This window comes from Dioscorea cayenensis, chromosome 18 (assembly GCF_009730915.1).
Source record: "Dioscorea cayenensis subsp. rotundata cultivar TDr96_F1 chromosome 18, TDr96_F1_v2_PseudoChromosome.rev07_lg8_w22 25.fasta, whole genome shotgun sequence".
Lineage (NCBI taxonomy): Eukaryota > Viridiplantae > Streptophyta > Magnoliopsida > Dioscoreales > Dioscoreaceae > Dioscorea > Dioscorea cayenensis.
The window spans coordinates 17432991-17493938 of NC_052488.1; the positions used below are offsets into that span (position 1 = coordinate 17432991).

The 60948-nt window shown below is 36.7% G+C and overlaps 3 protein-coding genes across 3 annotated transcripts; 1 reads left to right on the forward strand and 2 right to left on the reverse strand.

Moving 5' to 3' along the window:
- Window positions 1-18864: 18864 nt before the first annotated feature.
- Window positions 18865-20808, forward strand: LOC120281937 (pectinesterase-like). The gene is made up of 2 exons (XM_039288629.1): window positions 18865-19737; window positions 19939-20808. The coding sequence occupies exons 1-2, from the start codon at window positions 18882-18884 to the stop codon at window positions 20628-20630; spliced, it is 1548 nt and encodes a 515-aa protein (XP_039144563.1). The 5' UTR covers window positions 18865-18881; the 3' UTR covers window positions 20631-20808.
- A 6624-nt stretch (window positions 20809-27432) lies between these two features.
- Window positions 27433-30433, reverse strand: LOC120282177 (probable inactive receptor kinase At1g48480). The gene is made up of 2 exons (XM_039288936.1): window positions 28989-30433; window positions 27433-28103 (listed from the first exon to the last, which is right to left on the reverse strand). Exons 1-2 carry the CDS (start codon window positions 30292-30294, stop codon window positions 27442-27444), a joined length of 1968 nt encoding a protein of 655 aa, XP_039144870.1. The 5' UTR covers window positions 30295-30433; the 3' UTR covers window positions 27433-27441.
- Window positions 30434-35026: 4593 nt separating this feature from the next.
- On the reverse strand, window positions 35027-40112 carry LOC120282596 (metalloendopeptidase OMA1, mitochondrial-like). Its single transcript, XM_039289434.1, has 3 exons — window positions 39150-40112; window positions 38925-39076; window positions 35027-35882 (listed from the first exon to the last, which is right to left on the reverse strand). The coding sequence occupies exons 1-3, from the start codon at window positions 39993-39995 to the stop codon at window positions 35633-35635; spliced, it is 1248 nt and encodes a 415-aa protein (XP_039145368.1). The 5' UTR covers window positions 39996-40112; the 3' UTR covers window positions 35027-35632.
- Window positions 40113-60948: the final 20836 nt, after the last annotated feature.

The following is a 60948-nucleotide window of genomic DNA, read 5'->3' on the forward strand; positions in this document are numbered from 1 at the left end:
ATTGAAAATATACTGCAAGATATTGGCCTTCCATGAAACTAAAGCAACCATAGTGGTCAAGCACAATATGGCAGACCTCTCCGAGGCCGCCTTTAGGGCCAACAAGAGTCTCCACTGAGACAATTGTTGTTTTGTAAGTCTTGTCAGCACTCGAAGGTATTTCTCTAGTCTCCCCAGCTTCTAAAGGGAAGACCGTAGCATTCAGTTTTGTAGCTCGGCGTGCATACATGCCGAGAACCTTGTGGTTATACTTGGAATGTTGTTTTTCATTTCTCAAAGATAAACTGGGCAGGGATGTCGGCACCTTGTTTCGAAAGCTCAGATTACTGATTATCTGCATAACAAGAATATGAATGAGCTACAACTGCATTAATAATCTTGCCTTCCGAGTTCATTATACACATACACTGATACACACGCAGAAAAAGTTACAACAAAATATAAGAAACAGACAAAATTTTTTTATATAAGGGCTTAATCAAGGTGTTCACCAGTGAGGCAGAGTGATTAAACCCTAAACTCTTCCCAGGGAGCATCTGCGCATGCATGACACTGCAAAGATTAGCCCTGCAATCCATTAACACAATCAAAACTTTAGCTTGACACGCATAAATATATATATATATATAATTATAACCAACCACACATGTATATGAATAATATATAGAAAGGATCTTAATGAAAATAGATATTTGAGAGCCATTTTGGAGTTTCAACAACACAAAGTGAAAACCTCAGACAACAGTATGAAGAGTGAAGAAGAATGACTCCAAACCCTAAATATATATAGAAGAGAAATGAGGGGAACTCGGTCATAAAGGTCTTCAATTATATATGTGGTGCAAAATGCTCATGTGCCCCACCACACTTCTTATTGATGTGAATGCCTAGAACTTTCGAGTGTTAATCAATGCAACTGCAAAATGCTTACCCAGTTAGCTGCCTTGTGCTTCTTTAACATCAATGACGCATAAAACAGTCACATATGACACGTATCTTATGTGAACATATAAAACTTTAGGCGGGTTTTTTTAAAAAAAATAAAATAAAATGAATTAACCAGCCACCCAAAAGCCAAGAGGTAAATCGTTTAGCTCGCATGTGGGAGATTGAGACTTTGAGTCTCTCTCAAAGCATGGTTGAGTCTAGAGTGTATGCGTATGTGGTAGTTTGTCCACTTTGTTAATAATAAGTATAATAAATAACCCGATAAAATATATCAATACAAAAAATACAAAAGAAATACTTTTTCTGGTCTTTTATATTCGTTCATTTTAACTAAATAATATGAATTAAGAAAGTTAAAATTAATTAGCTATTTAAAATTTATTAAAATTATATTAACTTTAAGAATATTTTTATTTAAAACATATTTAAAAAAATGTGCAGTTGAATATAATTTATTAAAAATTTGTAAAAGTATAATATTTAATATACTTTATAAATTTTTTAAATAAATAAGTATAAAAAATTAAAAAATATCTTGCAGCATGGATAAATAAAAAAAATGGGGAAATGAGTCTTAAAATAAAGACAAAGACTTGATTGATGAGTACTATACTGGTCGCATGGGAATTTCTGCAGCTTATGCGGGCGCATGAAATCTCACACGGTTACTTGGAGGCATGTGACAAACGGGGTTTAGGCTTATAAATAGCCCCTTTTGCCCTATTCTTGGTGGACTTTTTGCGAGCGTTTGAAGGCTGAATCGGCTAGGGTTTCAAGAGGAGCTCTTTGGTAAATTTGGGGGATGTTCTTCACCAACTTTGATAGATCTTTTCTCCGTCATAAAATCGAGGAAGCCTTCGGCAACCTAGTTTTTGAGAGAAATCCTTCAAGACGTTAAGCGACCCATCAAGGCCATCATCACGAATTCAAGGGGATTTTATTCCATAATTTTCATTGATTTTCATTGCATTATTCTTTGCTTTGTAATTTGCCTCATGGAGGGCTAAACCCTAGTAGGTATTTGGGCATATGAACCCTATGATCATATCTTTTGTATTGATTTACTTTATGTTTTCTATTAAATCCTAGTTTATTTGAGTTTTAATCTTGTTTTCTCATTGCTTGCATGTCATATTGATCCTTGTGATTGATTGGTATTGCATGATTTGTTGCATTGGTGAGAGAGAGGTCTCCATTAGGGTTAGGACTCCAAGATTAAAGAGGGTTAAGAAGGGGAGTCATGAGATAGTGGAGTGTCCCTTTTCCCTTCCGATGAGTGCTTCCAATCTCCATATTCCCTAGACTTTATGCAACCATATTTAGTGTGAGGCATAAGATTGAGAGATTTCTTCGCCCAGACCTTGTAAGGGGTTAGGGATATTTTGTCTAGAAGTAGGGTTAGATCCATCTTTAGGAATTGGTTGCACTCCTAGGTATCCCTAGAGTTTATTGTGGTCATATGTGGTGTAAGGTGTTGAGATTAAGCGATTTCTCCACCGAGACCTGATAAGGGACTAGTATCGGTGGCCTGGAGGCTGGGACTAATTATTCTTGGATTACTTCAACTCATCTAAATCGGTTTAGAAACATTTAGTAAGTCTTGCGCTTCATGTTAGATCCTAGGGTTAAACATTGCCCGAGTACCTCATCTTTATTGATTGAGATCTCCTTTGTTTTCTACTTTTCCTTTGCTTGCTTATTAGCATTCTTGCAATTAAAATCATTTCATCACAATCTTGATTCCAACTAGATAACTGAGAAGTGGTTACTACTAATACTTCTGTTCCCTGTGAATTCAACTACCCATCTCACCGGGTATTTTATTACTTCGACACCCGTGCACTTGCAGTACACGCACGCAAATCGGATGTGTCAATAACAAACTACACTAAAGACTAAAACTCAAATAAAATATGAGAAATCTTCCTTAGGTTGCTTCCCAAGAAGTGCTTGTTTAACGTCACGAGCTTAACGTACCTGAAACACACAAGTCATAGAGGTTCAAAGTAAAAACACTCCTCAAGCCCCCAATCAACATCTCCGCAATAATGCCCAAGTATAAGATCAAAGAAAATAGGGAACTTACCAATGTAGTGGACTGACTCGGGGGTTACCTTCTTGGGCAAAGGTTTTCTCTTGCCTTTCTTGGGGAAATGACCTCGCGCCATTGCTTCTTTCGCGTGCTCTCCTCAATAAAGGTAGGTGTAAGCAACGAGGTGGTCTCTTCAATGTGAAGGCAATTCAATAACTCCTCAAAGGCTCTTTAAGCAACGTCTCCTGCACACATTCATCCATAAGCAAGTCAGTTCCATTAACGTAATAGCATATATCATCAAAAGTAGAGGGAAGTTTCATTGCATCAGATAAAGCAAAAATCACTTCCTCATTCCCAACCCTAAGTGTCATTTTGTCGTTGCTAACATCAATGAGGGCTTGGGAGGTGGCTAGGAATGGCCTACCAAGTATGATAAGCACTTCAACATCCTCGTCTACATCTAGAATTACAAAATCTACCGGGAAAATGAACTTGTCAACCTTAACCAAAACTCTTCTATGATTCTCCTAGGATGTTGCAATGTCATCCTAGTCTGTTTAAGGTCAAATAGTCCCAATTTCCCAAACATGGTGTATGGTATTACATTAATACTAGCACCTAGATCCGCTATGGCGTTTGCATCAACCAAATCACCAATATTGCAAGGAATAGTAAAACTCCCTATGTCTTTTTGCTTCCTCGATAGCCGATTTTGAAGCAACGCCGAACTTCCTTCACTCAATGTCACTATCGATACCTCCTTAGGTTTCTACTTGTTTGTTAATAAATCCTTGAGAAACTCAGCGTACTTTGGCATTTTTGACAAGGCTTCCACAAACGGTACATTGATGTGCAATTGCTTCAACAAGTCCAAAATCTCTTGAATTGTTCGTCTGTATGACCATTCCTCATCTTTGACGGATAGGGGAGGCGGGGAACGTACTCTTTCACTGGTGGTGGAATTCTCTTCTCACCACTTGAAGTAGGTACACTTTCTCTTGTCCGACTCTCAACGAACTCAATTTCTGGCTCCTTTTTTTTCCATCACTTTCTCACTACCCATGCCCAACTCTTTACCACTCAGAAAAGTGATTGCCTTGAGATGCTCATGGGGATTGGCTTCGGTGTTACTCGGTAGACTTCCTTAAGGTCGCTTAGACAACAATTTGACAATCTGTCCTACTTGGTTCTCCAAGTTCTGAAGAGAAGCCTATTGGTTTCTCAATGATGCATCTATGCCCTGGAACCTATTGTCTGACTGTTGGAACTTGATGTCTGTACTCTGAATAAACCAAGCACTTCCTCCAATGTGGATCTCTTGTTGTTTTGTTGGTGAGGAGGAAACCCTGGCGGAGGTTTCTACTGTTGTCCTTGACCTCCCCATGAGAAATTGGGGTGATTCCACCATCTAGGGTTATACGTTCCATTGTAGGAAATCCCTTGCTGTATTTGGGCACTACCGACAAAATCCATTTGTTCGACGGGTTTATGCACCTCCCTTACAATGGAATAGTCTAAGGGAGCATGTCCTTTCCCACAAGTTTCACAAACCAGGACCATAGCCGATTTTTGAGTAAACAAACTATCAATCTTCCTACTCAATGCCTCCACTTCGGCTGCTAATGATGCAATCTCACTGACTTCAATCATCTCAGCTGGCTTGGGAACTGATTTACCTCTTGAATTAAACTGATAATTGTTCATGGCTATTTCTTCAATTAACTGTTTGGCCGCCTCCGGGGTCTTACTGCCAAGCAATCCTCCTGTTGCAGAATCAATGAGCTGTCAGGTACTCTGATTGATACCCTGATGGAAAATCTGAACTTCCATCAATTAGGGGAGGTTATGATACGTACATTTTCTCAACAAATCTTTAAACCTCTCCCACTCCTCAAATAATGATTCAGTGTCCAACTGTGCATATGTTATAGTCTCTTGACATAACTTGGTCGTTCTTCCTATAGGGAAATAACAGGACAAGAATACTCTAACAAGCTATTCCTATGTCATTATAGATGCTCAAGGAAGAGTCTGAAGCCATTGTTTAACTCTTCCTTTTAGTGAAAATGGGAATAAGTGGAGTCTGATGGCATCTTTGGAAATATTGCTGATATTAAGCATGTCACACACTTTAACGAATCCACCAATATGATTGTTGGGATCCTCATCCGATAATATATAGAACTGTGCTGCACTTTGTACCATATGAAGAAATGTGGGTTTAAGCTCAAAAATGTTTACTACAACTGGGAACCATCAAGAGTAGGGTAAGCATAGTCTGAAAGGGTCATGTGTCGATTCCCTTGGTCTGTTATAGTGCTCAACTGATCTTCCTCAACACTCACTGTCAAAGATCCTTTCTCGTTCAGTAGAGCTGTTCTCAATCTGGTTCTAATTACTCTTTCTGCACTACTCTTGTCTTCTGCCAGTCTTAGAGCTTTACCCTTTGGTGGCATACACTAAAATCAAACAAAAGAATAAGAAAATAATTGAAAAAGAAAGAGAATATAAACAAGTAAGAAAAAGAAAAGAAATGGCTAGAATGATGGAAAATAAAGTGTTCCTAATATTACTAATCCTTCCACGATAATGATGCCAAAAACTTGATAGAGGCGTACGCAAGTGAACGTGCCGATCGCGTAATAAAGTGTGCTTGAAGTGTAGAGTGTCGGTCCACAGTGAAGGAGGTAAATACTAGTAGTAACTCTAAATCCAAAATTAGCCTAATAAAGTATGTGAAGTATGTGAAAAAAACAAAAAAATCTAGAAAATACGAGAAAATCACAGGAGAGAATTCAAGGAAGAGAATGATGTATGGGCATAGCATCCCTCAAGGATTATGAAGTATAGAACAATGGTTGTCTAAGCATGCAATCCTATTTAAACTAAAAGGTTTCCAGAATTATACAAAACCCCGATTTCTCAAGCGAAGTATAACTGAATAGGTGTAGAGCTGATACAGACATCCACACAATCACATTAACACTCTATGAAACCTTATTGTGGGCTAATAACAATCTCTTAAGTAAATAATCTCCCCCTCCCCCAAGAGAAAGATTATCCCGAATCCGAATACAGAGCAGAAATGCGATTTCTCCTAAAATCCACTCACATGATTGCAAAGAGCACGGAGATTATCACTAACCCACTCGGAAGGATTAAGGGAGAAAAAATCTCCTAAATGCCCTAACTAGAGGGCACCCACTATCCTCTCAAAATTCTTGTAACCCTATGTTAGGTGGGAATTTTTTCTCGTCACTTAGTAATACAAGATATGAAACCTAGGGCTTTCACCTCGTTACGCATCAAGCATCCATTCACTCAATTAGACTCAAATAGATATGATTGCAAGTAATAAATCAATTAAAGAAAAAAAGATCCAACAACCAAAGTCAAAAAATATCAACCCTAGAGTTTAACTATGCCCAAACATCTACAAGTTAGCCCTCCATTAATAGGGGGCAAGCATTCAAGATACATGGGATAAAAGTAACCATAGGATCCATGAAAACCCTCTTGTCAATCCCTAGGATGAAGAGTCACCGAGGTAGATTCCACGTACGCTGCCAAGGTGAGCTTGACTGCTACGATCTCCAATCCCCTCAAATGTCGGGCCAAATCCCTCTCTAAATCTTACCTAAGGTGATGGAGATTCGGCTCTTTTCTTCCTCAATCTTGCCTTCAAGGATCGCTCCCAAAGAATAGAGAGATAGAATAGATTATACCCTTAAAATCCTCTTAAGTTATATTTATTCCCAATTGCTTACGGGCTGCTTACGGGTGTAAGGGAATTGGGGAAGATAGTCGCGAGCCTTTGATGAGTGCTTCTGTGTTAAGAATACTAAGTGTTCGTTCCTTACAATGAGCATTACTTTTATCAGGTTTAAGCACTAATACATGTGTATTTGTATCCTTTTGCGCATGCAGGGTTGTGAAGCTAAGTAATAAGAAAAAAAGCCAAAAGTATATCGTGAACGAACTATTTGGTGGAATCTTGGAAGGAACAAACGCGAAGACACAAGTGGGGCTCTAAGATACGGGAATGTGTACCAACCTCCATGTATTCAAGCCATTATAATGAGTTGGAGGGGCATGAAGGTAGTCACATTTGCATATCCTGACTTATGAATTGATAGCAAGATCTTCACCAACAAGGTTTTTGATTGAAGAAGAGTTGCGATCTACGGCATAAACGTGTGCCCATTTATGTTGCCTTGATGAAAAGTGTGGAATTGGGAGTGTTTCGGTGGAGTACTGTAGCAGGTTATTGTAGCAAATCGCTGTAGCAAGACACTGTAGTAGTTAATGTTCACAGCGGGCCAAAAATCAGATTTCCAGATAATCCACACGGGCGTGTGGAAATTATCCACGCCCATGTGGAAATTCCACAGGGGCGTGTGGAAAATCCATAGGGGCATGTGGATGCCCGATTCTAGCCCTATTTAAGTCGCGATTCAGCCCGATTTTGCAGATCTTCTTTCACCTTCTCTCCAACTTTTCTCCATCTTTTGAGAGGTCGTCAGCTAGGGTTTTGAGAGGTTTTTAACACGTCTTTGGAGTGGTTCTCCGGATTCGACACCGCGCTTTGCTTGAAAGAAGGTTATTGGGGAGCTTTCGTCGGCACCGATCTGGTGAGGTATACTCTAGGCCGGACAAAGTGACCTTTGGAGAAGACGAGGCTAGTCCACAAGATCATCGACACAAATACCGAGGGGGTTTTCCTATGGATTGCTTATCTCTTTACTTTCGATTTCATTGTTGATTGTATTGTGCTCCATGGAGAGCTAAATCCCCTAATGGGTACTTGGATTTTGTAAATCCTAGGATGTTATTTTTTCATTGACTTTCCATTATACATTCTTTAATTGATGCTTTTATTTGAGTTCCAATCTTGAATTCCTGTTGAATGATTTCTCCCTTAGAGTGACACTAGGGTTGAGAGTCAATATTCATAATCTTTGTGGATGGGTGACACGCCATGAGGGTTAGACAAAGTTAGATTGGAGAGGGTTGAGAGAGTGAGTCGAGAGGTAGCGGAGTGTCCCCTTTCCCCTCCGGTGTGATTTATCCTACCTCTATTTCCTAGAGTTCTTTGCGATTACAATAGAGTGAAGTGCTAAGAGATGAACTCCGCTGGGGCTTAGTTGCGCGAGCAACAGAGTGAAGCATTGAAGTGACCTTAGTATCTGGGGCTTAATTGTAATTAGGGATCTTTCGCCTAGAGCAAAGGGTAATTAGATCACATAGGAATAGGGTTTATCACTTGGAATCCCTAGAACTCCATGCAACTGCAGTATGAGGTGTTGAGACTGAGCGATTTCTCCACCGGGACACAGTGTAGGGTTAGTCACGGTTGACCTTAGGTTTGGGACCATGTACTTTAGGATTTCCACGACTCATTGAGCATTAATTAGGAAGTATAATGGTAGGTCTTGCACTTGACGCATAAGTCTTAGGGGAAGCATTGTCCGAGTACCCCATTTCTATCGATTGCCTTACTTCTCACTTACTTGTGCCTCTCATTCTTGTTCCTTTTTATTTCTGTTTACCTCACATCTTATCAACACAATCATTATTCATTTTCACTTGGTTAAGTAGCAATTTAGGTATTTTTATTCTCTACTCTCTGTGGATACGATACTCCACTCACTTGGGATTTATTACTTTGACAAACTCGTGCACTTGCAGTCACACGCAAGGGGCGTTGTCAGCCTTACGAGAACGCTTATGGCCGTAAGCCTCATATGTAGGATCTTCTAAATATGTTATAATCTAGCTTACGGCTGTAAGCGCTGGATTGCAAGCTTCTCTATTTGCTTCTTGCGACTACCCTGACAGGCATGCACTGTGGTCATAAGCCCCTCTGGATGGTCTTTACGGGCATCCTTACAGGAATAACCTTGCCCATAAGGTTCTCTGACTTGACTTTGAATCCTCCTTACAGGTATAAGCATGCCTATAAGGTCTTCTAGACTATACTTACGGCCATAAGGCGAACAGTAAGCTGCCTGTAAGCCACCTAGTTTGCCTTGTCCTTGTTCAAATGATGCCAAGAAAGCTCCAACATCATCGTTTTCGGTCTAAATTGATTTTTTTAGATCTCCCTCTTCTTTAAGCACTACCCTAAGCTTGTTAATGCAAAACACACGATATTTAGCATCGAATTCTACATTATGGTTCTAATGTATGTCAAATGAGTTTACAAATAGATATAAAATACGTGAACAATGTACACTTATCATATATCTATATATGTGTGTGTGTGTGATTTTATATTTTTATAGAGGTATATATATACTCTATTATATTCTCAAATGAACTTAGCACATTGAAAAATGGGGAAAAAATATAATAAAAATGAGGGGATAAAAAGGAATAAGAAGCCATGATATATATATATATGTATATATATATGTATATATGTATATATGTATATATGTATAGTTTATATATATTAATATACGTGAATTTACACTTATAAATATTTACAAAAAATTTTTACTTATAAGAATGTCTAACTATATACAGTTAGACTTGAGTTTCTAGGCTAGGAGCTTAATTTTGGGTTCATTTCATTCATGGCCACAAATGTCTGCACATTATAACGCTATGGCCATAAAACTTTTTTTTTATAACACAAAAGCCATTTAACTTTTCTTCGGTTGCACCTATGCCCATAATGGCATGTTTTAAGGTTGTTTCCGGCGAGTTTGCAAGTGTGCCCACGTGGCACTGACATAGCACTGATGTGGTGCCGGAAATAGCCTTAAAACAAGCCATTAAGCTCTGATTGGGGAACAGCGCAACACCCATGAAGCTCCGGCGGAATGGGAATGCCTGCCAGGTGCAACCGGAGAAAAGTTAAGTGGCTTTTGTGTTATAAAAAGAGTTTTGTGGGCACGGCGTTATAAAGTGCAAACATTTGTAGCAATGATTAAAATGAACCCGTTTAATTTTAGAAGCAAAAGAACACTGTTAAAATATTTCTTTTACTTGGGAACTCAATGATGAAGATGGTATTCTATAGTTATAGGTTTTTAATGAATATTACTTTATTTACAAACCTACATCTATATATAATACAAGCCAATGGCCCCTTAGCCTATTAGCATCTATCTTTTACAATAGAAAAGACCAAATGTCAAATCTCTATCTAGGGGTGAGCAAAAGCGGGTACCCGATCTGTTTTTTAAAACCGGATTGAATACCTTGTTTTTCAGATCGACAAAAACTCAACATGTATTCCACCCGGTTTAAACCGGTTACCAAAAATAGGGTATCCGGTTTAAACTGGATCGGATATCGGATATCCGGATCCAAATTTAAGTTTTATCTACTCCATGGATTTGTTTTATATAACAACATTTCATAAAAACAAATATGAAAAATTTACAATTTAGCATTAAACTCTTAAATTATTCTCCACACAACAAAAGTCATAACAAAAGTAATAAAGAATTTTATCAAAGATTAAGCGTTACAAAAAGGTCAAATAACTTCTGAACCATCAAGCGTCTCATCGATAATGATCATTAGTTGCTAGAGAGAAGAGATTTGAATGGAGGCTAGAGAGAAAGAGGAGGAGTAATGGCTATTGGTAGGGGTGTAATCAATCGAGTTCGAGCCGAGTAATAGCGAGCTCGAGCTCGAGCTCGACTGAAAATTCGATACTCGATACTCGGCTCGAACTCGACCGAGTATACATAACCAAGCTCGAGCTCGGCTCGATACACTATTCGAGCTACTCGAGCTCGATCGATTAAGCTCGGAAATGTTGAAAATGATCATAAACAATTATACTCGAGCTCGAGCTCGAAAATTTTTTCCATTGATTTTCATAAAAAAAAAATTTCATCCATTCTAAAATGACTACATTCAAAAAAATTTTAAAGGCAACAAACACAATTCAAACTTAACCAAATACAAGAACTAGAATAATAACATTCTATAATTTTTTTCAAAAGATAAACAAATACATTCATATTTGATGAAATGCAACATCAACTAAAAACAACAACATTCCAAAAATATTGTGAAAAACAAATAGAACTCATACTTAAACAAAAATACAACAAATAGTCCAAATAAGTCCATAATTATAAAAACAAGTAAGTCCATAGTTAATAAATCCAAGTAAAAACAAATAGAAAAATAAACAAGTGCTAATACAATTCATTGACAACAAACAAATAAGTTCATAGATAATAAGAAAACAATCAATCCACCATCAACATCCATTATCTCAAAAATATATGTTCTTGAAAGTAAGGGTTTGGCCCAATGTTTCCATCAAACCTATACAAAATTACAAATGAGAAATTAGAAAACAAATCATTTCAATCATTGATGGTAAGGATGAATAAACTTAAATGTTACTTACATGCATACATAATTCTTCATACCATTTTAAACTTGAGCTTCAAGGTATGTCAAGTGAAATCTCAATTGGTTTCTTCTCCTTCTAATATATACAAAGTGAACAAAGAATAGTCAAAAAAATTACATTAAAACAAGAAAAAAACCATGAAAAAAATAAAAAAATTATATTAAAAGCAAGAACAACTATAAACTCACTTTGTTGTTCTTCTTCTTCATTTCATGAAGATTTCGACACCAATCCCCTCCACAAAGCAATGATTGCACTTGTCTCGGAGCCAATGAAGAGCGATAAGTATCAATCACTCTACCACCTGCATCTGAAAGTAGCCTCCGAAGCCACTGTAGTAATAGGAATAGCAAGTATGTCACGAGCCATTCTAGACAAGATGCGATATTTTAAAGTACTTCCTTTCCACCATTCTAAGGCATTAAATTGATCGAGATTTCCTTCAAAAAAATGAAACAACCTTCAGCTAAGTATGCATCCAAATCATTTGTTGTGGAGAGGCTTTTTCAATAGATTTCACATAACTTGAAAATTCGGACCAACCTGACGAGCCTTTGCCACTAGTACCAACATCATCATTATTATGCATTGGAGTTTCACCACTATGCTCATTGCCATGTTGATATTCACGAACATATTCTTCATAAATCTCATGTAGAGCTTCTCGAACTTTAGCAATATTTTCTCTTGCTTCTCTATCGGAATACATCCTTGCAAAAGTGAAATCAACAACCCTCATTTTGCATCTTGGATCCAAGACGGCGGCCACGAACATGAGCAAATTGCATTCCCCCCAATATTTATCAAATTTAGCCTTCATTTTGCCAATCATTGCTCGAATAAAGTCATTTTGATCATTCGCCCTTTTGTCTAGCAACATTTTCACCCGATAGACTTCATTGAGAAACAAATTAGAAGTTGGATAATCACTACCGAAAATAATTTTTGTGATGGCATTGAACACTTCTAAAATCTCACATATTTTCTCCACCTTTTCCCAATCTTCGGGGCATGGGCAACAATGATAAAGGATTTCCCGATCTTTGAACATTGGGAAAACATCTTTAAATTTCATTGCAACTGATAACATTTCAAATGTTGAATTCCAACGTGTCTTGCAATCAAGAATAAGTTTTCTCTCTGGCAATTGTAGTTGTTGCACAATATCAGAAAATGACTTCAATCTTGCTTCACTTTGATTAATAAACTTCACACTTTCATGAATATCTTCAATTATTTCTTCAATTTCAGAAATACCATCTTGCACCATGAGATTAAGAATGTGTGCACAACAACGAACATGAAATAACTTTCCTCCACAAAGCAACCTTTTAGTTCTTAAAAATGTGTCTTTAAGAATCCTGATTGCCACATCATTGCTTGAAGCATTATCAACAGAGATAGTAAAAACCTTGTTCTCAATTCCCCACTCCTTCAAACACTTAAAGATGCCATCAGCAATCTCAACACCACGGCGAGGAGGTGGAAGACGAACAAAATTAATAACACGCTTTTGCAATCTCCAATTATGATCAATAAAATGAGCTGTTAAGACCATATACTCGATCTTTTGATTGCTAGAGTTCCATAAATCCGTTGTCAAGCTTATCTTGCTAATATTCTTGAGCAATGTTTTTAATTTTTTTTTTCGGCTTCATAAACTTGCATACAATCTTTCTTGATAGTAACCCGCGACACTTTTTCCCATTTAGGCATTCCACATCTTTGCATCATATTAAAACCTTCCTCTTCCATTACTGAAAAAGGATGCTCATGCATCAATATCCAATGTGCAGCTGCTTCTCTCATTTTTGCCATGTCAAACTTGCCATTTGTGAGAGCCGGTTGCATTTCAACATCCCCATTACCTCCTTGTATAGGTTGGAAAGAAATTTTTTGTTGTTGATTTTGATAAATTTTTCTCTTCATGCAAGTTGACAAGTGCCTTTTAAATTGAGTTGTACTCTTGCTAGCATTTATAGCCAACTTCCTCTTGCAATGAATACATTCTCCTTTTTTAGAACCATCAGGAAGATCAATTTCTTTAAACTCCAACCATACACTTGAAGTCTTGGCCCTTTTTTTCTCATTACCTTCCTCTTCTTCCCCCTCACCGAGGTCAACAACATCACAACTCTTTTCAATTGGATCATTACTTTTATTTGCATTCCCATCATCACCATCAAAACTTTTGCTCATTGAAAAATCACCTTCCAACACGGCCCGACTAGTTGATGAATTCGTTCCGGGATGAAATGGTGTAGATGAGAAATTTGGTGTGCTTGATGACATATTGCCTATCACAATAAACAACCAAATAAATAAATAAATCAACCTTTTTGTATTAGACATGTACTACTAAAAATAAATCAACCTTTTTGATGACATATTGCCCTATCACAATAAACAACCAAATAATAGCATGGTTAAGATGTACGACCTTTTTGTGCAAATCTCCTATTGTATTAGGCAAGCTCAACACCTTTTTTTGCAAATCTCCACTTGTTTGTGCACATGAAAGCACCACCACAAAGGATGAAAGCACTACCTTAAATTTTTTTAAAAAACAAGCAAATGGTTTGAATCAAATAAATGCAAAATAAACAATGAACTAGTGATGACATAAAACCAAAAAAATACCTTGTTAATTTGTAGCCACTACCTTTATTTAAAAACAAGCAAATGGTTGAATCAAATAAATGCAAAATAAATAAATAAATCATGATTAGGATGACATAAAACAAATAAATGCAAAATAAATCAATAAATAAAAATAATAATCAACAAATTATTAATATATATATAACATAACAATTATTTTAATAAATTTCTATTCTAATACGGTAAGACACTGATAAGTTATCACTGGTAAGACACTGATAAGTTATTAATATATATATTAATTATTTTAACAAATTATTAATATATATATATAACATAACAATTATTTTAACAATTATTTTAATTATTTTAATACACACACAATGAAGTATTGCCAGTCTCCAATCTTGTTCCTTTGTGTACCAAATACCAATAAGTTATCACTGGTAAGACACTGATAAGTTATTAATATATATATATATATATTAATTATTTTAACAAATTATTAATATATATATAACATAACAATTATTTTAACAATTATTTTAATTATTTTAATACACACACAATGAAGTATTGCCAGTCTCCAATCTTGTTCCTTTGTGTACCAAATAGCAATAAGTTATCACATGAGAAAACAAATTTTAATGATCGAGTTATGGTAAAGCAAATGGCAACATTATGTTTGATACAGGGCTTAAATGATCGCATTTACTTTGCATGATTAACAGAAATTAAAATAATATCGATATGTCAAAGGCATCCCATATATCTTCCTCTCCATCCCATCATATACTCTCAACATAATAGGACACTCACTTCTCAAGAGTCCAGTTTGTGATTCCTCTTTTTCAGACTGCTTTAGGAATATCAAGATACTCACAAACAAATACTCCTCCAGCAGCAACACACACATGACCACTCAATAAAAACAAATACTGTCACATTGCAATGTCTGTTCCACTAAGGTTTCACACATAGAATAAAATTTCATCAAGATAGCCACAATTCACAATCCAAATTTACTTTTCAGTTTCTCCAAATGGATACACACAACACAAAACTACAATCACAATAAGAAGATGATCTTTCTCAACATGGCACCTCATCAAAAGCTTTCATCAGTTGACAATTCAAGTAACAAACAATAAAAATCAACATCAAAACACATTAATGGATTATAATGTTCAATTTTCAGTGCTTTATGATACCATAACTTGTCATTCAGCAAAATCACTAGTAGTTTATCACACCCAATTACTAAAACATATATCAAATTCCAATTTTAAGCTCCCAAAAAACAAACTAGCAATATCAATCCTTTATAGCAAAATCTAAATCAAACATTAGGTATATCAGATTCAACCTAAAAGTTCAGAAGCCGCAGAGGCAAAACACAAACAATAAAAACTCCGACTTTTCTCACCCGAATCCATCAGAGGTTCTCAATCTCCATGACGCTCTTGATTTTAGGGGCGTAGAGAGAATAAACCACGGCTTGCCTCTTGGCGATCTCGAGCTGGGACTTCCCCTCCGCGAAGGCCGATGAGATCGATGAAGCATCCGCCAGGGCACGAGTCCTGAAGAGGATCACCAGAGACGGCATTGATGGAGATCAAGGGTTTCAAATTTCATCGGAGATGCGAAATGGAGACGAAGAACGAGAAAGAGGAACAGAGTAATGGCGCTGGGAATTTGCAAGCTCACTACTTGGTTTGGCACCTCACCGCCGGTGACGGGCTGACGGCGTTTAGGGTTGAAGGATGGGATGAATCAGGCTAGGATGGGGATGATGGGGCGGCTGAGTCACGGGCTCAATTCTCTTTCTCATTAGTGAGAATGAGAGAAAATTTTGTTTTGTTAAAAAATATTAATATTTTAACTTTAAAAATATATAATGGTAATTATATAATAAATATTATATATATATATATATGTCACTACTCGATTAGGCTCGCGAGCACTCGAGCCAAGTATCTAACTACTCGAACTCGGCTCGCTCGACTACTCGAGCTACTCGAACTCGAGCTCGGCTCGACCATGACCGAGTCGAGTTCGAGTTTTCACCAAGTCGAGCCCGAGTAGCTTGCGAGTAGAGGTGTATCATTTACACCCCTAGCTATTGGTGAATGGGAGGTAGGGATTTGAAATTTTTTCTTTTTACTTTTAATCCCTTGTAGAATATATATATATATATATGTATAACTATATGAGTATATAACTTTAAGTTATTTGATTAGGCATTTAAATATTTTTTTATTTTTAGTTTTTGTAAAATTTAAATTTATTAATGTATTATATATATATATATAGGGTTGAGACGAGGGATTTTGATTTTTTTTCATTTTTATTTTTTAGACTATATAAAATTTAAAATTATATATATAATAAAATTAAAAACTAAATCAAATTTGGATACCTGATTTTTAATTTCTTCAGACCCGGATCCGACTCGGTTTGCATCTAAAAAATTCGAATCGGGTACCCGACCCTTTTTTACTGATCGGGTACCCAAAAAATTAGGGTTAAAAGATCAGATATCGGATCAGATCATCGGATTCGAATTTTTTTGCTTACCCCTATCTCTATCTCTATCTCATGACACATGATAATACTTAGAAAATTCACACAAGCCGGCAACACATGGCTGGTCAGTTGTCACAATATATATATATATATATAGTCTATGATGTGCGCCTTCATAGAAAGACTACCATGAGAGGTTTGCCCTTTTATTTACTTATTTATTTATTTTTGTAGATATAGAATAGAAGAAGGGTAGTCAAAGGGGGTTTGGAGGACGAGTAGGCGTTTCAAGATTCATAATACCTATTTTGAGGATAAGGGGCATTTAATCCAAGGTATTTCATAAATAAAAAAAAAAGAAAAAAAATTTATAATTATAAGAAACACCCGAAGTTACCAATATTTCCTCTTGGGTTGTTTGCGAAATAAATAAAAAAATAAAACACAAATTTAAAAAAAAAAAAACCAAAAAAAAAAGGAAAGAAAACCCCTGACCGGTGATTATATATGTATAAACATAAAAATCATGCAAATAATTTTATTTATTATTTTTTTTACCTGAGATGTATGCATACAATTTCATGTTTTTAAAGCTATGCAAAGTTTTTTTAATAGTGTATAAGTCCATAATTACTAAAATACTTCAATTTAGAAAATTACTAAAATTAAATGTATAAAGGTTGATATATAACCCAGATTTTTTTGTCTTTTGTACGTTATATATATATCACTGTAAATTTATTAATATATACTTTTAAAATGCTAATATATATTTTTGACTTTTTTTATCCGTAATCTTAGACCTTTGGCCTTGTTTATGACTATAACCAATAAAACACTAGGTTGATGGCACATAGTAAAAGAAATTATTTGAGTGTTTATAAGAAAAAAATAGCTTTGGGGTGGGTATACTGGTGAATAGCAATTTTTTAAAAATATGTGACATCAATTTTCAATTTTTTTTTAATTGTAAAGTTTGGAAAAACATTCATGTTGTCAACTTGATGATTTAGGAGATGCTCATATGTCAAACAAACAATATTTAAGTCTCGCACAACTATCTTTGCCCCTTATTTTAATTTTTAAAAAAAACATTAAGAAAATGAGGAATTATTATTCCATCTATTCAATATATTAAGAAAAATTTAAAGGAAATTAAACATAGAGTTTTGTTTTAAATAAATCAACCATATATTCAATGGTTTGCTTTAACTAATTTAGTTAAACAAGACAAGAAGTCTTATTAGGTTTATAATGACAACATGGTTCCTTGTTTGTCAACTTGTCCTTGATATGTACATACTTTATTTGATTATTGGCGTGGTTTGAAAGTTATATTTTCCTTGTTATTTAATTTATTTTTAATCAAAATATCCTCAATCTATTTATAACAATGTTTGTGGTAAGAATTATTCAACACATGTCACAATCAGTAACAAAAAATTTTCAAAGTTGGAATAAAAAGAATGATTAATAAGTAAAAAAATAGTTGATACTATTACCGGCATAGAAATTGCATCACCAAGGTGTTTCTTCAGCTAGCCCACCAAATTTTAGTATTTTATTTATTTTTACCTATTATCTATTATCCATATTTTTATGTGAATTTCAAATGGTTAGTAAAATTCTTGTATTTATAGTTTAAGGTTACTCAACCTTGTTTTACCTAATTTACTTATATTTTAAAAATATATTATCAAATAATTTAAAATATTATTATTGATATTTTTAAACAAAACTATTCCTAATTAGAAAGTAAATTTTAATTTTGAAATATCTATTTTAAGTACTCATAATTAAGTTAATTTTTTGTTAATTAATATATATAAGTTTTTTTTTTAAAAAAAAAAAGAGATTTTAAACTTGTAATTAATTTTAAATCGACTCCATTCCTCTCCATGATCCACCAACCAAAAATATATTGATATATATATATATGCCATAATTATTATATACTTAACATTTCTCGATTGAAATTTAATATAAGTTAATTGTAAGGTTTTTTTTTTCGGCTCAAGTTAATTATAAGTTTCTCCAAAGAATATCTATTTCATTTATGAAAGTATATGTACGAAGCAAAACTGATTTTGTCCACTTAACATCATCTTAATTTCTAATTTTCTTGTTTTTGACCTTCTAGTATTAAAGCCTAAAATTCAAAAACATAATGCAATGTCCACAAAACTTTCAGATAACCTTTCCAAGCGTTCTAAATCCACATGTTTTGGCTACATAAACCCTTGAAATTCAAATAAAAAAGAGTTGTTTCTTTTTACGCAAGCCATGCAATGCATGACCAAATAAACCTTCATGCCCTATAAATACCAACCCGAACCTCGCCAACTTAGTTACCAAATTAAAACTTCATTCATCAATATTGTTAGCATGGCTAAGTTCATGGCTCATTTGTTAGCTTTCTCTCTTTTCATGGCCTTTAGGGTTTGCACTAGTGACCCAATCCTCTCATGCACTCAAACACCCTACCCTTATGTTTGCACTAGTTCCATATCCAACACCATTAAGGACTCATTAGGGTTCCTCAACTCTGCCTTGCAAGCAACCCTAGACCATGCAGTGCAGACACATAAGCTTGCATCATCAATAGACGTTAGCTTGTTTGATGAGAGAGCCAAGGCTGCATGGAATGACTGCCTTGAGCTATGTGAGGATACCATTAGTCACCTAAACAAGTGCATGTCTCCAAATTCTGTCTCATTTGATGACTCTCAAACATGGTTAAGTGCGGCCATAGCCAACCAACAAACATGCATGAATGGCTTCAAGGAACTGAATGTTAACCTTTCTCACTTACCATCCTTTCCTTTCACATCCAACAACATATCTAAATTCATTAGCAACTCTTTAGCCATAAACAAAGCATTTTCTCCGGTTAAATCAGGCGGTAATCGTCGTTTACTTTCCGATAACTTCCCGAACTGGCTCTCCATCTCGGACAGAAAACTCCTTCAATCATCAACTGTAAAGGCTGATCTCACCGTAGCTCAAGATGGTTCCGGTGATTATAAGACAATATCAGAGGCCGTTTCGGCTTCTTCAAAGATAAGGAGTGGGAGTTCTAGGGTTGTGATCTCAGTGAAGGCTGGTGTTTATAATGAGAATGTTCAGATTGGTAATTCAATGAAGAATATTATGATGGTTGGAGATGGCATTGATCAAACTATTGTCACAGGGAGTAAGAATGTTCAAGATGGTTCAACCACCTTCCAGTCAGCAACATTTGGTGAGTTCTAAAATTAACTTTTGTTGCCATGCATCATGATCATGCATGTATATATCAATAAACAATTTCATTTTCGTTATCTTCTAGACAACCTTTTTGATAAGATATTTGTCATAAACATCCATCTCTAAATTAGACTTTTTTTGAAGCATAATTGTTGAAAATTTTCCAACATGTCAATCTCAAAATAATTTTTAACAGCGGTCACCGGAAGCGGATTTATTGCGAAAGGCATGACGTTCGAGAACACCGCCGGACCACAAAAGCATCAAGCAGTGGCTCTCCGATCCGGGGCCGACCTCTCGGTGTTCTACCAATGTAGTTTCAAGGGTTACCAAGACACACTCTACGTCTACTCCCAACGCCAATTCTACCGAAACTGTGACATCTATGGCACCGTAGACTTCATCTTCGGAGACGCTGCTGCTGTCTTCCAAAACTGTAATATGTACGTAAGAAAACCAATGAGCCAGCAGCAGAACACAGTCACAGCACAAGGCAGGACAGACCCAAATGAAAACACCGGCATAATTGTACATAACTCGGTGGTGTCGGCGACGTCAGAGTTACAATCAGTGCAGGGTTCCATCAAGACGTATCTTGGCCGGCCATGGCAGAAGTACTCAAGGACTGTGTTCATGAAGACATCACTTGGTAGTTTGATTGATCCGGCAGGGTGGTTGGCATGGGATGGAGACTTTGCTCTGAGTACTTTGTATTATGGTGAGTACATGAACACTGGAAGTGGGGCTTCAACTTCCGGTAGAGTTAAATGGGCAGGGTATCATGTTATAACTAGTGCTTCTGAGGCCGGAAAGTTCACCGTTGGGAACTTCTTGGCCGGAAATTCTTGGATTCCGGCCACCGGAGTTCCTTTCACTTCAGGGCTTTGAAGTTAGCTTGAAAGGATATAGATAGGAAGATTATGTATAGAAGGAGAAATACTTGTCATTTTTTTGGGTGTATTAATTATTTCATTTGTAGTTGGTTCTTGATATGAAGTTGTTGCTGTTGTCATTGAAGTTAATTAATTAGTCAATGATGTTACAATAAAACATGAAATTAAGTTTTCTGGAATGATAATTTTATTTTGTGTAATTTTGGTTTTAATATTTTTTATTTTTATTTTAAATAAGGTTTGAGTGAGCCAAACATAACGACTTTTTAGTAGTTTACTTTTAGATAATGAAATGCAGTTAGGTTTATATATAGATTAACGATGAAAGATGCTAATATACCATTAAATCAATATTATAAATTATGTACTTTTAGGGCTTGCTCTGGTGAAGAGTTGGGAGGGGTTTTGGAGGTAAGGGTTCCCGTAACTTTATAATTGCTTAATGACAACCTAAAACTACGTTTCCTCTCTTTGCAATTACTAAGATCTATTGAATATTGTTGGATTTGATAAAATTAATTAAAAAATATGTCTCTTTTATTTTAGATAGGATAAAGTTATATTTATATTTAGTTTTAATTTTAATTTTTATCTCTTAATTTTAAATTATGACATACTACATAATTTTAATATATCAAACATAATTAAAATATATATATATATATTTAATTTTCATTATATAACATTGACTCAAGGGATATTTTAGTGATATTAGTATTTACTCTTACTTTTCTCTCCCTTACATTACTCTCAAAACCAAACATAAAAGATATGATAACTTACCTTTATTTTATTTTTGTCCCAAACAAAATATGTATTCAACCCTCCATTTCCCTTCCATTCCCTTCTTTTATTTTATTCTGAGCCCCTACTACACCCCATCTAAGCAAGCACTTAGGAACATGGACAAGCCATTGATAGGAGTTAAATCCTCAGTATAGAATTATTTATTTACCGCATAGATTATTATGATATTTAATCTTACTTCCTTCCCATGTCTTCACACCCCCGTGTAAGTTGGGACTTAGATAACTATCTTTACTTCTGATTAGGAGAAGAATAAAATACTACTGCTCTACCAGAGTAGTACTATAAATATGGATTATGACTAATATTTGTAATTTTCAAAAATTATACCTATTATTTTTAGGTCATTCATTTGACTAATTGCATGAAATAACGAGAATTAATAGCCACAACTTCATCTTTCTCAAGATTAGTTTCTAGAGAGAGTTGTATGTGTTTTTCTAGTCAATCTGTAGACTTGTACTTTGCGTCTCTTGCTTTGCATTTCTTGTTGGCACCCTGAAAGCAGTGGCTAATATTGATCATAATCCTTAAAGGTTTTGGTTAGTCCCAGTCAACTTCTTCATATATATATATATATATAATATTCTTTCATTGGTTGTTAAATTTTAACAAATACAAAATTTATTTGATTCAAACACTTAAACCTAATATTTATTATTGGCTTGTTTTAATTATTATTTTGAAAGCATATAAAACATAATATTATTGTGAAATTGTTTGAGTTTAAAATTTTTTATTTGAACCAAAGAGTTACTAAAACAAAGGTGATAGTTATTTGAGAGTTATTCGCCTCTAGTTATATGCAAATGATTTCTATCTTGAGGTTTATTATAAACAACGAAATCTTGTGAAATTTTGTTTATTCAATGTCATAATTATGACAATGAAATCTTGTTAGTGATTAATATGGTATATGATTGACTTATCTACGTAGGCTATCAAATTTAATAATTTTCGTTTATTCTAAATGATTAGGAGAATGAGTTCCTACACCAACCACAAAAATGCATTCCTTATCCATAAGAGAATAGGAAATAAATAAAACAATCAAAATACCAATATTTTGATTTATAGAAATAAATTGGACTTTTGACTTGTCACATTAACCCTTAACTAGTCCTTTTCATATCATAGGTTGGATTGAAGCACAGCAATATATCATGTTTAACTGGATTAAAAATAACAATGGTTTAAACCCAAATTAAAAATTGAAGTAAACAAAATGTAGACATAAATCCACAATTTAGCATAATGGTCCATATACCATGGTTTTAAATGGGCCAGGCCCAACTAATTTGGGCTTGGCATAGGTTCATTTTATTATATATATTTTATAAATATATTTTATTATGCTCAAGATTCATAGATTGTCTTTTCATATGATTTATAATTTTTAAAATAAAAAAATAAAGATGAGAACAATATTTAACAATTTAAATAAACAAAATAGGGCCCTAATTCATAGTTAAATTTAATGTACAAAATGGGCTCGGCTCTAAATGGGCCTGGCCCTCTTATTTGGTTTTTCACTAGTTTCGTAGTAGCCACAGTCTTAATCTAGTCTAGGGAAAGAACTAGGAACCCTATATCTCTTTATAGATTTTAAGTGATTCAAATCTCTACCATTCGGGCAAAACGCTATTGGTAAAAATCTCTTTTTAGTAATAATATTGTTAATAAATAATTTTTATATTTTATACTCCATCAATGTGACCAAAGATAATATATTTGCACATTATTAAAGACATGATTAATATTAAATATGATTAAAATCCTCTCCCCTCTTTTATATAATATGATCTACGAAATATATTGTTAATATAATTTAAAATTAATTTTACATAAATTAAGTGGGATTACTTATGAGTATGCCTCCAATCATACGCATTATTTTATTTCTACATTATTATTACATTAAAAACTTTCTACATTATTACTCTCAAAACAGGTCATCAGGTTTGATCTGTCACATAATGGAAGGCACACAAATAGTTAGATGTATTGGCCCTAGAATGTCCTATGAAGTACCATTTTTATTTCTAAGCCTTATTATTGCCACTGACTACATTATCAATGTTTTAAAAAGATAATAATAAAAGTACAAGATTTTTAATTGCAACACTTGGTTTGTCAATATTGAACATTGGAGTGTCTATTAAAACTAAATAAATAAATCACAACTTACTTGAATAAAGAGAAATAATTTTAATTATAAAAAGAAATATAAATTAACAAACAAATGTATGATACAACAATATCAAACAAAACAACAAATAAACTATCAATATAGAAAAAACCTTGGATTCACCAATGATGAATGCAAGTGTTACAATTGTAAAAAAATGAATAGATAGTAGTAGTGTCATCCAAGAGATAATCATCGTGGCAAAATCATCCATCTTAAAAGATATATTGCCAAGTAATATGTTAACCGTCTTATTTGAGGTATATATGTATATAGTTATTTGCTCAAAACCTTGGCTATGAAATTTGATAAAAAAAAAAAATAATATAATAGTTATGGATGACTACATTTTGAAAATGTAAATTGATTATTATGAATGATTGAAACTTATAAGATATATATACAAAGACACAACACTCTAACATAATTATAGCATGATAGGTGCAAGTGCATGGACAAGGATTAATTGAGATCATGTGAATAAGCAATCCAACAAATGCAAGCATATCATTGTTTCCTCAATCCTCACGTTTTTTGGTGTGTTGAGTGTTAAGTTGTTAATTCCTTTTGCAGAGGAAGGACCCAAACTTTTATATTTATCTTTTTGTTCGTTAAAACTTACCTACTAGTCATTCTATCAGTATTAAAGTACATGTAATTATTTGTTTAGGCTCCTAAATTATTTATTTTTTATAAAAAAATAACCAATGAAAATAGAGTAAAAAGCACACTTAAATTAATATAACACATTATATATATGCGTGATCTCTTTATAGATGTGACCTAGAGAATGTGATTTCTTGGAGACATCACTTCCACCATCCAATAATATACTCTAACCAAGAAAACAAGCTAAGTTTTTCTAGCTAATTAATTTATTTATTTATAAATTTTCTATACAAATAATTGAATGTGGGTTTCATTTTTAAGAATTCATAGCAATTTCTTGCACTAGAGGCTATTAGAAAGTTGCTTTTAAAGTAAGGGAGGGAGTTAAGTGAGTCATATGATTTTGGATTCATTTGCAAAATAAAATGGTAGTTAGAGTAAGTTTGGAAGGGGACATAGCTCCTAAATTTCCACAAAGATTCACTTCCATTGTCACTTGCTTTTTAGAATGAGATATTTGGTTGAGTTGTCATCCTTTTTATTCTATGATGACAGAAATTCCTTCAATCTCTTCTTAGGTTTGCAAGGAAAGCAATAACTATAATTTTTTAAATGAGAGCATTTAAATATTATAGTTTCATTTTAAAAAAGATAATTATGTAAATAGTGATTTGATAACTTTTTTTATTAGTAAAATTATTTCAGAGGATAAAAGTCTAAATATATCATGGATAAATAGGTTGACCTTTTATCGCATGAATATATATGTAACATGCAAGTATATACACAATTATGTTATGTCTTTTATACAAAATGTACGCTATTAGAAAATTTAATAGAGTACAACATTTACTTAGACAATTTTTATTACATAAACAATATATGATAGTAAGGATATATGTCTCCAATAATGGCAATTTGAATTAGTAGAATGTTAGATTTTTAATTTCACCTTTGAAGACTATAACTGACCAATATTTATAATCTATGTTGTTCTTTTTTCGATAAGTACGGTAATCACATAATAGATTGCCGTTCGGAGACATTCACATTGATTATGATAAAATTATGGACCATAATAATTGATTTAAATCTAAATCTATGTTAAGTTTATGCTGAAATTAATAAATTACAATTTAAAGTAACCCATGCATAACATTGGTTTTGGTACATATCTCCTTGAAATCTTTTTTCTCAAGTAACTTGCTAATTCTTTCATAATTATATAACTCTTTAACCAACTTTATTACAAAAATATTTGTAACATTAATTATTCCAAATTCATGAAGATAATTTGAAAAAACAATAATTAAATCAACGGTGGTTACATGGAGCAAAGATTTTATAGAATTATCTATAATTATGAAAAATTCAGAGAAATATTTTAAAAAATAAAAAATAAAGACAAATATGTAGATATGTAGATGAGTGGTAACGTAAACAATCAAAAGAATGATCTAGAAAGACATATTTGCAACTCATATATCAACACTAAACTAATAAAATATTTCAAGAAATCTCACTTTCTTGAAAAACGAAAAAAGAATATATATATATATATATATATATGAAAAAACTTTGGATTTGGAACATGGTAGCATTGCCTTAAAATAAGGCCCATTGGCAGAGAATCATGTGATGCCTCTCACTAATAAGATGAACAGCATCTCTAAACCACATCGCTTTTCCTTAACTTTGTTATTTTCCTTCTTTTTGCTTTTTTTCAGATAACTTTTCATACTTTCTCTTTCTTTTCTCCAAAAGGAAAAGGTCTAGTTTGCCAAGCTTCCTTCCACTTCCTAATCTTGTTAACTTTATTAGAGAGGTTGATCATAAGCCAATTCACTCTTTCTTTGCTTTTAAGTTTTAAACCACACTCACTCACTCACTCACTCACTCAATGAAGCTCAAATAAGTTTATATATATACATATGAATGGTTGTTTTGCTTGGAGTTCTTATTAAGTTATTGAACTTATTGATAAAGGTATTAATTTGCACGCCTTCTCTTTTTTCTGTTTGAGTGTTAGATTGGGATGTGATGTTCATTAATTCTTCTTTTTTTTTTTTAACTTAATTCAAAGGTGACGTGATTGATTGATAATAATTCCAAAGATTTATCATATTTTTTCCATTAATATTAGTGCCATGATTAATATTCTTTATTGGTTTTCAAATTTAGATATGTTTGTTATTTTAAGTGGTGTTTTACCATACTTGATAATAAAAGTATTGCAAGTACACTTCAATTTGATATAATTTTAAGTGGTGTTTCACATAATTGTGCTGTTTTCTTTTAACATAATTAAACTTAATTAAAAGTTATAATAAAATATAATATTTGTGTTTAAATCTTATCATTAGTGTGATATAATTTGAAATGAAATCATTAATCAAATGGTACTTGCAAAGATTAACTGTTTGCATGCGAGTGCCAAATCACAACCTTTATAAACATCAAATTTACTAAAATTTCCTTATAAACATTTTTATTTATTTACATATCCTAGGGTTAAAAATCAAACTTAAAGATTTTATTTAAAAATATTTATCATAATAATTATTTTCTAAACAATGGATACAATAAAATAACACTTCTATGTCTAACAAAAAGGTTTTATATAATACATCAGTGGCATAGTTAGACAACAAATCCAATAACAGATAATAAGGACAATTGAAAACATAACAGTTATAAATGTTGGGAAAAAACAAGTTAGAATAGACACCCCATCCACTAAAACCAAAACCATGATAATAGATAAGACCAATCACCAAAAACTTTTTCCTTCTTTTTTTAATCACCCAACCATAACAAGGGAAAAAAAAAGCCATTTTGGAGATTCAAATATCAACATCAACCAACAAATGGTAGCAAATGGTAATTAATTACAGCAATAGGCAACACCCTCAGCTACCAACCAGCATTTGAACACTTTCTAAGATTGAATGAAAAACATTACAAATAAAAAAAATAAAAATAAAAAATAAAAACACTGATAGAAGAAGTTGCTACTCATCATCATCCTCCTAAGTGAAACATCAAACAAATAACAATCTGTTATAGAATGAAAGAACAACAACAAGCACACTTACATCATCATCATCATCATCATCATAAAGGAATGTAAGAAGAAGAAGAAGAGACCTCCACTTTTCTTCACCATTTTCATACACCATTACACCTTTTTTTCTTTTATTGGTCAAGAGATCGAAGGGATGGAATCGGTCCTTAGCGATAAGTGATCGAGATCCTCAATGGTTTGAGGATGGTCATGGTGATCTTGTTCTAGAGCTCGGAGGCTTGACTTGCGGATTTCTTCAATGCGTATCACAACATCGGCCATGGTTGGTCGTTTGTCTGGATATTGTGCCGCACAGTCAATTGCGAGCTGCAACAGCTGCACCATGTCTTCCTCTACAGTTTGATACCTTAGTAGCTCCATGTCAAACACCTCCGATGTCCATTCTTCGCGAACAACTGATTGGACCCATCTTGGCAAATCGACACCCTCCTCATTGAGAAGAGCTTGGGCTGGAGCTTTGCCAGTTAGCAGTTCTAAGAGAAGGACACCGAAGCTGTATACATCAGCCTTCTGGGAGACTTTTCTAGGATCGGTTACTTCAGGTGCACGATAGCCAGCAACACGGTTAGGAGTTGAGGAGGGGCCAACGAGGTGGGCGAGGCCATGGTCAGAGACACGGGCTTCGTGAGACTTGGCAAGGAGGATGTTGGAGGACTTGATGTTGCCATGAGAAGCACCGGGAGCTGTGGAGTGGATGTACTCAATACCCTGCGCAGCTGCAAGAGCAATGGCTGATCTCGTCTCCCAGTCTAGAGGTGTGCGGCCTGATCCTCTGTTTCCTGTATCAAAATAGACATTTTTGCTTATTAGGGGAAATTCCTCTCGCCCTCTTGAACAGGAATGTATACAACAAATGTTACACTCAAGAATACTAAACTAATGAGCAAATGAATCCTTCAACAATAAAGAACAAACAAATCAATACAAACTTTCTCATGCAAAAGAAATGGTGGCAAATTAACATAGATAAGGGTGTGTACATAAGAACTAAACATGATAAAATTTTGTATTGTTTATCTATGAACATTAAAGTGTTTTTATTTGTCAATTCATTTTATGGCATTCATGCGATCAAACACAAGAAACTATTTTACTTCTTGTTTCCCTCCCTTTTTCTCTATTTTTCCCGCAATCCAAACACACACTTACTCAAAGCCAGATTTTTGAAAGCAACCCAAAACCAATTCCGTCTCAAATGAAAGTAAACGCATTGATCCACTTGAACAAGGATTGAGAAAAACAAAAATCAAACGAAAGCATGACTTGCCTTTAAAAAGCATTTCTAATTTAATCAAACACTGAAAGTGATGGAGCTTGAGAGAATGACCAGACAATTAAAGATACAATAAACCTCGAAAGTCCATTATCTTCACAATCCATGTACAAATAAGACATTCACAAAAAACAATACAAGCAGAAATTGAAATTCTTCTGACTCCGTAATATTAAAAGAAAAGTCGTAACACAGCAAAATTTTCAAAAACAACAATAGATCATACTAAAAAAAGAAAAGATCAATTCAGCCCTAAAATCAAGAAAAAAAAATTCTAACTGTCACTAAATTCTAGATTTTTAAGGTAATTTTTTTCAAGCAGACAAAAAACAAAGATCCAAAATTGAAGAAAATTAGTTGCAGAAAAAAAGAAAAGAGGAGAAGAACAAACCATGCAATAGAGCATAAAGGCTGCCCATGGACATGTAGTCATAAACCAGGAGCTTCTCATCATTGCTGTAGTAATAAGCTCGGAGAGGAACCAAATTCGGGTGATCCATGGAGCCAACAGCCTCAATCTTCTCCCTGAATTCCTTCTCCGGCATGCTCACATCCCTCAATCTCTTCACAGCCACAACCGTCCCCATCTCCAGCACCGCTTTGTACGCCGTCCCAAAGGTCCCCTTCCCCAGAACCTCCGCTGAGGCCCTCAACAAGTCCTCAAGCTCAAACGTCCTCGGCCCTGTCCCGAAGAACAACAGCTTCTTCGTATTCTCTCCCTTCGCCGGCGCCGCCACTGATGTCGGTGGTGGACGATGAGCTGCCACGCCATTCCCTGGCTCTCCGTCGACAATGCCTTTGTCCCGGAGGGCGACCTCAACTTCTGGCGGCTTCGCCGCCACTTCAGCGGTGCCTGACTTGCTGGATTTTCTCCTGCAGAGAAGGATGATGATTAGGAGGAGCAACAGGAACCCGGCGACGGCGCCGATAGCGATTCCGGCGATGGCGCCGCCTGAAAGCTTATGGTCCTTCTTGGCTTCACTACTGGGAACAGAAGGAACGGAGCTCGTGGGTGAGATCTCGCCGGGGCAGGGAGTGAGAGGACCACCGCAGAGTGACATACCGAGAAACGCCTCTGCCGGCTTACTCCGGAGCTTCTGCGGCACCGATCCATTCAATTGGTTGTAGGACACGTTGAATTGAACCAGATTTGGGAGGTCGAGATTCGGGATCTCGCCGGTGAGCTGGTTTTCTTCAAGATATAGCGTCCCTAACCGTGTTAGCTTGTTGAAATCTGGTGAGATTCCTCCGGAGAAGTTATTCCGGGCGAGATTCAAGCGAACTAAGTTCGGAATAGATAAGAGAAACGTCGGGATCTCGCCGGAGAAGCGATTGCCCTGGAGATAGAGATTGCGAAGCTGGGAAAGCGAGGCGAGGTCGGAGGGGATGGCACCAGAGAGCGCGTTGAACCGGAGGCTGAGTGTACGGAGAACAGTGAGATTGCTGAGAATGCCGGTGGGGATAGGGCCAATGAGGCCGACGCCGGGCAGGCGGAGGAGCACGACACGGCCGTTCTCGCAGACGACGCCTTGCCAGGCGCAAGGCGAGGTGGTGGTGTTCCAGGACAGCGCCATGCGACCCACGGCAGTGCGGAAAGCAAGCAGCGCCGTCCCATCGGAGGCCAGATCCGGCCTCGCCGGCGGTACCAAGCAGAGCAAGCACGCAGCCCAACAGAGAACCCACAACGACGACGCCATTACCGAGCCCTCCGAGCTCTCTCCGAGGTGTCTCCCTCGATGGTAAAAAACCCTAACCCTTAGCTCTGCGCCATTTTATATTTACACCACCATACTTTTCTATAATTAAAATAAGTATTAGTGGGAGCCAATCTAACTGTACACGTAATTTTTTAAGATCCGAGAAAGAGTACGTGTACGATGATGATGAGTAGTTGGAACCATTTTGCTTTATAGCCCCAGTAAGAGTTTAAAATTGGTAGAGGTTTTTGGATTAGGTGCTTTTCCGTCAATGGCATTGAGAACTGTTGTTAAACGGTAGTGACGCCGTAACGGCGTTTTGGGAGGGGGGGTCGGGAAACGTGTCGGTGTTGTAATGTGGGGCCTGGTCGGGAAACAGTGCGCCGTTTCGGTCCTGCTGGTTTGGGGAAACGGGAAACGCATTTCCTTCTTTATTCTTCAATGTTGTCCACTGCTCCATCACCTTGTTGGGGTATGATTATGGAATTAAATTATTGTAATAATAATAATAATAATAAACTATATATTTATTGAGGAAAAAAAAACAAATTGGGTAAATTAATAATAACAAAGCGTTGGGACGGTGTATGCATCTGAATTTTATAGACAACAGTTGAATGATTGCAACCGTTGGATTTGAAAAGATGAAGAGGGTAGGCGTGGGTGAAGCCGTTGGATGAGAAGATGAAAAGCGCGTGTGATGCTTGAGCGGGAGCATGACTTTGAACGGCTCATGTTTGTTGGTCCCAATTGTTTGATAAGACAATCTCAACCGCCCGATAAGGATCGGACAGCTAGATCTTGTGGGACCTACGTCCAGCACAGAATGATGGGGAGATTGTGAGATTTATTTTTTATTGAATCCCTGAATTTGTTTATAATTATATACAAGTCCCTGGTTTCACAGAACCATCTTTACTATTATTTTAATTTTAATTATCATTGTTACTAAAAAGAAGGCCTTGTCCTACATACACTGCATATGGTATATGATTGAGTCGGCAGGCGTGGTTGAAAAATTAGCAAATATATTTTTAGAAAATGTGGGGAATGTGAATGCTCAACAAAATGTATGTTCTTATCTTATTAAAATTATTTAAAAAATATATGATGTGGGAAAAATACAAATTATGCTTATCATTTTAACTTTTACTTTTAAAAAAATTATTAAAATTTTATTTTATTAATGATTAATTCGTCTATTGGAATTGAATCTTTTTGTATAAAGTATTCGTGTTCTGCCAACGACAATTTAGTCCATCGCAGATCGGGTTTTTTTCATGTAAAAGTGTTCACTCGAGCTGTCGAGCGTCTGCTCTCCCGAGCTTTGATCTCCATCTCGCGCAGGTGAGGCACGGTTCGGTGGTGAACACGCCTGGTTCCCCCAACGTGTTCGTCCCTGCGTTCCGTGACATCGCCTTTCTCAAAAAAATATTCGTGTTCTATTGATCAGATGAGTTCGAATATTAATTTGTGTTGAGTAAAAGCACATATATTATAAAACTTATATTTCTATCCTTAATATGAGCCTGACTAGGGATGGCAATATTACCCATACCCGACCCAACCCGACCCGACCCGACCCGAGTTTGACGGGTAAAACCCGATTTGACCGGGTTTGGGCTCGGGTTCAGTAAAACCCGACTAGATGAAACGGGTGCAAGTGCGGGTATGGGAATTCTAATACCCGACCCTGCATCCGAACCCGCATCCCGATCCGAAAATTAAAATTACTAAAAATATTTATATAATATATATGTATATATACATATATATATATATATACTAATATGTTCTACAACTTCACAATTTAGGCTTTTTTTATTTTTTTCCTCTTTGTTTGGTCTTAGTAATTATATAATTATTTTATTTTTATTTTATTTTATAAAAAAATTATAATTACTTTTTAAGTTATTTTTTTTATAAAAAAATAATATTTTTTTATTAATTTTTTTTAATATTAGGACGAGGCGGGTATACTCATGGAGTCGACATCCGTCGGGCTGCAGGGTGTGGGTTTGGGTTTTTAAAACCCGTCGGGTTCGGCTCGGGTTCGGGATATTAGTGGGGAGTACGGGATGCAGGTGCAGTAGTACCCTGCATCTCGACCCGACCCGTTGCCATCCCTAAGCCTGACACATGATTTGTTATATTTGTGAAAAAAATAATTATTTTTAATATTTACATCATGTGTATATCGCATATATATACAATGAAATTAAAAAAAAAGTTTTTCTGTGAAAATGTATATTAAAAAAAGAAAATAAAATATATAAAGTTTTGGGTGGAAAAAAAGGAAAAAAGAAATAGAGAAGCGGGACCAGAACCGGTGACCAACAAGGGATGGTGGGGTCCACTGATCATGTGGTGGGACCGGGTCGACAGCTGTTTCAGAGAATCTCGTTGGACGGCTGTGATTGGTTGTTGTGGCTGTTGTGTCGGCGTGAACTATGGAACATTAAAAAGGGTATTTGTGGAAAACTACTTCTTGAATTACGAATTTCCCGCGAGAAAGGACTTGCTTTCCTTCTGATTCCTTTCAATTATTTTTTTGAAACCTTTATTAGAGTTTTGCCATTCCATATTCACCCTCCATACTTTGGAGCTTTCAATTTAATAACACTGATTTCTGATTTTTTTTTTTTTTTAAATTAAGTTTCATATGATTCCAAATTTTTTTTTTTTGGGTAAACCTGAAGAAAAAAATTAATAAAATTATTCATTATTCAATTGATTTAAGTTCATTATTTCTTTTTTGTGTTACATTAATGACGTATGTATAAGTTGAAAATTAATCATTTTATTCGTACATCCTCTACAAACTGCGAGCTCGCATTTATAATCAGTGGTTCATTACCAATTTACTATAATTATTTTTAATGTGTCTTGAACTCAAAATTTTTTAATTATTTCATTCTTGTTTTCCTAATAAAACCAAGTATTGTTAGATTATATATGGTTTGGTAAATTTATTAATTTATAGTAACTAAATTTTTTTTTTTATAAATAACTAAATATTTCTTGCAACTGAGGTTACAACTTGCAAGGACTGTTTTGAAACTCAATGGTTTATTATGAAATTACAATTCAGTTCTCATCATAAAAAAAAAATAGGGATGGCTATCAATATTTACAGGAAAAAAACACACTTCATTTAAAAACTGAATATGACATCAAAAGAGAATATATCCGGATATTAATATTTATTTTTTTTAATGTACTTAGTTACTAACTGATAAGAGATTGAAACACTATTTCCAAAAGGAAGAGTTACTATAATACCCATACCCATATAATGAAGCAAGTGTGGTTCTGTGAGAAATAGAAGGTTTTTTTTTTTTGTTAAGTTCTTTATGCATCAGTTTATTAGAAACCACAAGTTATAAACTAGTTTAGAGTAAAGTACTGAAAAATGAAAATGGTATAAAAAATATATTTTTTTTAGTGGGTGTTTTTTCATATAAAGGATTCAAATTCAAAATTACTCGTATAAGTTGTAAATTACCTAAATTTTTGTTATTTAGACCAATTTTTTTTGACAAAATATAGTTTTTAAAAATAAAAACTTCTCACTCAAGGTATATATTTAGATAAATTAGATATTAATGTAAAAAATTAAAAATATATAAATAAACTTTGGAGTTGGGAGAACTCTACTCATAATAACATTAGAAACTCTATTTAAATGACTATTTTGAAAGAAAAGAAGACATGATATAAATGTTTGGGTGGGAGATAGAACTAAAGGATTAAAAAGAAAAACTTTTAGCTGAACCTAGTAAAGTTTAATTTAATTAATACTTATTAAAATTAAATATTTATTCTTAAATAATAATATAATTTTTTTTATTAATATTAATACTTTTTAAAAGGTAATTATCAAATATATCTATTTAAAAAATTAAATATAATTAAAAAAATGTTACAAGTTGTTAGGTAGGAAAAAAAAAATCTTGATGTTGTTAAAAGATCATGAAAATATCATTGATATATATATATATATATTGATGGGTGAAGTAAATGGGTGTGATGTTTGCATTGTTCACATGTGCTAACTATATCCATTGGACCACTTTGATTGTTAGAGTGCCCAATCAATCTAAAACATAACACTGCCTCAAGAAACTCTACCCCTTGTTTTTCAAGCAAACACATTGCTCAGTCAATATATCATGCATGATTTTCTGAGATTGATCGGATTAATAACATGAACAACTTATTAATAAGGTGGTCCACCCAACCACAATCACACATACTACATACATCCATATATATATATATATATATATTTTCTTGTAATGATTTAAGTCAAGAATTTAGACTGATAAGATCAAAGATAACAGGGACTTATGTCTTATCTATAATTCATTGGCTTTAATTTCTCTCAAAAGTATAGTACATTGTGAGACAATGAAGGTTCAATTATTTCAATAGAATAAATTCAGAGACATCTGAAACTTCTTGGGTTTCTACATAGATTCACATGTACTGGACAGCATGATATTGAAGAGGTAGAATAAATTTTTCTTTGAAGTTACTGTTATTTCTGTTTGTACTTAAAAAACCTCCATTTCTAATATGTTCCCTCTTTTAAGCTTAATATAAAGAGAAACTAAAATTATTGCAGGAATCACAGTAATGGAAAAATTAAAAAGTATCTAAACGAAGCCTCTGGATTAAATCAAATGACTTGAATCTTACTAAATAGAAACATGAACATAATTCTCTCATATTAACAAAAGATGAAATTACTTTTCTTTGGTGAATGTAAACAAGAAAGATGAATCGTTTGAAATTTTTACAATCACACAGATTAAATTCACAAACATGTGTACTGATTTATAGGCTTTATTTGAGCCAAGACTTATTCATCTTTAAAGATGCACAAAGGCATTGGCATCCACAAGTCACCCAAACAATGTACCAAAAAGAATCCCCGAAACATCGAATTCGCCGGTACCGTAGACATTTTTAACATACGAAACCTGAATTGAATTGCGGCGGGCTTTCCTTTTTTTGTGTTGATTCTTATCTGTAACGGTCTCGGCAGAGATATCTACATTTCTCTGCTTTCCCCTGCAAACAGCTGCATTTCTCTTTGTTTAACAACCAAGTTAGCCGTCGTCGACTCATCAAGCAAACTACAACAAGTTACAAGTGCAGCTAATTTGAACATGTGAGGATTGTTTTTTGGGTAAAGATTAGCTAAGTAACAACAGTTTCTTCTTTTCCTTTTCCTCCATCATCATCATCTGATATCAGCATCATCTTTTGTTATTGTCTAGAGCATTGGATGAACCAACAAATAACAGCAGAAAAAAAGAATAGGGTGAAGTATCTATAGGAAACCAGAAACAGCATGACCGGAAACTGCATCCCTGTACACAGACAATGCTTCTTCCATCACTTGTGCCTGAGACAAGAGTTTTGCTCTTGTCTTGCTTGAGGGATGAGTTGAGATATAGTCATTCAGTAAAGACTCCCCACCGATCTGCCCGAGTCTTTCATAAACTCCTGGTGCCACACGTGGGTCATATCCAGCAGAAGCCATCAGCAAGAGACCAACGTAATCCGCCTCTATTTCCATCCTGCCAAACAAACAACAAAATCAATTGTAAAACTATATAAAACACAAACACTGCCAGGGATCAACAACTTACAACAACAGAGCCACACTATTAAAACTGAAGACATTTGCAAACTCAATAAAAAACAAGTGTAACAAATGAAGCTTATCACAACTGATAGAGTTCTTGTGTATAGAATTTAGAAGAAGAATAAAATCAGGAGAAATTGCATTGTTTTGTGTAAACCCTAGGCTCTAATGTGATTAAACATTGATAATTTTTCTATTCCGTGTGTTCTAGGGTTTGCTAATTTATGCTAATAAAAGTAAGCTAAAATACGAAAAATAAAATAAAATAAAACTCCCCTAAATAAAACAAAACTACTAAATCTAATAAGGACCAAAATAAATAAGGTAACTTAGCATCCCTCTGCCCTTAATTTCAGCCTTGTCCTTAATGTTAAGACTAAACAACTTCTGGAAATTGCTCCTAAATAGTTTGATATGGCTCTCAAGCAGCATCTTCAATGGTAGATTAGCCCATTGGACTAATATTTCAGTCTTCTCCTTGTTTTTCTTCATAATTCTTCTCTCGAGAACTATTTATGGCTAGACCTTTATTATTCTATATGAAGAGATTTCTACTGGCAAGTGTTGGAAACTGATGTGATCCCCAGTTTCTTTTTAGATAAGAAACATGGGAAACAGAATGAATTCAAGAGTGCTCTGGTAATGCAAGGCGATATGCAACAGGACCAATTCATCTAATACACCATACAGAACCAAGAATCTTAGTGATAATATCTTCATACCACGAATATTCAGACATATGCTTATAAGGCTGTAGACATAGATAAACCCAATCTTCAACTGAAAATTCTCGTTCACTTCAGTGCTTCTCTGCTTGCTGTTTCATTCAGGCTTGTGCTCCGTAAAGGTAGTTTTTTAGAAATCACAAAACCCGATCCCATAGTACAAATCACGATCTACTTGGCGCATGCTGTGAAGAGCCATGAACAATAACTAATAATGATGGGTGGTAGATCACCATAAACATCTTCAAATGGAGAAATCTTGATTAAAGAATGATAGGTAGTAGTGTACCATCATTCAGCCATGGAAGCCAATGGACCCACTCCTTCAGATGGTCACTTGTAACACTTCAAGTAGATCCTTCAAGCATTTGTTAACCACCTCAGTTAATACATCAGATTGAGGATGGCATGCAGTATTTAAGTGGAGTTTGGTTCAACGTAAACAAAATAATTCTTTCCAAAGATTGCTAGTGAAAACTGGATCTCAATCACTCACGGTAGATGTTGGCATGCCATGAAATTTAAAAATGTTTTCCATGAAAACTTTGGCCACTTTAGAAGCAGTGTACAGATAAGAAAGTGAACATAAATGGGTACTTGGTTATGCAATCCACTATAACAAAAATCGAATGAGATGGAGGAAACCTATCAATGAAATCCATAGATATTTCTGTCCAAACTTCATCAGAAATAGCTAATGATTGGAGAAGACTTGAAGATGCCATTGCTCATACTCAGCAAAAAATTGTTTGATTTCTTTTTTCATTCCTTTCGAATAGAAAGCCCAGAGCACGGCTTGTAGGTGCAAAGAAATCCTGAATGGCGGGGAATTGATGACCTATGTAACTACTGCAATATGATTACCTTTTGAGCAGAGTCAGAAGCAAAGGCAAGTTGCGTTTTATAATGCAAATCCATCTAGCCTCATGAATAATGAAGAACTGAAGTTTGACCTTGGAGTAGCTTCTGTATTATATTTTGCAAGTCCTCATCCTTCACCACCTCTATTTTCATCCCCTCACCAATTTCACATAGAGGTATTGCCATTGCAGCAATCTCCTTTGCTTAGGAAGACGAGATAGTGCATCTGCAACTAAATTTTCCTTTCCTTTCTCATAGACTATTTCAAAATCGTAATAAAGCAACTTTGAGGCCCACTTTTGCTGTATGTGGAAAGAATTCGTTGTTCTAGAAGATATTGTGAGTTTTTATGATCAGTTTGGATCTAAAAGTGTCTCCCAATAAGATAATGCCTCCACTTTAAAATAGCATGGACAACTATCATAATCTCTTTCCTAGGGCACTGCTAGCCTTTGTTAATATCGTGACAAGGACTTACTAGTGAAAGCCAATGTTCTTGCATAGCAACTCTACCATTATCTAAAACAAATGCACAGTTTCAAAAACAAACACCTTGTTAAAGTCAGGTAATGCCAATATGGGACTTGGATGCCATAACCGATTAAAGGCGAGGTGCACTGATCCTCGCATAATTTTTCACAAATTTCCTATAGTAACCAGTCAGCCCTATAAAACCACTCAAGGCCTTGATCTACTGCAACTCCCCTAGAAAAAAGAAATATGGGGCAAAGATATCTACTTGGAGTTGTCGAGAGCCGCATTTGATTTCTTCGCAAACAAAGAGTGCTCTTGTAAAAGGGTTAAAACAAAATGCAAATGCTTCAACTGATTTTCATAAGAATGACTGAATATCAGAATATCATCAAACAAATTTACAAAGATAAGACTGAAATAAATCACTCATTAAGCTTTGGAATGTGGATGGTGTTTGTTAGACCAAATGGCATTATCACTAATTCGTAGTGCTCATTGAGTGTCATAAAAGCTGTGTTTGGAACATCTTCCTCATGCACCCCTATTTGGTGATAAATCAAGTGTAGATCTAGCTTTGTAAAATACTATGCTCTACCAAGTTCATCTAACATCTCATCAACTACTAAAATGGGATGGGATTTTTTTTTTTTTATCTTTGACAGTTATACTTTTTAAGGCTTTGCAATCTTTACACATCGCCAATAATATCCATCTTTTCTTGATACCGATAAAACTGAAGAAGAGCAAAGGATTAAACAGTGACACTATGAACTACAGAGTAACATTGCCAGGATCAAACAAACTTTCTATGTTTTATATTGGCTATTTCTGAAGCAATTATAAGCCACATCAAAATTACCAAGTTAAATTTGCCAAATAAAGATGGAAGTAGAAAGAAATTAAAATTGAAATACCTTCTGGAGAAGGGCAGTCGCAGCAAAAGAGTAGACATTGCGTTGATAAGATCAGGCATGAAAAAGAACTGGAGAAGAATCAGCTGAACAATTGCCAACCACAAGCTCTTTGTGATCATCTCTGCCGAATGGCGAGCAATAGCATGGGCAACCTTCAAGAAACAAAAACAAACCATAGATAAGCTCAAAGAATCATCTCACCTTCAATAAAGAAAAAGTAAAAACCTCATGTCCAAGCACAGTGGCAATCTCGGCATCCGTCCTGAAATGATCAAGAAGTCCGGTGAATACAACTATCTTGCCACCCGGAAGGCAAAAGGCATTGACAGTTTTATCCTTCACCACAAGCACCTCCCAATTCAATCCCTCCAAATGGCGTGTCTGCGGATGGGTCTCCGCAGCCTTCTTCCTACTAGTATGCACCCATTTATCATCAAGGATCTCATCCTCCGAGCTCCATCCCTCTTTCTTCTTATGTTTCGCCTCATCGCCTTGTCTCAGGGCCAACAGAGTCTCTTTGGACTTCTCAGGATCGACCTCCCATTCCGGGACCTCAGAAGCGTACCCGAGATCGCCCCACTGCCGGGTATCATGGCGAAGACCTCGTTGAAGGGCTTCAATGATATCTTTGGCAATAAGCCGGACGCGGACGCTATCGGGATGGATGGCGGGGAGGATCTTGCCCTTGAGGGAGTCCTTCATCTGCTGGAACCCGTGCTCGCCGAGCTGGCGCTCAACGGAAGGAGAGAGGAGGATCAAGTGGGAGCGCTTAGTGTAGGGGACGGTCTCAAGATGGCCGTAGTAGATCGTCAAGATGGCGCAGCCGCTGAGGACGACGACGATGAGGATGGTGCCGGAGTTTTGGTACCAGCGGCGGGAAGAGCGGCGGCGGAAGTGCTGGAGCTGACCTCGATCGAAGTAGTAGAAGCGGCGCCATTGAGAGGAGGGATTGGGGATAGGATTAGGGTTAGAGATGGATTTGGAGAAGAGAGGAGGAGAGGGTTTGGGGGAAGTGATCTTGGAGGAGATGGAGCGGCAGAGGAGGGGAAGTGATCTACGGAGGAAGTTCATTTTGTATTTGTGTTTGGGAAGTGGGGGAGGTGTGGAGGATGTAATAGCCGGAAGTTAAGATGGAAGGACAATTCCGGAATCGTTCTAAGATCTCTGTAGAAGCTTGGAGCAGTGGCTTTAGAAACTCAACAGTGAGACACATATGTCAGAGACAAAGGTTTTTTAAAAAAAATTAAAAATTAAAATTCATATTTTATAATTTTGAATGGGTATGGATATCTAAGTGATTAGTTTATTTTGTGTTTTCCGTCTTTTTAGTCCTTTTAATATAAAATTTATTTTTTTTAGCTCTCTGATATATTTTTATTTTTTTTATTTTCTCTAATTCATCAGTTAAAAAGATCAAAAAAGTAAATCTGTCAATTAAAAAAATAAAAAAAACAGAAATATGTAAATACGAGAATCAAAAAAGCGAATTTTATATTAAAAAGACTAAAATAGCAGAAAACACAAAATAAAAGAACTATATTGATATTTTGACCTTATGAATAATAGGTTGACAAATAATTATATGTATATTTATATTAGAATTAATCTTTTGTTCAAATTAAAGTGAAATTTGAGATAGTCTAAATATGTAAAATGTATTTAATGTAATTTTAATTTTTATATGATTAAAAAAATAAATTAAATTAAAGGGTATATCTAACAAGTTTATTCCTAGTTTGTATGATTAGTAGATTAAAGTGAAATTTGAGATAGTCTAAATGTGTTATTGAAAAAAGTTTTAGTTTGTTTCTTCTTTAGTTTATTCTTCAACTCCAGCATGTTTTTAGTTTGTTTATTCATTGTTAGTTCAGTTGGTCCCCCAGACTGGGTCCCGCTGTGTCAAAGCTAATGAAGCATGTGGAGGAAAATAAATGAGATGCTTAGTCCCTATATTTTGGAAGGACATTGTTGCAGCCAACTATCAATTTTTAAGATGTTCTTTAATCTTTGTTGAGGAAATAAATTGATCTTTATTCTCATAAATCTATCTTCATTATTGAGGATGAACAAAGTTTTTACCTTTCTTGATGATATTTAGTTGATATTTCATAAGTTCTAGTCAACTACAACAAACAAATACACGAATATCTTCACAGACAACCTAGCAAAATGTTTTTGTCCTCTTAGAATTTTTTCCCTATTTTGTCTTTCTCAGAATAGAAATAACTTATGACTTGATTTTATTTATGCTTTTCATGGAAGATCAAACTTTGTTTTTATTGTTGTGTTCAATATGTTGAGAATAGGGCTAAACTCTACCTTTCTATATAGGTGTCAAAGCATGTCTGAGGAATATATTGTTAGATACCACCATGGAGGCACACTGGTGAAATAAGGGAGGCCAAAATACAATGACAGGAAAGTGGATGACTTCAGTGTGGACCCTGACAAGCTTTACTACTGAGACATGTTGGGAGATCTTCAAATGTTGGGCTATGATGTAAACTCGACTATGGATTTATTTTTCTTGGATGGATGTGGGGCATTGAAGCACATCTCCAATGATGCTGAGATTAGAGGACTCGATGAATAACTCAGAAACCAAATTGCAGTAGATGTGTATGTTGAGGTATCTGGTGATAGCCATGTTTGATATTTTCCAGATATTCTGAAGCCTAAAGTACAGGAGAAGTTCTTTGCAGATTTACGTTCAACAAGTGATGCTAATGCTGTACATAATAATATACTGCCATAAGTGTTGGTTATAGATGTGGGGAGTGAAAGTGAAAAGGAGTGCAGTGAGAAAGAGGCAAGTGTTGCTCCAAGGAAAGAAACCCCAGCTGAAAATGAAGACGATGCTTTGCTTACTTCTGCATTACAGAATGAAGGGGCAGTTGCACTTCAGGAGCAGGGTTAGGAGAATGAAGTTGATGCACAAGAAAATTAAAAGGGCTGCTGATGTGGTAACCAATGCTGAAGGAAGTGTATGGGATGTTGAGGTACAAGATAATCAGAATTGTAATAGTTCTAGTACGGATGATGAAGAAAATCTATTTCAGATGCCTTTTGCAGAATGTGACTCTGAGGAAGATGCTAAAAGAGATGAAGCTAGGGAGAAGGTAAGGAATTATGTTGAGTTGTAGAAGAGCTTCCAAGTAAATGCTGAGAATGAGGCTGAGGATACACCAACAGGAAATGTAGATGAAGGCTTTGTTGGGAGCAATTTCAGGAGTGTCTCTGAATTTGGGAAAGTGAATCGGTATGAAAGTGATTATATTTCATCATCTGATCTAGGGAGCTATGATGACACAAGTGAAGGGTCAGACAAAGAGGATGCACAATGACACAGATCTGCCAGGAAGATCTTTGATCCCACCTGCCACGCCCCGACCCTAGCCGGGCACATGGCAATCGCCATGACAATAATGAGTGGACCCTACAGTGTCCCACCTCCTAGTCATCGTAAGGCTCAAAACAACCCTGCTAACACAACTTACAAAAGAAAGATACAAGGTTCACAATAGAACCAGCCAAGGTTCCAAATACAACAAAAATGTATAAATATAGGAACAATACACAATACTCAAGTCTAGTGGATCCATAAACTTTACATGTACACTACACACTAACCTAAACAAAGAGAAAAGGGTAGGTCACTTTATTGCCTGCCCAGCACAGCCTAGTTCAATGTCGCAGTCTGAGAGAGAAGAAAAAAGAGTAGTGAGTAACAGACGTTACCCAGTGAGTGGTGTCAGCATAAATATAATATAGTAATAAAGTATTTCAGATTGTAGTAACCACAATAATAATAACATATAGAATTAGTTCCAAGTATTCAGCAAGTTAACAGATAACACAATGATTCATAAATAATACAGGTAAGTACCATTTTCCAACACATTGAGCACTGCTCAAAATACAGGCTTGCCTCAAATAATTCCAAAGCTAATTGTAGCTGCGACTAGTTACGGGACCACCAAGGTGTTTTAAGATTTTTAAAATTCAAAATACTGGCTTCCTTGGTATTGGGCACTGAGATTCCCTTGTGGTGACCATGGGTTTCTCACATATAAGGCCGCCTGTCAATGGCTCCACGCACCTCTTGACCAGGGTAAACTTAGGGTTGACCACGCCGCCTCCCATCAGGCCGGCCCGTGGAACCCCACACTACAATGTCAGACTGAAGTCCCCTGTCACCATCAAAATCCAAATGTTACAATGCAATTTTTTCCAATTTCAACTCGAGAAATCAAGCATATGATGTGTAAATACGAAAATATACATCAATCCATATTTCACTTGCATGTAAATTACATTTACATGTAGACATGTTTCTTTCGAAATAAATATGTACAAGTATACTAGAATCATCTTTACCAAATAACTCAATGCTCAAAATATCCATATATATATATATATATCCAGACACACACACACATATATATATATATATCAAATGAAGTATGATTTATGACATAAAACATGTAAAGAAATACTATAGTACTCTTATTAAATCTATGCAATTAACAATTATACCACTCACTGAACCAGTCGTCTTGCCTCAAGACGCGCTCACTGGTCAGCAGTTTCTTTCCCCTTGGAAGATGCCTCGCCACCTAGAATCAAGTAGAGAATCTAAGAACCAATGAACACAAGAATGGAAACTAAAATGCATGAGAATGCAATGTTACATGTCGAACTTGTAACTCTAGGGTTTAGGGGAAAATGATGTCATTTTAGACCCAAACGACCTCAAACCGAAGTAACTAGTTCCAATGGATTCCAAATAAGAAAGGCTTCGATTTAGACCAAAGAAATACAAGAAAAGGCCAAGGCTTTTTCGGTGCTACAGTAATTTCGGCTTGTTACAGTACTGCTACAGTACCGGCCCTTAAAACAATGGTTACTTGCCGATATAAAACAACAAATCACGAAATTTCTTTACAAATATTCACACAAATGAATAACAACGACACTGGTTTTGATTTGAGCCCAAAAACAACTCAAACTAAAGTTTATTTTTAGGTTTTCAAAGATTTCAAAAACGATGAAATACGAGAAAAATACAAAGGAAAAACCTTGAATCAAAGCCTTACCAAGCTCAAGAGAATGAGAGGAAGAGAATAGGAGCGTTGATTCGCCGATAAAACTCACCGAAGAATTTTGTTTTTCAAAGATGGTGTTCGGCCAAAAGGAAGAAGAAGGAATGAAAACAAAGAAGAAAAAAAGAATGAGAGAATGAGAAGCCAACCACATTGCTTCTCTTATCTACATTCAATTCCTTTTGTTTTAAAGAAAAAATAAAATTACCACAATGCCCTTATAATAGAAAAAAGAAAGAAATGAGTCCAAAAGACTGTTTTGCCCCTAATTTTTGGCTGGTTTTCACACACAACCTACTATACAATCATGCAAGAATGGCACTAGTGATAAATGACTATTTTACCCCTAATGCATGCACAAAAAAACTGAAAAAGGCATGTGGTCAAAAATTGTTAGGACAGAGTACCACATTTTACCCTCCTTAGAGAAATTTTGTCCTCAAAATTTCTACTTACTAGACTCACTGAATAAAATAGGATATTTCTCTCTCATGTATCGTTCAGATTCCCAAGTTAACTCCTCAATCCGATCACTTTTCCAAATGATTTTTACAACTGGCACCAATTTTCCTGGAAGCACTTTTTCTAGCCAATCAAGGATATGGACATGTCTCACTTTAAACGCCAAATCTTCTCAAAGTTCCACTAGTGGTGTTTCCAAGTGTATGTGACGGATCATACATGTACTTCTTCAACAACGAGACGTGGAAAACATTATGGATTTTCTCTAACTCTGGCGGTAACTCTAGTTTATAAGCCACGGACCCAATTCTCTCAAGTATCAGGAACAACCCAATATAGCGAGGATTTAGCTTTCCCCTGTTACGAAACCGTATTACTCCTTTCCAAGATGATATCTTCAAGAAAACTCTATCACCCACTAGAAACTCTAAATCTCTTCTCTTGTTGTCAGCATAACTCTTTTGTCGATCTTGAGCCACTTTCAACCTCTCTTGAATTGCCTTCACTTTTTATGTGGTTCCTTCAATCAATTCCACACTTTGCAACTTTATTTCACCAACTTTACTCCACCAAAGAGGTGTTGACACTTACATCCATACAAAGCTTCATAAGGAGCCATACCAATACTTGCGTGAAAACTGTTGTTGTAAGCAAATTCCACAAGAGGTAAATGCTTGTCCAAACTTCCCTGGAAATAAAAAACATAGGCCTTCAACATATCCTTAAGTGTCTAGATTGTACGGTCTGATTGGCCATCTGTCTAAGGATGGTATGCAGTGCTAAATCTCAAAGTTGTCCCCAGAGCCTGATGAAACTTTGGCCAAAACTGACGTGTAAATCTTAGGTCGCGATCTAACACAATTGAAACAGGTACCCCGTGGAGTTTAACAACTTTGCTTATAAATAGCTTCGCTAACCTTTCCAAAGAATATTTGGTATGAATAGCCAGAAAATGGGTTGATTTCGTCAAACGGTCCACAATAACCCATACGGCATCATGCCCTTGAAGAGTACGCGGTAGCCCAACTATGAAATCCATAGTAATATGCTCTTATTTCAACTTTGGGATAGGCAAAGGTTGTAATAGTCCTGTTGGTTGTTGATGCTTCGCTTTTACTTCCTGGTATACTAAGCATCTTGCTACAAACTCTGCGATCTCACGCTTCATTCCAGACCACCAATAATTTTCCCTGATCATACAGTACATCTCAGTGCTACCTGAATGTACTATGTAGGATGAGGAATGAGCTTCCTCTAAAATATCACTTCTAAGTCCTTTATCCTTTGGAATACAAACTCTTCCCCGAAATATAAGAATACCATCACTGCGAAGCCCAAATTCACTAGGTTCACCTTTTGCCAACCTCTGTATATTTTTCATCAACTCTTCATCTACTCTCTGAGATTCCTGAATCTGCTTAAGTAATGATGGTCTTACCAAAAAAGTTGCAAACAGAACTCCCTTTGGCTCAATCTTAAGTCTCACATCTATGTCTCGAAGAACTGCAAGTTGAGACCGATAAGATGTTGTAGCTGATAAGTGTATTAGTAATACGAAGTATTCTTTTCTTACATTGAGCATTACTTTTCTTAGATTTTATCGCTTATTAGTGTATATTTGTGTTCTTTTGTATATGAAGGGTTGTGAAGGAAATTGTGGAAGAAATAAATGAAAAGTAGATCGTGGATGCATTTATTGATGAAGTCTTGCAGTGAACAAGCGTGAAGACACAATTTGTGAGAAACGACATGTGAGTGTGTGCCAATCTCCATTGTGCTCGAGCGAATATACAATTTAGAGGGGCATAAAGACAGTCACACTCATGTGTTCCGACTTGTGCAAGATTAGCAAAATCTTCGTCAATGTGGTTTAGTTGAAGACGTAAAGCAATCTACCGTGGATGTGTGCCCATTCATGTGGCCTCGATGGAAAGTGTGGATTCGGGAGTACTTTGGCGAAGTACTGTAGTAGTCTACTGTAGTAAATCACTATAGCAGTTATTGTTCATAGATCGCATAAAATCAGTATCCTAGAAATTGACACGGGCGTGTGGAAATTCCACACGCCCGTGTGGATGCCCGATTCTAACCCTATTTAAGCCGTGATTTCAAACGTTTTGGGGATCCTTATCTAATCCTTTTCTCATCTTTTCCCCATCTTTGGAGGCGCTCGCGGCTAGGGTTTGGAGAGGCTTTGGCTAGGTCTTTGGAGTGGTTCTACGGCCTTTGACATCGGGTTACTTCGGAAGATAGTTATTGGGAGAACTTTCGTCAGCATAGATTCAGCGAGGTGGGCCCTAGGCTTGAAGAGGGAACCATTGGAGAAGACGAGGCAACTCCACAAGACCATCGATACAAACTATAAGGTGGTTTTATTTATGGATTGCATGCTTTTACATTCGATTTCATTGTTGATTGTATACTGTTCCATGTAGAACTAAACCCCTAGTGGGTACTTGGACTTGTAAATCCTAGGATGATTTTATTTCATTGAACTTTTATTATGCTTTTTTAATTGATGTTTTAATTGAGTTCCATCCTTGAATGTGTATTGCATTGATTTTCCCTTAGAGTAACACGAGGGTTGAGAATCTATCATGGTAATCCTTGTGAATGATTGACACACCATGAGGGTTAGACAAAGCAAGGTTGGAGAAGGTTAAGAGGGTGAGTCGAAAGGTAGCGGAATGTCCCCTTTCCCTTCCGATTTGATTTACCCTACCTCCACGTTCCAAGAGTTCATTGCGGTCATGATAGAGTGAAGTGCTAAGAGACAAACTCCGATGGGGCTTAGTTGCGCAAGTAACAAAGTGAAGGGTTGAAGTAATTCTTAGTGCTGGGCTTAATTATGACTAGGGGTCTTTCGCCTGGACCAAAGTGTTAGATCTATATTAGGGAATAGGGTTTATCACTTGGAGTCTCTAGAGCTTCTTGCAACCCCACACAATGTGAGACGTCGAGAGTATCCCTTTCTTCTGGGACATAGTGTGAGGGTTAGTCACAGTTAACCTTAGGTTTGGGAGCATGTGTTTTAGGATTTCCACGGCTCATTAGACATCAGTTAGGAGATATATTGAGGACTCTTGCACTTGAAACAATAGTCCTAGGGTGAGCAATGTCCGAGTACCCCATTTCTTATCGATTGCCTCTCCTTACTTCTATTGCATCTTTTTCTTCTTTTTTTTACTTTCACTTGCATTGATATTATTCACACCACTCTTACATCATCTTCACTATAGCTAAATAGCAATTTTTGTGTTTCTAAGCACTATTCCCTATAGATATGAGTGCCCACTCACCAGGGTACTTTATTACTTCGACAACTTGTGCACTTGCGGTACACACACGCAAAGGGTGTGTCAAGTTTTTAGGGCCATTGTCATGGAATAGGTGTTTTGGAAGCATTTTGCACTTTGCTATTTTAGCTATTCATCACTTGTTCTATTTGACACTTTCTTATTCTTCCATTGTTCTGATTTGTTTTTTTTCTTTGGTTGCAGCTTTAGGTTATGATCCGAGGAAACTCTTCGATATTAGTTGAAGGTGATCTAGACATTGGAAGGAGAATTCATAGAAGGGGAAAATAACCTATATAAGAACATTCAAATCAATCTGAGATAAAATGTGAAGGGTCTTATAATATTACAGAATAGAATGGGCAGCAGAGGACACTCTCAGATTATGCCAGACCTGCAGTTCTTGGCATGTAGGTGCGGCCATCGATCACAGCCCAGAATTTGGAGCTCAAGCTAGGCTTCTTCCAAATGTTACAGCAGTCAGCACAGTTTAATGGTTTGGCCGATGAGGATTTAAACAATCATATTGAAAACTTCTTGGAAGTGTGCGACATGCTCAAGATTAATGGTATCACAGATGATGCTACCAAGTTGAGGGCCTTTCCATTTTCCTTGAAAGGGAGAGTAAAGCAGTGGCTACATTCATTACCTAGAGTATCGATCACTACATGGGAGGAGATGGTAGAAGCTTTTCTTGCCCGATATTTCCCTCCCGGAAATCCGCAAATCTCAGGAATGAAGCTCTTGCAGAAATGTCCTCAACATGGGTTCCCCGAGTGTATAATTATTCAAACTTTCTATAGTGGTTTGAACCCAAGCACGAAGCAGTTACTTGATACTGCAGCAGGAGGTACCTTAGAAAGCAAAACCCCCAACGAAGCCTGACATCTCATCAATGAAATAGCTATGAACAACTATCAGTGGAACACACTGGACAAAAAAGAAGGTAGCCGGATTTTATGAGATCGATACAGTCACATCATTGGCGGCCCAGGTTGAGTTATTGAGCAAAAAATTAGACACTCTAACTTATCCTAGAGTGGTAGCCGTGATAAGTTGCACTGGGTGTGGGGGAGGACATGCACCGTCTGATTGCCCTATTTCAATTGGTGGTACCACTTCCGTGGAATAGGTTAATTTTGTAGGTAATGTAATGAGAGGACAAGGAAATCCATATAACAACACCTACAATCTGGGGTGAAGGTGCTACCCAAACCTTTCTTGTAGTAATCAAGGATAACAGAAGACTGTGGCACCACTGGGTTTCCAATAACAACAACAAGCCCTAAACATGAAGAATCGAGTTTCAGGGTTGGAAAACCGAATGATCGACTAAGAGAAGGCTTTGACCAAGTTCATTTCATCATCAGATACAAGATTTCAATCGGTTGAAGCCACACTTCGCAACCACACCACTTTATTGCATAACTTGGAGAACTAAGTGGGACAAATTGCGAAGTCACTCTCGGAAAGACCTCAAGAGAGTTTTCCTAGCAACACGAAGACCAATCCAAGATAATATGTGAAGGCGATCGCTTTGAGAAGTGGTTGTGAAGTTGAGAGTAGGCTCTCTAGTGAGAAGACCAATGTTGAGCTACCCGAGGTCGTGGAGGTTCAGGAGAGAACCAAAGAGAAGGAGGTGGCACCCCCACCTTATAAGCCAAGAATCCCTTACCTTTCAAGATTAAAGAATGACCAAAATGATAAGCAATACAAGAAGTTCTTGGGTCTATTCAAGCAGTTGCACATCAATATCCCATTTGTTGAGGCATTATCTCAAATACCTCGTTATCTCAGAAGCTGGGCTTGGGAGAGCCTAGACGCATTCGGATGACACTTCAATTGGTCGGTCCAACATTTAGACATCCAAGGGGAATCATTGAAGATGTACTTGTGAAAGTTGACAAGTATATATTTCCTGTTGAATTTGTGGTGTTGGATGTTGATGAGGATGCCAAGGTTCCATTGATGCTTGGGAGGCCATTCTTGGGCACTTCCAAGGCTCTCATTGACATGGACAGTGGGGAGTTGCACAGAACACCAAGAGGCGTGGCTTTTCTTTAAAATCTACTCGTACCTTTTCATCTTTTCACTCCCAAACACTCAGAGAACTCATCTTTCACTCTCCCAACCCGTCACCATTGATTTATAGAGGTTTTTAGTGTGTTTTCCAGCCGTAAACAAGATTTTATACTCTCATTTCGTCAGTGAGCCCTTTTTCCCTATTTTCCTCGCCAATCTTGATTTATTCAGCTTAAAGTAGTGAATGTTGTTTCGATTTCATTATTAAATGGATGGTGCATGTTTTAGAGTGATTTTAGAATGAATTTGTGATGGATTTTTGTGAGTTTTGTATAGTGGCTGTGCAATTTTCACGCCCCGTGGATCCACACGGGCTTGTAGAATTTCCACACGACCGTGTGGATTTTTGCAATATTGATTTCTTGAGTTTATTTAATCGATTCTTTTTCAATTCTTGCAGATATGGCTCCTAGAACCAAGAAAGCGGCCGGCAAGGCGTCCATAAGAGTCTTCTCATGAGCCAGAGCAGTTGAAATTTGCGATCTCCGAACACCAGGTTCAGTTTGAGTGTCTATCAAAGCTCAAGTTCGGGTAGTCATGTTTCCCAGACTTGAGTGCACTCGAGAGATCCAGAGAGGAGATGAGGCGGCTGAGAAAGTTGTTGAGCTCCTCTCAGTCGGTAGCTGGAGGAGATTATTGTCTATACGAGAGCCAGCAATCCGTATGCTTACTTTAGAGGTGCTCTCTTCGTTCGAGTTCGATCGCTCATATAGTTGTTTCTCGAGCATCGATACTATACAGTTCCGAGCATTTGGACAACACTATAGCATGAGTGTCACTTAGTTCTCGGTCCGGCTTGGACTATATGATGAAGCTTTCACTGATACAGAAGAGTATGCACATCTACCGATAGATTACCCTGGCAGCTTAATACCTCAGCGCGCATACAGAGCACTGTGTAGACAGGGACAGTACGAGCCTGGAGTCTCTAAGGTGACATGCTTCTCCCGACCGGCTTACTGCTACATCTAAGCCGTTCTTAGCCGGTCAGTGAATGACCGGGGTGACAGTACAGGGGTGTTGAGCCGTCAGGAGCTGTTGTACTTATACTTGATGGTGCAGAGTGAGCTGATTCACCTTGGGCACATTATAGCAGAGTACCTGAGGCATCAAGGGCAGTACACGAGAGTGGGGGTGATTTTCTCAGGCCCATACATCACCAGACTCAATATCTGGCTGGGTTTACTAGACGCGATCAGAGGGACTAAGAAGATGATTGTACCATTACTCCTCGGCCTAGAGACGTTGAGACTCATGGGGATGATCCGCAAATATAGAGATGGAGTCTATGTGATGATTATTCCCCCACCAGAGACGGTCGAAGGGGAGACAAATGCAACGGAGGAGTCTTAGCCTGCGCAGGAGCCATAGTCGGAGCATATGGAGACTGATGTACCCCCAATAACACAGGAGCCACCACTAGTGCAGATATTTTCTCCTTCTCAAGCCTATGATCACTTTGAGAAGCTCGAGGGGGTGCTGTATAGGTATTACAGCGGGATTTAGCTGAGGTTCGCGCGATACAGGCAGTGAACCACATTGAGGTGATGGCACATCTTGATATCCTACAGCAGTTACTTGAGAGAGACGTGACCTCACCATTCATGATGAGACCCCGCACTCCTCAGGCATCCCCAGCACCACCATCACCACCACCACTACCAGATCAAGCAGCAGCAACATTAGAGCCGACCAAGCAGGACACCGATGCTTGAGCCGTCTTTATCTTTAGTTGTTCTTATTTTTCATATTTTATTTCTGCATTTTATTTTGGACCTGTACTACTCATAAACGATTCTTCTTCTGAGTTTATCTTTTACTTTCAGTTTTTCAAGTTGTATTTCATTCTATATCTTTATAGACTCGAGTTTATTTTGTTTTTATTAAGCTTCACTGAACCCCCTTGAGTATACGTACAGATGGTATTGTGAGTCTAGAATTTGAGGATTAGTCATTGGCACGATCAATGTGATATTCACATAGCAGTGTGTGCTTCATAACCCGATGGAACTCAACTCTTAATGAATATAGCTCCATCAAGTGTACCATTAGGAGTTTAGGGGAGTATTTTTACAATTGTCCATCTTCGTATATGTGTTTTGATTGCTTAATATCTTATTGTGCTTGCATGTGTACATTGAGGGCAATGTATATCTTAAGTGTGTAGCTAATGACGGTTCACCTTAGTTGCAGTGGTTGTATTCTTAAGTTTAGGAGAATTTTTAATATTTAATGTTCTCATGCTCTAGTTTTACTTTAATTTTTAGGAATTTTTGCCCGATTGACAATTTGTTGCACTACTCACTCATTAAACCTTGTGGAAACTCAGGTTCGAAGTTTAAGGGACTGTTTAGTTTGTTTCTTGTTTTAATATCTTTGAAAAAAAAGTTGAATGGATGGAAAAGAAAAGAAAAAATAGATATGTTTGTTTGTTTGTGCTTTACGGGTGGAAAGAGCTACCACCTATGAAGTATGAAGCTACTCTCATAAGTCAAATGCTAGTTATGCCCTAGTGAGAGAAAGAACTATCTAATGGGATGAGTGAAAGCTACTACCCCGGTAGAAAGAGCTACCACCTCGAAAGTGTGAAAACCACCTTAGCGGCCACTTAGGAAAGTGCTACCTTAGAGGATGTGTAAAGCTACTACCTTTTCTTTGTTTTTTTGTACATAAATAAGTCTCTCTTACTTAGAACTTTGAGGAGTATATGTTGGGTTGACTTGAGTTAGTTTACACACACTTACAAGATATCGGCTTGTTGTTCTTTTTTATTCAAGTTTTTAGCTAGAGCATTGACTTTTTTTATTCGGTGTTGAAATTTTTCCCTACTTGTAGAATGCTTCCCTTGCATGCTTATGGTGAACCTAAGGCCAATCACTTTCAATTTTCCTTCTATATGCTTGAATGTTTTATTTTTGCTTGAGGACAAGCAAAAGCTTAAGGGTGGGGGAGTTTGATAAGTGCTTGTGTATTAGTAATACGCAGTATTCTTTTCTTACATTGAGCATTACTTTTCTCAGATATTATCACTTATTCGTGTGTATTTGTGTTTTTTATACATTAAGAAATGAACCAAAAGTAGATCGTGGATGCATTTGTTGATAGTCTTGGAGTGAACAAACGTGAAGATACAATTTGTGAACAAAGACATGTGAGTGTATGCTAACCTCCATTGTGCTCGAGCGAATATACAATTTGGAGGGGCACAAAGGTAGTCACACTCATGTGTTTTGACTTATGCAAGATTAGCAAGATTTTCGTTAATATGGTCTAATTGAAGATGAGAAGCGATCTACCGTATGGATGTGTGCCCGTTCATGTGGTCTCGAAGAAAAGTGTAGATTCGGGAGTATTTTGGCAAAGTACTGTAGCAGTCCACTGCAGCAAATCACTATAGCAGCTACTGTTCACAACTCGCAGAAAATCAATGTCCTGGAAATTCACACGGGTGTGTGGAAATTCTACACTCCCGTGTGGATGCCCGATTCCAGCCCTACTTAAGCCACGATTTTAGAGTTTTTGGGGATCTTTTTCCAATCCATTTTTTCATCTTTTCCCCATCTTTGGAGGCTCTCGCGGCTAGGGTTTGGAGAGGCTTTGGCTTGGTCTTTGGAGTGGTTTTATGGCCTTTAACATCGTGTTCTTTCGGAAGATAGTTATTGGGGGAATTTTCGTCGACATAGATTTGGCGAGGTGTGCCCTAGGCTTGACGAGGGAACCTTTGGAGAAGACGAGACAACTCCATAAGACTATCGATATGGACTACAAGGGGGTTTTATTTATGGATTGCATGCTTTTACATTCGATTTTATTGTTGATTATATATTGCTCCATGGAGAGCTAAACCCCTAGTGGGTATTTGGATTTGTAAACCCTAGGACGATTTTGTTTAATTGACCTTTTTTATGCTTCGTTAATTGATGTTTTAATTGAGTTCCATCCTTGAATGTTTATTGCATTGATTTTTGTTTAGAGTGACACTAGGGTTGAGAATCTATCATGGAAATCCTTGTGGATGAGTGACACACCATGAGGGTTAGACAAAGCAAGATTGGAGAGGGTCGAGAGGGTGAGTCGAGAGGTAGCGGAATGTCCCCTTTCCCATCCGATGTGATTTATCCTACCTCCAAGTTCCAACAGTTCATTGCGATCATGATAGAGTGAAGTGCTAAGAGACAAACTCTGCTAGGGCTTAGTTGCGCAAGCAATAGAGTGAAAGGTTGAAGTAATCCTTACTGCTGGGGCTTAATTGTGACTAGGGGTATTTTACCTGGACCAAAGCATTAGATCTATATTATGGAATAGAGTTTATCACTTGGACTCCCTAGAGCTTATTGCAACCCTACACAGTGTGAGGCGTCGAGAGTATCATTTTTTGCCGGGGGCATAGTGTGAGAGTTAGTCACGGTTGACCTTAGGTTTGGGACCATATATCTTAGGATTTTCATGACTCATTAGACATCAATTAGGAGGTATATTGAGGAGTCTTGCACTTGAAACAATAGTCTAGGGTGAGCAATGTCCGGGTGCCCCATTTTCTATCGATTGCCTCTCCTTACCTCTATTGCATCTCTTTCTTCTTTCTTTTACTTTCACTTGCATTGATATTATTCACACCACTCTTACATTATCTCCACTATAGCTAAATAGCAATTTTTGTGTTTCAAAGCACTATTCCTTATGGATATAACTGCCCACTCATCAGGGTACTTTATTACTTTGACAACCTGTGCACTTGTGGTACACATGCGCAAAGGGTGTGCCTATAGCAGAAGCTACAGAAGTTGAAGTCTTCCTACTTAGAGCATCTGCTACCACATTGCCCTTCCCTAGATGGTAGTCAATCACCAGATCATAATCCTTGATCAACTCTAGCCATCTACGCTGTCTCAAGTTTACCTCCTTCTGAGTGAACAAATACTTTAAATTCTTGTGATCAGTGTAAATCAAACATCTCTCTCCATAAAGATAGTATTGCCAGATCTTCAGAGCAAAAACCACTACTGCTAACTCCAAATTATAGGTAGGATAATTTAACTTGTACTTCTTCAATTTTTGAGAAGCATAAGCTATCGCCCTCCCATCTTGCATCAATACACAGGCAAGACCCTGTCGTGAAGCATCGCTGAACACTACAAACTCTTTACCACTGGTAGGCAGGGTGAGCACTGGCGCTACAATTAGGCGGTTCTTTAACTCTTGAAAACTATTCTCACATTTCTCATCCCAAACAAACTTTACCTCTTTTCAAGTTAACAGTGACAAGGGAGCAGCAATCCTGGAAACCTTTTGACAAAGCGTCAGCAATAACCTGCCAGACCAAGGAAACTTCGAACTTCAGAGACATTATTTGGTTGTTCCCAATCAATGATTGCTTCAACTTTCTTTCGGTCTACACAAATTCCTTCAACAGATACAACATATCTAAGAAAAATGACTTCCTGCAACCAAAACTCACACTTTGGGAATTTAGCATACAACTTCTTTTCTCAAAGGATCTGCAATACTGTACACAAATATTGTGCATGCTCTTCTTCATTTGCTAAGTAGATCAAAATATCGTCGATGAAAACAATCACAAACTTGTCGAGATATGGTCTGAAGACTCTGTTCATTAGGTCCATAAAAGTAGCTGGGGCGTTAGTCAAACGGAATGGCATAACCAGAAATTCATAATGCCCGTATCGCGTACGAAACAGTCTTCGGTATATCACTTTCCTTGATCTTCAACTGATGGTAACTAGACTGAAGGTTAATTTGTGATAACACTCTTGCCCCATGCAACTGGTCAAACAAATCATCTATTCTGGGTAAAGTATACTTGTTCTTGATGGTCACCTTGTTCAACTACCGGTAATCTATACACAATCTAAAGAATGCATCTTTTTTCTTCACAAAGAGAATTAGCGCACCCCAGGTTGACACACTAGGGCGTACGAAATCTTTTATCCACCAAATCATATATCTGTACTTTTAACTCCTTTAGTTCTATTGGTGCTATGCGATACGGAGGAATGGAGATTAGAGCAGTACTCGGTAGCAAGTCAATAATAAACTCAAACTCTTGATCTGGAGATAATCCTGGAAATTCTTCAGGAAATACATCATCAAACTCCTGAACAATGGGGACATCCTTGAAATTTGGTCCAACAATTCTTGTATCCACTATATGGGCCAGGTATGCTTCGCATCCCTTATGCACCAGTTTCCTTGCTTTCACAGAAGATATCACACACCTCAAAAGAACCTTCATTTCACCCTCAAGTACAATACTAGATCCATGAGAGGTCTCTAGGGTCACTTCTTTCCTGAAACAGTCAATGGAAGCTTTATGCCTGTTTAACTATTGCATCCCCAGTATGGCATCAAAATCTCACATCTCCAATGGAATCAGATCTACCTCAAAGTCTAAACCCTTCACCTTGATAGGACATCCTTAAAAAACTACCTTCCTGATAATCTCTTCACCAAAGGGCGTTTCGAGCACAAGTTCACAATCTAAAGGAGAAGTTATTCTATCGGCATGACATGCAAATGCAATGCTAAAAAATGATCTCCCTGCACCTGAGTCTATCAAAACATATGTATTATGCTGAAAGATGGATACAATAGCTGTAATCACGTTGGGTTTATCCTCGACTTGCTTGTTAATTATGGCAAAAACTCTGGCTTGAGAACGGGTTTGTGGTCTTTGTGTTTCACCTTGTGAAATATTACTAGCAGCAACTGATCTGGTTGGGGTAACTAGTGTAAACCCAGTAGACTGTACACCCTTCGACTAACTCTGTCATCCTGTAGGGGAAGGTATTGACCCTGGTGCTCCACGGCCTAACTCTGGACATGCTGACTTAAGGTGGCCTGTCTGCCCACACTGGTAGCATCTGCGTGGTTCATGGCATGGACTAGAATGAAATCTGTTACAATTCTGGGATCTAGGAGCATTTCCAATTGACTTTCCTCTAAAAATGCCACTCGCAGTGGTAGTACCTTTATGACTGCCAACTTGTCCTGTCAACAGTTTGACAGAGCTAGATCCAGAAAAACCCGAAGAAGTGTCCTTACTCTTGTTGTGCTTGGACGCCCTTGAAAAATCTGTATTTCTTCTCTTGGCTAGATTCTCATGAAGGCGCTTACCTTCAATGACCAACTTCTCATCCCTTAAAGCCAATTGAACCACTTCCTTGAAACTTTGATTCCTAGTAACTGCCATCTTCTCTCGGATACTGAGGTTCAGTCCTACCTCAAATTTGGAATATAGGGCTTCTTCGCCGCCAACAATTTCAGGTACAAAGCTAGCCAGATCCTTTAACTCTGCTTCATACTTTGTCACTGCCTTGTTTCCTTGGACCAACCTCATGTACTCTTGTCATTTTTGGTCACGATGAAACCGAGTGTAGTATTCTTCATCAAACTCTTGTAGAAAATCTGACCAAGTCAATGGCACATCTGAATGACCCTTGAGAGTTTCCTACCAGATCCTTGCTCTATTCTTTAGAAGTCTGACTGCAACCTTTAGTTTCAACTCATCTTCTATGCCCATATCCTCAAAAGTAGCAAGCAACCTCTTCAACCATTATTTGGCAATTATGGCATCACTCGAGCCATCAAAAGCATTATATATCCCAACTATCTTGCTTCATTCAGTAACTTGGACAAAATTAAGCTCTGACTGATCTTATTATCTTCTATTGGTGCTTGATTAAGTGAAGGAATTGGGGGTGGTGGTGGCACAGATACTGGTTCAGTATGGGGATGTCCCCTAAACAGACTCCAATAACCCACGAAGTTACAGTATTCCTAGTATGTCGGTTAACAACCCTGTGCATCCCAATATGCCTTAAAGTTTGGAGAACTTGCGGGGGTGGTGCTATTCCTGGAGTTACAGTGTTAGGCATAGGGTTTGGGACACCTGGAGCATGCACTAATGCTGCCACAGCAGGCTCATGTCCTGAACTGACCTTTTGCCTAAAGGGAGAGGGAGGTTGGACAGGAGGAGGTTCCTAAGAAGGAACAAAGAAAGATAAATTTCAAACTTATCTTTTATAGACACTTATGCTAAATACAAATCAGTAATTGGATCCACTAATTCATAGCGAAATTAGTAGGTTTAGGATTCGGACTAAGATCAGCCTAAACCTCTAGCTCTGATACCACTAAAATTGTGACACCGTGACCCTAGCCGGGTATATGGAAATCACCACGAAAACAAGGAGTGCACCCTACAACGTCCCACCTCCTAGTCACCGTAAGGCTCAAAACAACCCTGCTAACACGACTTATTGAAGAAAGATAAAAGGTCCACAACAGGACCAGGCAAGGTTCCAAATACAACCAAAAAGTATAAATACAAAATCAGTACATAAAACTCAAGTCTAGTGGATCCATAAACTTTACATGTACACTGTACACTAACCTAAACAAGGGGAAAAGGATAGGCCACTTTACTGCCTGCCCAGCACAACCCAATCCTATGTCATAGTTTAAGAGAGAAGAGAAGAGAGTAGTGAGTAACAGATGTTACCTAGTGAGTGGTGTCAGTATAGATATAACAGAGTAATAAAGTATTTCAGATTGTAGTAACCACAATAATAATAACATATAGATGTAGTTCCAAGTATTCAGTAAGTTAACAGATAACACAATGATTCATAAAAAGTACAGGTAAGTAATATTTTTCAACGCATTGAGCACTGCTCAAAATACAGACTGGCCTCAAACAATTCCCAAGCTAATCGTGGCCGCGACTAGCTACGGGACCACCAATGTGTTTTAAGATTTTTAAAATTCAAAATACTGCCTTCCTTGGTGTTGGGCACTGAGATTCCCGTGTGGTGGCCCCGGGTTTCTCACATACAAGACCGCCTGTCAATGGCTCCACGTACCTCTTGACCAGAGTAAACTCAGGTTGACCACGCCGCCTCCCATCAGGTCGGGCCGTGGAACCCCACACTGCAGTGTCAGACTGAAGTCCCCTATTACCATCAAAATCCAAATGCCACAATGCAATTCTTTCCAATTCCAACTCGAAGAATTAAGCATATGATGTGTAAATACGGAAATATACATCAATACATATTTCACTTGCATGTAAAATACATTTACATGTAGACATGTTTTCTTCAAAAAAATATGTATAAGTATACTAAAATCATCTTTGCCAAATAACTCCATGCTCAATATATATATATATATCAAATGAAATATGATTTATCATCAAATTTATGATATAAAACATGTAAAGAGATATTATAATACTCTTATTAAATCTATGCAATTAACAATTAAACCACTCACTAAAATCAGTCGTCTCGCCTCGAAACGCGCTCACAGGTCGGTAGTTTCTTTCCCCTTAGAAGATGCCTTGCCATCTAGAATCAAGAAGGGAATCTAAGAACAAATGAACACAAGAATGGAAACTAAAATGCATGCGAATACAATGTTACATGTCGAACATGTAACTCTAGGGTTTTAGGGGAAAACAATGTCATTTTGGACCCAAACAACCTCAAAACGAAGTAAAACTAGTTCCAATGGATTCCAAGTAAGAAGGGCTTCGATTTGGACCAAAGAAATCCAAGAAAATGGTACAGTAATTTCGGTGCTACAGTAATTTCGGGTTTGTTATAGTACTGCTATAGTAAACCAGCCCTTAAACAATGGTTTCTTGCTGATTTACAACACCAAATCACTAAATTTCTTTACAAACATTCACACAAATGAATAACAACGACACTGGTTTTGATTTGAGCCCAAAAACAACTCAAACCAAGGTTTATTTCTAGGTTTTCAAAGATTTCAAAAATAATGAAATACGAGGAAAATATGAAGAAAAAGATCTTGAATCGAAGCCTTACAAGCTCAAGAGAATGAGAGGAAGAGAATAGGAGCGTTGATTCACCATAAAAGCTCGCCGAAGAATTTTGTTTTTCAAAGATGGTGTTCGCCCAAAAGGAAGAAGAAGGAATGAAACAACTAAGAAGAAAAAACAGAGAGAATGAGAAACCAGCCACGTTGCTTCTCTTATCCACATTCAATTCCCTTTTTTAAAAGAAAAAAAAATAAATTACCACAATGCCCTTATAATAGAAAAAAGTAAGAAATGAGTCCAAAAGTTCGTTTTTCCCTTGGTCTTTGGCTGGTTTTCACACACAACCTACTGTGCATCATCCAAGGATGCCACTAGTGATAAATGATCATTTTACCCCTAATGCATGCGCAAAAAAAATTGTAAAAGACCTGAGGTAAAAAATTGTCAGGACAGGGTACCACACCACCTGCTCACTGGAGGATTTTTTTCCTTGACCTCAGCTTCAAAGATCTGAAAATATTTAAGAAGGAACTAGTGGAGTACTCAACTAGGAGAGGCTTTGAATTCGGATACCTTAAGAATGATGCAGTGAGAGTTAGAGCTACCTGTTCTGGAAAGAACTATAAATGGCTAATTCTCTGTTCATGGTGTAGTGGGAAGAAATCATTTATAGTAAAGAATTATGTCCCTCAACACACTTGCCTCCTTGGAGCTACCAAAAACAGAAGAGTAACAACCATAATGATTGCTAAAAGGTTTGGTGAGATGTTGTCTATAATGCGTTCTATTCCATCTAGACATTTGAGGTCACTTTTGAGGAAGGAGATGGGTGTCTTTATCACAAACAAAATCTACAGAAATGTAAAGAGTTTTGTCATCAGGAAAAATGAATAACAGTTATGAGAGGATTTTAGAGTCTTGAATAGTTATGCCCTTGAATTGAAAGTCACCAACCCAGGTAACAATGTCATTGAGATATCTTAAAGATTGAAGCCTGATCAGGTACCCACATTTCAGAAGATGTACATCCGTCTGACAGCACTGAGAAAAGGGTTCATTAGTGGGTATAAGAGGATTATATGAGTTAATGGGTGCTTCTTAAAGGGGCTTTTGAAGGGTCAGTTGCTTATGGCTGTTGGAAAGGATGGGAACAACCAAATGTTCCCAATAGCATGGGCAGTGGTGAAAAAGGAGACAATTAAAGCTTGGACATGGTTTTTGAGCAGCTGAAGATAGATCTCTACATTGGAGATGGTCTTGGATTGTCCTTGATT

What these genes read in the sequence shown, in the direction of transcription:
- LOC120282596 (XM_039289434.1), bottom strand. Translation starts at nt 39,995, where the DNA reads ATGAACTTCCTCCGTAGATCACTTCCCCTCCTCTGCCGCTCCATCTCC. An exon ending in CCACTGTGCTTGGACATGAG is followed by an intron (nt 39,077 to 39,149) that starts GTTTTTACTTTT and finishes TGTTTCTTGAAG; the next exon opens with GTTGCCCATGCTATTGCTCG. An exon ending in CGACTGCCCTTCTCCAGAAG is followed by an intron (nt 35,883 to 38,924) that starts GTATTTCAATTT and finishes TTTGTTTGGCAG; the next exon opens with GATGGAAATAGAGGCGGATT.
- LOC120281937 (XM_039288629.1), top strand. Translation starts at nt 18,882, where the DNA reads ATGGCTAAGTTCATGGCTCATTTGTTAGCTTTCTCTCTTTTCATGGCC. An exon ending in CTTCCAGTCAGCAACATTTG is followed by an intron (nt 19,738 to 19,938) that starts GTGAGTTCTAAA and finishes AATTTTTAACAG; the next exon opens with CGGTCACCGGAAGCGGATTT.
- LOC120282177 (XM_039288936.1), bottom strand. Translation starts at nt 30,294, where the DNA reads ATGGCGTCGTCGTTGTGGGTTCTCTGTTGGGCTGCGTGCTTGCTCTGC. An exon ending in CCTTTATGCTCTATTGCATG is followed by an intron (nt 28,104 to 28,988) that starts GTTTGTTCTTCT and finishes ATTTTGATACAG; the next exon opens with GAAACAGAGGATCAGGCCGC.